This window comes from Pangasianodon hypophthalmus, chromosome 7, assembly GCF_027358585.1.
Source record: "Pangasianodon hypophthalmus isolate fPanHyp1 chromosome 7, fPanHyp1.pri, whole genome shotgun sequence".
NCBI lineage: Eukaryota > Metazoa > Chordata > Actinopteri > Siluriformes > Pangasiidae > Pangasianodon > Pangasianodon hypophthalmus.
The window spans coordinates 21,076,094-21,148,182 of NC_069716.1; the positions used below are offsets into that span (position 1 = coordinate 21,076,094).

The window sequence follows — 72,089 nt, forward strand, 5'->3', positions numbered from 1 at the left end:
AAGATTACAAAGCTCTTTGAGTTCATTAACAGAAGTAAACTGTCCAAATGCCCACAATCTTTAAAAAAAAAACACAAAAACAACAAAAAAAAAAACAGTTCAGAGACTTTGTTCAGAAAACCTTTAATAGTAGAATTAGCTTTAGCATAATGACATATTTCAATAAATATTTAATTATATACAGATACAGCAGAAATGGTACATTCCTTTTTTTCTTCAAATTGCTCACATTTCTGTACAAGCCAAAAATATCTGCCATTATTTATATTCATGCAAAATATTCTGTTTCAGATTTAGAAATAAAAAAGAACACATTTGCTGTTTTTTTTTTTACTGCTTAAAAGGGAATTGCACACTTTAATTATGATAATTAGCAAATGAAGAGGTGCACTTTGTGCCAATACATGATATACGCAAGTAAAACAAGAAATGAAAATATAGATTAAGGCCATACAAGCTTATGCAAAAGAACCCCCAAAACCTTCTCCACGGCTTTGTGTCACAAAAACGGTCATGCCTAAAGTTACTCTCAGTGATCAACCTTCAAGTGTTAGCAATAAAAAGGTATCAATAGAAAATAAGAAATCATAAAACGAATCATATCATGCCTCATAAACTGACCATTTAAAGAACCTATGCAAACTTTTAATTGATATCTGCATGATAGTTTTGCCTCATAAAGGCTCGGTTGCACATAGCAGATGCTTCACTTTACACTGTCCTCATTTCCAAACCACTATTAGTCCTCTGTGAACTTCCAGTCTCTAGTACCATAGCTAGCAGTTAAGGAGAGGATCCGAGTGAGAATGCAGTCTTACACACAAAGGACAAAACAGCAGCGTGAGTACGATAAGTGGCTTGAAGCAGTGTTTATCATCAAGAGCTTTTGGGAAACAGCAACATTTAGCTAAGCATCAGTTTTACAAATGTTGACACGTGTTAAAACATTGTTAGAGATGTTCGATTTCGAATTTGATTTCACAGCTGACAGACATGTATAAAGCCAAAATGTAAATTGTACAATGTACAACTATATGAGTGGAGCATCTCAATGCATGTCAGCATGACAAACAGAAATGATCATGAATCTTAAATTAAATGCTACAAATCAAAAAAAATATCTACCCATCTAATCATAGTGAGAATGAATCGCTAATCAGTTTAATAACTGCATTGCTGCAGTGCTACAAATTCTGTAACTGACTGAATACAATGATGGCTATTAATGATTAAAACTGTCAGAATTCGCACAAGTTGACTCGTGTTCTGAACGGTTAAGGTACATAAGGAGAGAGGTCAGTACTTGTACCTTACTGCAGGACTTTTCATTAAAAAATTGAAATAAATAAAAGTGAGAATTCCTATGAATTTAACATGAGAGAGTGGCTCGGTAGAGGAGCACAAAACAACACGGTTTAGGATTTTTCCCATTTCCCCTGTCATGATTCAGTGCGGCACACAATTTTCATGCCTTGCACAAGCTGAATCATCTGTCCTGGAGCAAGAAAAGTGTTAAACCGAGAAGTTCTGTGATGATTGCAATCCGACACACCATGCCAGTCCCACTCTAATGCAACTCTAATGTGTATTCATTTCTCATTTCAGATGTATGAACTGATATTTGAAGTATACTTACTTATAAATGAATAAAAATGGGTCTTATACAGTAATTACACCTCTTATTAATTCAACCACGTTTCCCATGCAATGCTGCAGAAACATAGATACGATATAATGCAATGTTGCAACGTTGCAATTTTTTAAATCAGATCTAACCAAATTTCCTCAAGGGATAAACAACATACTGACCAATGAGAAAGTTACTATGCATATTATTTCTCATAAACAGATAAACCCTTTACATCAGGTACTCGCTTGCACAGCTGAAAGGCAGTGGCGACGCTTTAAGGAGATTACTCTTTGGCCAAGAAAACAAATCAAGCGGATAAACAGAATGTAGAACGGAGTGAAACACTGCACCAATCTCATGAATGGTAATGAATCATAATTCACACTGCCTCCAGGACCTTGCATGGTGAGAATGTACTTTCATTTCTGTCAAGAAAATAAAACATTAGCAAAGTGGGAAAACGGCAAAAACAAAACAAAAAAAACCAATGTGCATAATGTAAAGAAGGTAGCTGCGTCATGCATAGTGGACTGGGTGCTTCTTTGAGAACAAATGAATGAATGAATGAATGAATGAATGAATGAATGAAAGACAACATACATATACTTTTGGTAATATGACCCTAGGCCACTTGAGGAAATAAATAAATAAATAAATAAATAAATAAATAGAAAATAATTGCATATCTTCTTATTGCATAGAGAAGCCAGATGAAGACATAATCCATGGAAGCATGTTGTAACCAAAACTATTATTTAAATACATTGCAAATTATTTAGTCTGCTGCACAATACATACTTTGATTTAGTGTTAAAAGTCACAGTAATACACATTTGGTTGTTAAATATATAATTAAGTGTATGGTGGCGCTGGCTGCTTATAAAAATAACACTCTCTGCTGGAGCCGATGTCGATGCAGAAAACAACAGGATGCTGGTAAGGGGACGAAAATGATCACTTTTTTTTTTATGATGTCTATGGTGTGAAAATGCAAACTGATGGAGCTGAGAGATAAAACACTTCTCATACGTTTTCCTCTTGTTTCAGTCATGTCATAATACATAGCTTGTAAATATGTCTGTTGTCTGAATAAATAAAGCAATAAAGGTTTATAGCCCAAAGTTTCTCTTTTTTTTCTTGTTGACCACAAAAGCTGAGGAAAATGGTACAGCAACATGCTGTTCACTTGGCACATGAGTAAATGACGTAATTTGGACAAAAAATTCACACTGACCACAGCTGGTATAAACAATATATTTTTGACGGTCACTCGTCAAGCTTCCATCGGTAATGTGACATCATGACAGGACTTCATCTTCATGACATCCTGTTTTTCTGGGCATTGACAAGTGCTTGCAATACATATATTGAAGCAAATCTAGACATAGATATAGATATATTCCAGCGACTCTTGCATTACTTATTTATGGAAGCACCGAATCACATGGCGTTCTTTAAAACCTTTCCGTTTTCCAGTTAACTCTCGTAAAATAATTTGAGTTTTCTTTTAAATACTTGATATATTACAGTGCTGCATGTAATCTCTGCATATTCCCATAATGCAGCATGTCTTCAAGTTGCAAAAAAAGTCTCACAGGGGCAACATCCCCTTGAATTTCAGTTTGCTCAGAGGTTCTCTGATGTATCTGTAAAAGTCTAATATTTATGTTGCCATTTTTATTTTTATTTTAATTTTTTAATAAATATATTGCCACATTCATATATCATGCATTTTACTGCATTGCTATTGCACAGGTCCAGATTATTCAGGAGAACAGGGAGGAAAAGGACAGAAGAAAGAAAATGAATATCGAGAAATACCTCTGCCAGGGACTCGGCACTGAAAGCAAGGGAGTGCTGAGGAGAGGAAGTGGGCACAGGGGAAGGAGGGGGCGGTGGGCAGCGACAGCGGCAGCTTTTTCGGCTTGGATCTCACCCTTTTCTCGGAATATTTACTGCTTGTGAATATCCTCGCTGCGGATGATCTTGTAAATGATCCAGTAGAAAATGTTAAAAATGAGGAAGACGAGTGGGAAGGCGACCCGCGACACTGTGTCAATGCGCTTGGCGCGGCTGATGAAGAGCTTGCGCATCTCCTCCACGCTCTTCTCAGGTGGCATGCTGGAGGCAGGCGCATTGTTGTTGCCCTTGATGGCCATGCCATCTTTGGCCTGCAGACACGCAGGGCCCATGCCGTAGGCAGCAAAGCTGAAGCGCCCTTCACCTGCCTCCTCCTCCTGCAACACATACACCAACATCCGTACACCATCTGTTAGCAGTCCAAATGACAGTTAACTACAGGTTAGCACTCACCTTTAGCTTTGTATTCACTCACTTAGTAATGCATGTTCTACACTGCAAAAATGGCATCTTAGCAAGTGAAAGTATCTTGATTTATCTAATATTTCCAGTTACAGGATTACAAGACATCAAATATGACATCAAAGTGTAGTATACCTACTGTATTTCGAGTCAGTTTTACTACATTTCAAGCTTGTTCCCCTGGCAGATTTTTTTGATCATTTTGAGCATTTAGTTATAGAAAGAAGTAAAATTATCTGCCATTCTTATAGAATAAGAAAATTGAAAGTTAGAAACAGGTTTAATAATCTTGTATTTGGTTTATGGTAATCTTGGAAAAAGAAATGCTAGACCAATTTGACTATATTCATATATTCATATATTATGTACTATTTTCACTTGCTAAGATATAAGTTTTTTGCAGTGCCATCTGGGTCTGTTGTATTTAATACTCAGACCACCCAAATATTTTGATCAAATTGGCCTACATCATGTGACGTTGGATTTTCTGGACCTGGGTCTGAGACAAATTCTATGTTTATGACAGCAGGCTGTCCCAGGCCATTTCTAATGATTTTTACACGAGTTTATCGTAAGATAAATTTCTTTTTCTACATGTAAATATCAAAGATATTTGTCACAATGTTAAATATTTAAAAAAAAAAACTTTAAGTCTTAGGAGATACATATTGCAGGTAGGAATGCAAAAAAGGGATATGACGATATGACAGGGATTAGTCAGGCTAATCATACTAAGTAAACATAAAAGTGACAATTTTTAAACATCATCTTCTTACTCTCAATTCAAAATGACCTTAATTTAAGTAGCGTGTTATAAATATGATGTATTATTCATTATTTAAAATGAATGCTATTGATCCATACAAAGCTTAAACACACTGAAGAGTATCCTGTTATTGATTTGTTTAATCCTATTTGGTTGATCTTATGTCATTCCTGCCACATCGTGAGGCTTTATTCAGACTAGATGTGTTCATGGGAATTCATTATTGACATAACAGGTCTGGGAGAGCGAGATGTGTGATAGAAGGCATTATTTATTTTTTTAGGTGAATTAATGGAACAACCACGGTACTTTTGCTCACGCGTATTCGACACTGAGCAGATGTTTAATATATGCAAACCCAAAGCAAGCTCCAAGATTAATTACATTTCGGTACGCATCGATGTTTCACTACTTGCAAAAGCACAAATTGGTAATGCAAAGCAGGGTACTTATCTTTGTGCAATGCTTGGTGCCCAGATGTAAACATGTAACACTGAGAACAGAGATATGGTACGTTAGTGTCTGCTTCTCCTTAGTGAGCAACCAGCCACTTTTTTTTTTTTTTTCAGGACTCCATTTTTAGCCGCTTCACCCTCTTTTTGTCCTTGCGTTCTTGTTATTCCATTTCTATCGTTTAATGCGTGTAGGGGGAAATGGAAGAGCATTCTCAGATGTAATATTGTGTGTGTGTGTGTGTGTGTGTGTGTGTGTGTGAGAGAATCAAGGCATTTCCTTTGTCCTCCAGTTTGATGCACAGGTTTCTCTGTGATGCCGGGTGCTACGACCTTGCATTGTCCTTGAGTGCCGCACTATTTGTACCCATTACAGATGCTCCACTTTATTCCTGCTGCCATATGATTAATGTGGTGGTGTGGAGACGTGACATGGTGCTGTAAAGAGGAGCAGGGCTGTGGTGCTGCATCACTCCCATGCTTTGTCCTTCGCGGTTCTGCTGGGTTCATTAGCTCCCTCCGTAATTAAAATAGCGCCATTACTAAACACCGGAACATGCCAGGCTTCTTCGCAACCTCGCTGGCTGACAACAGGACGGAAAAAGAACAGGACGGAAAAGCAATATGCATCCTTAAGAGCTCCCTTTAAAATACAATTTCGCCACTGGCCATTAGAATGCAGCTCACTTCTGCATTTCAGAGGCACGAGCATCTGGTGCCATGTACCTCTCGGGTCTTTCAGCCACCATCCATCTTTTTGCCTGGGATTGAGGCGTCTATAGCCTCAGCTGAGCTTGTGTGATTAATATCACATATTAAACATCCGACTATGTGACTGTCAGTCAAAGCTTTTATGGCATATGCGCGTTAATATTTTTTTGCATGCCATGAACCTCCTAGGAAAGCTTGTTTAGTGAGCAATATGAAGACCAGGACTATGCATAATAAATTCCATTTATATCTGCACTCTCAGCCAGTATTCCATTGCAATGTATTAGATTTACATAATGTCCCCAACCTCTGAGATTTCTATCAGTTATTATGAGCGTCTGCATATGATTATACTGCATTTACCAGAAATGAAATGGAATAAAATGGGCATGTATTATGCAAATCTACATAACAATTATGATTCTGTTGTGAATATATACGAGTTATTATTTCTGGTTTGAATTCCATTTGAAGTCAATAACTCAAATTAATTATTTCATTTATGCTGGGAAGAAACAAAACATCCAAACAAACATGCACCTAATGACTTCTTGCACACCAAGAGTTTTTACAGGCAGTCTCACTGCGCGAATCAATCTCACACCATCATGTAATGTGCCACCGCTTATTCATCCCTTCAGCACACACTACACACTTCAGCTAATCCCACTGTACTGATCATTACCACTCTCATTTTACAAGTGGCCACAAGTCACAAACTTCTACACACTACAGCGCACTCCACCTGAGGACAGTGCAACCCAAAACAGTGGCTTAGTGATCTCTCCGTTCTTATTTACATAAATACTTCTCACCCGTGTCTGTGCTCATGGTGGGTAAATAGCCAAGCCTGGGATAGGGGAAGAGAGACTATTCTGATTGAGTGCTCCATCTGAGCAGCAATCAACACTAACAAGTTGACTGATCACCATCAGTACGATACTCCCTAATCCTCACTTAGCAAGGCAAAGGCTGCGCCTTCAGTCGAAAGCCTTTCAGTTTGTTATTAACGCTCTGGATGAGCATAATGTGGAGCAGCTGGGGACAACTGAAAGTCTCGTGTACCCTGTCGTGTCCCTTGTGTGACTACAGAGCTCATCGTTCCGAGAGTCTGAGCCTGATGGTTACACCAGAATGTGTGCTAAAATTATACTTCTGCACGAATCTGTCTGGGGTTATTTTAACTACAAATTGTATTTTTTTTGTGGCCATCACAAAATGTATAGATTTGTGTATTTGTATGCACAGGTTGCAACCTATATTAAATACCACTTTGGAGATACACATTTTGCACTGTGACACAAGGCTCTGCTTATCTAAAAACCTCTTGCTGTTCCCAATAGATAAAACCTCCTTTTCCACCTGGAGATGCTTTTACTCCACTAGTGTCTGTCCAGCAGGGGGAATCCTGTGTCTACTCTGTGAGGCAGCATGAGACAAAAGGGGTTGAGAAAGCTCTCGTAACAGCACTGAGCTGCAGCAGCCAGTCTGAATGATGGCCCCTGCAAGGTGCAATGGAAGCTTGAGCCCAGCTGTGGATCACCTCTGCCAGCGAGCTTCATTAAGAGAGGTGGTGATAGTGTAGCAACCCTGCTGCTACCGCTCAGTCTGCTCAACATTGATCATGTCACTGCGCCCCACCGGACGACTGGGACACTACACCGACAACATACACGGCCATTTTGTGCCTCAGATGCTATAGGTTCTATACTGTGCTATAGCACACAACTGGTTTATTATAGGTGTAGCTCAGCTGTATCACATAGCACATCTTAATTATGCTATATGCATTATTTTTTATATATATAATGCACAAAAGGCCAAAGAGAATGGCCAAAAAAAGATGTGAGCACATTTAATTACAAAATCAGTTTGAAAGCTAGAAATCATATTTCGCACATACAAACTTGATAACACCAACAATAAAAAATATACAAGAAGATTTGCAAATTTACTAACACGTTCTATGGAGGAACATGTAACATCTGGGTTTTTTGTATTATACACAATTTGGGGAGTTTCTGCCTAAAAGAACAGAACGCAGTCTGTTGCGTTGGCGTCTATGGTAGCGTCTATGCAGAGAGATTAATGAATTTAGCGCTAGCAGTATGATTTCCTGCAGCCTCAAAGTCACATTGGGAATGACTGCATGTGCAAATTAATAATTAACATTTTTAAAGCCTGTTTCCACCATTTGAAGACATTACAACCAAAATGGTATTAATTTTTCTCAAAATTATGAGTTATTACTTAATATTACCAAAGTAAACGGTCAATATTAGATATTTATCACACGTTTGCACATGCAGTGCCAGCAGCATTTAAAGGCAGCCTGTGAAAAGGTTTTCTTTACATATACTTTATGAACAGGAGTGGAAAATATTAGAGTGATTGTACTTTGTTTTTTTATTTTTGATATACTTTACCTGAGTATTACTGAAATGAAATACTTGTAGTCTTACTTAATTCCATTTCCAAGAATAAAAACTTACATTTTACTTCTTACATTTTTATTTATACCTTCAACGTATTTGTTACAAATCTCAAAGGTCTCTTCTGCTCTCATCCAGCCCATGACTGAATGTTGCACATCAATCCAGTGGCTCAGTTTAGCATACAATCATTTCAGTTTAGCCTCCAATCAGGTTTGGCAACGTAGAAATAAAACTATCAAAAATCTAATTTGACCATGAACTTCTCGTGCTACACAATGTAGTTAGTGCTCTAGCTATCCGTGTGTGTTTGAAGCCACCGGACTAGCCATCCTGGCACTATCTCAGTAAAATGTTTCAATATGATGAAGTAAGCAATTGCTAATTTGCTAACTGGCTATATTTAACTACGTTAGCCTGTATTCTTTGCTAATGCTAGGTTAGAGTAGCATTGATTCCAGTAGCTAACATAATTGCCTAGGCAGCAAGTCAAATTCTAGCTAATGGTAAATATTACAAACTTACAGAGATTGAATGATGTTTTCAGATCAAATCATATTCCAACTGTACAAGATAACTAATACAAAGTTACTTCTCTCATGACAGTTACAACATTTCCTTTTTACTTTTTAATACCTGAGTGTTATCTTTTTAATACTACATTTAAAAGTAGCCATTTTTTTTTACTTTCACTAAAGTCTAATTTCTCAGTACTTTGTCCACCCCTGCTTATGAACAGTACACACTCATGTGTACGTTATTTTATTTTGCGTTCACATTGTGTTTTGATATATTATCTATCCTTGACGTATAAATACATATACACCTCTTTAAGATCTGATTCAGGGCCTTCATTTGTTTCCTTCCCTACATTTTATGTGACGTTATTTACACAACTATCCTATGTAAATTGCCCGTAACATGCCCATAAAATACGTATGGAATTGATCAGATTACCCAGTAAATCAGTGCCAGAGAAGACACACAGTCTTTTTCTATTTGATATATAATGGGCCTCATCTGCGGAATAGTGTTTTTTCTTTGTAGTCGCGTGTATATGTTGATCACCTGTAAAGTGCAAAGTGCAGCTCATTTGCATGAAGTGACACCCACAAAACTCCATAAAAGTTCAAGTGAATGATCAGGGTATTTCTGCCTTCCAGGCTTGAAACATTATTTTGACTCACTTCTATGCCAATAAAAATATTTTTAATATTTTAATCTGAGGCATTTTTTTATGGCTTACGGCTATGCGCAGGCAGACTGGCCCATCTTCCATTTATATGGTGCAATGTCTTTTGTCATAAATGAATAATTCATTTCATTTGTCTTAATTTAGTTTGTGTTGGCTAGCTTGCTTAATTTTTCATATTCTTTAAATAAAGCCAATAATATAAAATAACTAGGTTTCAGAAAACTTTCTTGATGGTATTCTTAGTCCATATCCTAGTGAACTGGCATGAAGATGGCACGTCTTTGATGGAAACTCCAAAGCACCTCTATAAGTTGCTCTGGATAAGGGCGTCTGCTAAATGCTGTAATAAAATAAGCAATTTAAGCTTGGCAGTATATTCCATATATAAAAGGGCAGTGATCCATGCAAATTATATGATTTGAAGTCGATCCAGTCCATGTTTACATTAGTTAGTCTTATGCATAAATTTACACACACTCAGGAGCACAGGGGGATTTTTATGATTTTTATGAATACTAAATATCTTATGTAACCATTTGTATGAATGGTTTCATAAGATATTTATAAAGATATTTATAGTTATCAATCTTTATTTATTTATAAAGATATTTATAAATCCGTTAGTATAAATGAGGCCCATTATTAGCATGAATATATTTAATATTTTACGGATTTTTAGAATAGTATGCAGGCGTATAAACTGTATAATGACTTCTCTAACTTAACTGAATGTTTTGTCCTTTGCTATAGGCTCAGAGAATATTCTATATCCTCTGCACATGCCTAGACTACTGTAGTTCTTAGTTCTGCTAAAATGCAAACTAATATTCGATCATATTTCTAGCAATATCACTTGCATTCTCATGACCTTGTGCAAACGGTTGCAATCTGGAGTGAAACAGCAGGATGTGCAGCTTGTGCTGTTAGCAGGTGACTGGTGAATAATGCAGGGTGAGATCAACACCAACTGTGTACTTTCTCTGTGTTGGATTTACCTGGAGAGAGCTTGGAGAAGAGTACAAGCTCTCTCTAGGTAAATCCAACACAGATTTACCTGCACCTATCGGGTTATGGATCACAGAAGGATTCGAGATTTTTGTATAGCTCTATTTTTTTTTTTTTAACTCTGGGAATACTTGTAAATCCTCCCATGGCAAAGTGTAGAGCAGTGGGAGCTTACAGAGTGGGAGTTTACAGAGTGGGAGTTTACAGAGTGGGAGTTTACAGAGTGGCTATCTATCAGCTTTCCAACACTTCTCTAATGAGACTCCTTTCAGTTCATAGGATTTAGCAATATACAGTTTAAGGATTTATATTAATAATATTGTAAATTGATATTATAATACTAGTGTTACAATAAGCTACAGGGATTATTATGATTCCATTAGTTAATTATTAAAAGTGTTTCTGCTATATGTGTTAAAATAGAATAGGATTAGGGTGATCTAATGTCCTATATTTCCTGGTATAGTCATACAATACAGTTTTGTTTACAGGGTCCTTTGTTATTCTCAAAAAAGCTTATTTGTCCAATATTTCAGATTTTCATTTCTGGAATGTCACACATCATATACATTGGGTGCACAACAGTTGCAGTATTTGCAAGACTGTTTCTGAATATTTGAGGGCCCTAAGCAAGTTAGTCAGGGGCCCCTCACCTACACTATATGCAAGAATGAAAAGAATTAATACTTCATTATCTTGGATGAGGGAAAAATATTTTAATAAACAATAAAGTAAAAACAACTGAACAAGAACTATGCACACAAGGAATTAAATCTCTAAACAAGTAAATTATGTAAATAAAATAAATAAAAAGTCAATAACCTACTGTTGTCATAACTAGTAGTTACAATCTAGCAACTTAATGTGTTAGACTAATGGTTCTTCCTCTAGATATTAGCTAGCTAGTTAATCACTAACTTTCTCGTTTACATCAACAAAATGGAAGCAAGAAAGGGGACAAACTGATTAAATCAAATTAATTAGGACTAAACCCTTCATAATCACTGTTTTTTTGTGCCATTCTGATCTTACTTACCCAAGTTAGTTACGTAAACTGCAGTTTCTATTCTTTTCACACCACAAGCGAACGCTGCCTGGTACATAAAGCTTTCTGCCAAATGATTACTATTTTAAAATTATGGGGCACCCTGGTGGTCTGGAGGCCCTAAGCGATCGCTTTTACTGCTTATATCAAGAAACGGCCCTGAGTATTTGTGTAATCATTCATTAGATGAATTCTTTGTAATACGGGTATTTGGAGGTAGTTGTCCAGCAGTAATCTAGACCAATTTTATCCCAAAAGGACTGATGTGGCTGCACGTGCTCATCCAACCAAACATGATCCACACCTAATGATTATTTGAAGACCAAGATCAGCTGATGAAACAAAGGGAATCAGGTGTGGCTCCTGCTTTGTTGGAATGAAAACCTGCAGCCACGCCGGCCCTTTCCAGATAATATTGGACACCCCTGTTCCACAATCATTTGTCCTGCCAGGATTGCAAGCAGGTAGGAAGCTACACTCCAAGTAACCAAGCTTCCTAAGTTAGCAGATTTCCTGCAAGGTAGAAAGATATCACTGCCTGATGTCTAAAAAGACACATTCTTATTTATAACAAAAGCACTGTCGAACTCTCAAATATGATTGGCCAGAAGGTGTTGATTAAGTTCATATAACAGCTCTGACAATAGCTCAAGCTACAAGGAAGGATCACTTTAGCTTGGACCTTATGTTTTGGTCAGGGTAAGGTTCAGTAAGACTTCAGACAGAGCTTAAAAACTGTTTTTCCTCAGTTATATTAATATAGGACTACTACTGCTCAGGTAAACATAGTTCATGTGACTACGTTTATATTTACTGACTCCCATATAAAAACTGACTCCCATATACCTTTACCACCCCAGAGTTTATTAAGATTATTTTCCTGTAACAGCACATCTTGAACCTTTTTTTCCTCTAATGGCACAGCAGCTTGCCAATGATTACAAATTTTGATTTATTAATGAACGTCATACGGTTTGTAGTTAAATTTGAGTTAAATTTAATCTTGTGGAACATCCACAAGATAAGTTAGCTCCTGCAAATTATAAAATTGTCATGTTACCAAACAAACAAACAAACAAACAAAAAAACCAGAAAACACAGAAACGTACTGACTGTTACAAAGTGCTGACACCTAACACTCATTAATATTAAATAAATGTCTCCTTACAGAAAACTTCACCATATCAATGATTATATTTTCTTTGTTAAACACTTTTTATCCATTTATTAAATTAGTCTTAGATTAGAGAAAATTAATCAACACCTTCTGACCATCAGAATTTCTCAGATTTTAGAGTTCAGGTATAAATATAGTTATTATATTTATTTGACTATATTCTACTGGTCCCACTATATAACATATACGTTCCTTGTGCTAGGTTTAAACTATTAGCATGTGTTAGGACTAATCTTGATTAAATGTGTGTGAGGGTGTGAAAGTGAACTGTATGCCTGTGGGTTACACATAGGAGTGTTGATGGAGCATTACAAAACCTGTGTAATTCTGTATGTAAGTGGGCAAAGCATATCTAATTGTGTATGGGTGCAAATTAGGCATATACGCATATATGTCTTCCACGAGTGCAGTGTATTAAAAAGAGTGAAACAGACATACAGTGCACTTATGCACACACACACACACACACACACACACTTACATATGTATATGTCAATGGTTAAAATAGTATTTCAACATTAACAAAGCTTAAAAATGGCTAAATACAAATGAAGAGCAGCACAGAGGCAATTGCTTTAATGCTACATGGGAAGCCCAGTCTCCCCTAAAATTTAATTAAAATGTTCAAATGAAATGTTTCTATATTAAATGTATAAATGAGTCTATATTATTCATCACTCTTGGTGAACTTCAATAATTAAGTGAGTCAAATGTTCAAATATCTCACTGCAACTTCTGTGCGCTGTTCGTTCATTTAATGCAAACTATTTTCGGGGGAAAGCGCAGGGTTTTTGCAAAAAAAATAAATAAAATAAAATAAAATCTCAACCTTTATTGGACAGTATGCTTTTCTCTTATCCTGCCTGGATGCACAGCTTCTCCATATGATGACTGGTGAGAGCTCTCAAAGAGGTGGAACCTCGCAACCAACTACCAATCACTGAAACAGCAATGAACATGACTGACATCTCAAACTAAACGTTTCAGCGCCAGTCAGACTCACAGAGTGCTGTAGTGGTCAGTAACCTATTTGTTATTAGGTTAATAGTAACCTAGTAGTTAATAGTAGTTAATAGTTAATAGTAACCTATAGTTAATAGTAACCTCTATTGTTATTTTATCCTTGTAATTGGTAAATATTGTAAATAAACTGTATAAAGTTGCGTTTGATTATCTGACCTTTCCAAAATCAGGCTGACAAAATTAGTAGTGTCTGCATTTTTCAGTGAAATTGAGCTAGTTAATTAGCAGCTTAGCAGGCAGACACTACTAATTTTGTCAACCTGATTTTGGAAAGGTCTTTTGATGCTTTTACTTATGAGGAGAGCCTGAGAATTAAACAGGAGGGCAGACCAACAGATGAAACATATCAAACAGAATGTACACGCATATACGCCGATCAGCCATAACATTAAAACCACCGGCAGTTGAAGTGAATAACATTGATTATCTTGTTATAATGGCAGTTCTCAAAGTTGATGTGTTGGAAGCAGGAAAAATGGGCAAGCGTAAGGATCTGAGGGACTTTGACAAAGGCCAAATTTTGATGGCTAGACGACTGGGTCAGAGCATCTCCAAAACGGCAGGTCTTGTTGGGTGTTCCCGGTATGCAGTGGTTAGTACCTACCAAAAGTGGTCCAAGGAAGGACAACCAGTGAACCAGCGACAGGGCCATGGGTGCCCAAGTCTCACTGATGTGCGTGCGGAGCGAAGCCTAGCCTATCTGGTGTGGCAGGGGATAATGCGCCCTGCCACACTGGAAAATTGTTCAGGAATGGTTTGAGGAATATGACCAACAGTTCAAGGTGTTGACCTGGCCTCCAAATTCCCCAGATCTCAGTTCGATAGAGCATCTGTGGGACGTGCTGGACAAACAAGTCCAATCCATGGAAGCCCCACCTCACAACTTAGGCTACGTTTACACGACAACGATGTAGTCAAAAACGGAAAAGTTTTTCTCTTGCGTTTTCAAAAAGTTTCACGTATACACGACAATGTTTTCAAAATGATTCACGTTTACACATATCCTCGATAACGGCCAAAAACGCTGTATTACGTATGCCAGGCCAGTAGTTGGCGTATGTTTGTTTGCGCTTGCCTTTACAATAGACACATTTGGTGGTACCAGAGGGACCTACACAATATTAGGCAGGTGGTTTTAATGTTATGGCTGATTGGTGTACAGTACACTTGACACCTGTGCTACCTCTATTTAAAAATGTCTACTGGACAAGTATGTAGCTACTTGTGGGTACCTAATTTCTCCATAATGATGAGAATACATGGCAATTTTGATATTGTAGAGACACTTAACTGTTTTAAACAAAACAACTGAAAAAGAAAAAAAGAAGTTAAGATGTGTCCATAGCAACAGCATTATGTAGCTACAGTAACCTACAAGCCAATGGTGTGTGTGTGTGTGTGTGTGTGTGTGTTGGGGTCATTTTGTAATCTCCTTCAGTGCATGTAGGTTTTGTTCACCTTAACATTCTATTTTGTCCAGTGTCTGTGTGTTGCCTGCGTGTGCATGCATGTGTATGCGCGTGTGAGTGTCTCAAAGAGAGAAGTTCACCTTGCTCTACCATTTTTATCAATTTGTGAGCTCTCTGTGTGTGTCAAGTTCACTGTAAGATCCCATCCACTTCAGTGTGTGTGTGGGTGTGTGTGTGTGTGTGTGTGTGTGTGTGTGTGTGTGTACGCGTGTGTGTGCGCGTGTGTGCGCGCGTGTGTTCGGTCACCTTTAGGTGTCGTCTCCTCCTCTGGAAGCGCAGCAGCTCTTTGTGCTGGCGAGCGATGAAGTTGACAGCAGCATATTCCAGCAGAGCCGAGAAGACAAACAGCAGGCACACAGCCATCCAGATGTCAATGGCCTTCACATAGGAGACCTGTAGCAAAGTCATGTAGATGTAGACTATGTTAGCAATGAGACACAGTACAGTCAGCATGTCAGTGTAGAATCATCTTAAGTCATATCTTTAGACACAATTCACAACTGAGGCAATTTCTCTTTTAAAATAGTGCCATATTTCATAAAATATTACAATTTTATTCAACAATTCCTCTAAGGCCGTAGAGCGGGAAGGAGATAAAAGCAGTTTTCTATATTTCCCCCCAAAATGACGTGTCACTGAATAAAACACAGCATGGTTAAATTTTAAGGTATTATTGCTCCTAATTCTTCACAAGTCTGCCTTTTAGAGCATGATTTATCATCAGACAATGACTAAGCCTAGGGACTACTGGGGTCCACAATTAAAATATGCCTTGATTCAAAGATGAAGAAAGTATGAGGTCATTTGTTCTCTTTATTCTTCCCTACTTTCTGTCATTGTCTAAAAATAATAATAGGAAAGCTGAAAAAAAAGACACATCTGCCCTTCAACCTATTTCTTGGCCAGGGTAATTTAGTCTGAAATTCAAACATCTAGATATTTTCCATGTGTTGGGAAAAGTGAACAGGTTAAGGTCACATGGTTAAGCATCGTGATGGTGCAAAACACAAGAGAAGAAAAGAGCCAGAAAGCATCATGTAATGTGTTGCAATTTTTCAAACCTGACTTAATGCAATTCGCAGTTAGCATAATTATAAGGTATTAAAAAACCATTCACATGGACAACAATGACAGATTCTGGAAATAAACAACAAGTTTGGAAAATGGAAAAACCAACTAATGCATCAAACCGGCAGGGATACCTTTCTTAACGTATTTATTTACAGAAATATCATAATGTAACAGTCTTAGCAGGACTGCTTTGTTCTATAATAACCCTCTCCTGTCAAATAAGCTACACTGCATAATAGTGGTGCCAGCTAGGTACACATGGAAAACAGCATACATGGAAAATAATAATGGATTCTGTAAATAAACACAGGTTTGGACAGACAATATAGCCTAAAGTAAGGAAAACATAGAAATATCATAATTTATAAGTTTGGAGGAGACATTTTAATTCTAAATATCCCTCTCAAAAACAAAAAACTCATAATTGGGATGCTAGCTAGGTGTAGGTTTTACACTGTGTTAGTGAAATTTGAAGATTTAAATTTACAACCACAAAGTCACAAATGAGCTCTTACAATTAGGAAAAAGCCTAGTTTTAAGCCTAGTTGGGCCCCAGTATTATTATTATTTTTTAAATAAATATAAAAATACGATTTTCTATGATTTTAATCTCTAAATAAAGTAGTGTTTTAAATCTTGTATCATATTCAAGTGAGTTCATTGCAAAAAAAAAAAAAAAGCATAGGTATATTTATGTTATACATTATATGTATATCAGACTGCCATATCATTAATTATATTATTAATTAAATTAATAATTTAGTCATGATCATATCCCTGAATCAAGAGGGCCAGCATTTCTCGTCATTTCTCCTTCATCTATATGGCATTAAAATATCAGTCTGTATGACTTTAATTATACTAAAATTTAATTATTAATGTGCATCACTGCTTGGGTCAAGATTGTCAAAGAAGACAGAAAGAGAGAGCAGAATCCTGATGAACTGAGAGAGCGTGTGATAGATTTGGCAGGAACCGGGCCGAATGATCGCATTTCTATCCATGACCATCACCAAGGGAACAATTCCATGCACCACTGTGCCGTGTGTTCAGTGTGTGCATGCAGATGTGGCTCTGCTGTCACAATGATTAGCATGACATCAGAATTATATGGGAGAGACACTTTGAAAAGCTCTGTATACTGGTTGAGGAGACCATTTAAATTCACAGTTTAATCTCCAAATCGTGTGAACGAGACAAAGAGTGAGAGAGAAAGAAAGAGAGGGCTAAATTCCTTAAAAATAGACAGTATACAAATGGGCTTTATTGTAGACCGAATCATTGTACAACATAGGCTTCACTACAGCTAAGTCGTACCATACACAGTTTATACTTATTATGTTCAGTAGCTGAAAAAGTCAACGATACATAAATAGTTATGTATGATTTTACATACTGTCAAAGGGAGGCTCACAATTTGATAGATATACTGTTCAGAATCATCAGTTAGTTCATTCTGGTTTTTGTATTCTAACTGTTATTCTGCGTTCATAAAACAAAGAAAATTAAAAGTTCAATCTTCCAGGTCAATTTGTGTCTATTAGTAAATCAATAAAGGGCCAATTAGTAAGTCTTTATCATGAAAAGCGGTAAAGTCTCTAGAATAACTGGCAAACCTTCTTTGTAAGTCGAGTCGCCTTGCCTTACTCCTTTATGCAGTCCAAGTCAATATCTAATCAGTCTAAGCAGTCTTATCAAAAACTCAGCAAGTGGTCTGAACTGCTACTGTTTTAACACTACAGGAAGTGCTCATGAATGCTGTCTTTATTGAACTTTATACATATTCTGTACATGAGATAGATAGAGAGAGAAAGAGAGAGACAGAGACAAGAGAAATGAGAGGTCAGTGCAGAGGAGTTCTAATGGAGTTTGTCTTGACTGACCTTTGGCAGAGAAGCTCTGGAGCCTGAGCTCTGCGTTGTCATGGTGAGCACCGTGGTGATGCCCAGGCCCACACGAGCAGGAGCAGCATCCATGTTGATCCAAAAGGACACCCAGGACAGGATGACAATTAGCAGACTGGGGATGTACATCTGAATCAGGTAGTAGCCCATCTGCCTCTCCAGATGGAACCGGGCCTCGATGCACGTGAACTTCCCTGAAACATGCACCAGACAAATACGGTTATCATTACTGAGACACAATTTCACTCCTACATGGCAGAAAATCTTAATATGTGTGAATGAATTAAGCTTCACTCATATTGAATGTAAACTCGATGCACCGTTTTTGAACATGAATGAAGATTAATCAAATAATATATGATCTAAATCTTATAAGGCAATATAATTCAGCCTAATTCTACCAATTCTACAAATCCGTACCCAATTCTACTTCTTAAAACTTTTATTAATTATATCATTTTTTCTTTCCCTTACACAGAGTGAATAGGGAAAATAGGGAAAATAAATGAAAAATACTAGTTTCTTTATTTCTATTTCTGTTTCACAATTTATCTACAAAAAAGAGAATTCCAAAATGTTAAAAATTGGAGTATATTCTGCATACAGTTGATATGAGAATATTTATATCACATTCACAATCTGTGTGTGCCTAGTGTGTACAGATCCTTGTAACTACTGTGTTTTTGTGGCAAGTTGGATTCATGATGATTAAACTGAATGAGATTTATTAACCTTTTAAGCAGGTAGAAAAAGCTGATTTATTCCTTTATTTTACACAACTGATAGCTACAATGTAGCAGGGTTATGCTCTCCTCACATACCATTTGACTTATTATTCATAAAACATTCCTTGTAGCTAAATCATGAAGTATAAGTACTATAAATGCACCTGTTCCATATGCCTATAGAGTATGTGTATGCAGAGTAGGGGCGATGTGTGTCAAGCAGAAATAGCATACAGAAGTTCTGCTGTGCTTCCACTGTGTTTTTTAAAAAAAGGTGACAGCGAAATATGGGAACACATTGAAGCTGAGACACCACTTAAAACATAATCACCCAAAACATCTTTGCCCGTATACCTTCTCCCAGAAACAACCAGCAGCCTCAACAAGCAGAGAGACGTGTCAAATTACTGTTTCTGAGGAAGTTACAGATGCACCACATACGATACTGGCAGCACGAGATGGAAAATATTAACTGACTCCATAAAATACTTCTTAGCTGAAGGTATGCTACATTTCAGCACAGTGGAAATGCCAGGGTTTAAAGTAATTTGCGAATAATTTGACACACAGTATTCGTTCCCACTGAGAATATGTTTCTCCACCAAGGCAATTCCACGCCTTTATAGTACAGAAATGCTTGGAATGCCTAAGGTTGAGGTAGCACAACTGCCATGTGGAAACATTTTGTGTCTCATTCGTTTTCCAAATTAAAACAAAAATGGCTGTTATTCAGTCTTCATCGTGCCACTTTCATGGCATGTATTAAAACAATAGAGTAGTGGATTGGGTAGGGAAATATATCAAATCCAATCCAATACCAGTTCAGCATTTTAGGCCAATATCGGTCCAGTGTCAATACTCAGTACTCAATACTCAGATTGATACATCCTGATTAATTTAAATTCATTTTGGCACTACATTGTGCCAGCACAATGATGAAAATTATATCTAAAACCTGTCTTAGTCACAGAGACCCAATGAAGACAGGACAGAAGGAAGACAAACTATACAGATGCCAGAGACAAAGTCTGTGCTCAGCAAATCAAACAAGACTGCAGCTAATAAATCAGAATGAAGACATTAATATTAGTAGTTAATGGAGAATCAGGAACCAGCGATACAGCTGGAATGATGAAAATTCAGGGCCAGCTAGGGAGAATGTTTGCCCTTGAAGGGTACATTAACATTGGTGAGATATGAGAAGAGAGGTGAGGGGTGAAGATGGGAGGTGAAGGTGTAGATAGGAGGGAGGCAGCCTCAGGGTATGCACTGGTGTTTCGCCACCAAGCTAAAATGGAGAGGTGAAAAGGGGACACAGAGACAGCATATTGCAGCAATCTGCTCCTCAACCACATACAAGGAGCAAGTCAGCAAAAGACAGAGAGAGAGAGAAACAGAAGGAGAGACATAGAAAGAGAACCAGAGGGAGAGATCTTACTCTGATCAGGCTTACTCTTCACAGACAAGCAGGCAGATGACACTCATTTCTGACTCGTAGTTCTATCTCCCAACCAGAGGTAAACTAGGCCATTTTATTTAGGGAATGAAAAATGTCCCAAATTTGATGTTTCATTGTTAAACTATAGATATTTAAACCTTCTATATACAGTATGTGACAACATAATGTCACAATTGTGGTAACGTACACAAAAACAAAGTGAATATTTTTTATAGACCAGCTATATATATGTGTAACTACCAATTTCACAAGACAGGACACTGATCAAATCACTCCGCTGACCTTCATTTTAGCACAAATTCTACACTCTTAAAGTAGCATTCCTGATGGAGACATACACCCTGTGTCCCTTCTGTTTTGCTCTGTTTTATATTAGATCCCAAGTAGATTGGCCTTCAGCTCTAATTCCCACTTTATCTTGAAGGTAACAAATCCTGACTGGCAAGAATGACCAGACAGATGGTTTTTAACCCAACTGAAAGACCATGAAGGAGAATCATAGCATGGCTGTGACGCTTCTTCTGCTGCCAGAGACTATTATCTGTTTTCAGCACTGCTTGTTAAAAAAAAAAAAAAAAAGGAATCATAATGTCTCTGCATGTGTTTGTGTATAGTATCCCACAATTTTTTTTTTTGTACCCTGAAAAATTAATGTATAAAAAGAATAATACTTGAACCACATCATATTTTGAGATCAGTAGAGGGACCTTGTATAGTTTTATTTTTCAAATACCTCAACACCCTTACAATTATTATTTTATGATAACTCTTGGTCCACTCCTCCATGCATAACATTTTAAGGTCTTTTATATTCCAAGGTAAATCTCAAATCTAGAGATTGAGATGGTCACTGCAAAACACTGTGGGTCTACATATACACATATATGTCTTTGCTGGTTTGGCACTCCAGAAATAGCAAAGGAGCTTCACGTGCACAATATTTTTCAGCCTCAGCAAGTGTGGGGAGGGTGCTAACCTGTGTTGTAGTGTTTGGTGCAGTAGCGTAAATCTTTCTCCTCCTTCAGGATAAACTGGGGTAACGTCAGTCCATCAGCCACCTGCACAGCACCTTTTTCATCCCATTCAAATATCAGATCATTCATAGTGTAGCCAACTGAAAGAGAGAGGGGTAAACAAGTACTGAATTAACTCTTGTGTGAAATAATCTCATAAAGAGATGATAAAGAGACAAGAAATATTGCATAACCTATAATACTTCAATCTGTGGCACCACCTAGTTTTGCTAAGCACCAGACCCCTTGAATCTGCTGCATCCCTAAGGACAATGACTAAAATAAGAGTGAAAGAAGGAGCAGGCAATAACCTGAGCTTGCAGCATCTCTCCACACACTTGACTTTAAGGTGCACGTAAATTACTGTGCTCCTCATTTCTTTCTACGAGCCAGCAAAACATCCATCTCTGAGCCAGTGAATAAATCTTCCCCAACATCGTGATGAGCAGGGCATACTTACAGCTCTCCAGCTGCATTATACAAGTCTGCACGTCCATCGGGAAATTCTTCAGGTCCATGGGACAGGCCAGAACCAGCGTTATCCTGTTAACAATCAGATCAGGCATTGCAAGCAAACATTACATTCTAAATGCAATTTCAGCCATTCTCTCTCTTATCTGCTACTTTTAGAGGCCAGAACTAACAAACAAATGCATTACATATAACCAGTAAAATCCAAAGGACTCTAAAGTGTTCGGCAGTCATTTCTATACATGCAGCTGAAGTTATTTTTCCTGAACCTAATTTACTCTAGAAATTAACTTCAGTGAACTTCACACATTTTCTACTCTCTCAGGGTCTGTGACAGCATCACTACCACAGAATAACAGCTATTTTCCAGCGTGCAATCGAAGTGTGCACCAGCCCTGATGCAATTTAGAGGGTGTTCATAGCCGAAAGCAGTCTGATTTGAAGTGTTCATTTGATGGTGTCAAGTTAAGAGATGATGCAATTCAAGATCCTACACATTACCTTCCTGCCCTCAAAGCATACTTTAACCCCTTAAATTCATAGGGTCCAGGCTTACATTCCACACTCTGAACTACAAACCTTCCATACATGGGACTGCATTAAAGTACATATCTCACAATATACTAGAGTACTTTAAATACAGTACTGTTCATGTACTAGTTCCACACTTACTTCAGACTAAACTGAAAAAATGAAAACCTGTTATTAAACTTATTACAGTTTTGGTTTTGCTCTAAAATATGCTATTAGTACATATTTTAATGGCACTTTTTAATAATAGTATTTGCCATTAATTTGCCATTTGTTCTGATTTTTCTTCACTAGTGAGTTTCATGAGACAAGCTAAGCCACCCTTATTCAGTGATGTATAAAGCAGTATTTGCAATAAATAGGGCTCTCATAAAGCCATCCTTCCCTTTTCTTCAGTCCACATGTACACCATATGGAACGATCCGCTTGGCAGCTTGTGATTACAGTTGGCGCTACAGGTTTCCTGTCCTCAGAAGCTGGGGATAGCCTCTTCTCATCTCATCTCTTCTGCCTCATTGAGTGTATTTTTACATTAGTAGTGCCCTTTTTTCATAGCACGGAACACCATGGCGTCCATTAGCTTTGAGTTGGATTTCCCTCATCAGCCTTGCTAGTTTATTAGCTATCACTCAGCATGCTGTTTGCTACAACTTGCACTTTTGCAACTGTTGCTGGCAAACAGTTTTCCCTTACCTTACCATGTGCTGTTCATTGCTAATTCTGTTAAGTTACCTGGTTATTTGCTAATACACAACTTTAGGGCTTGAGTTGGTTTTCCCTTCAAACAACAGACCCCTTATTCTGTTCATTTTGGGTTGAATTTTTTTTCCACTATACACTGAGTGGTTAGCCTAAAGCACCACACTGCAAGACTCATGCAGCTGCTGTCTGAATCCTTTGTAATTCAATAACAAGCACCAGCTATGTGCTCACTGACCATTTAAAGCATGCAGTGTCTGACTCGGACATCCCCTGCACTGACTGTGCTGCAATGACAATGCCGACTTACAACATCATGGTCGGACAGCAGATTTAAACCCTGATTCAAAATCCAATCTGACTCAAGCCCTGCAGCTCAAACAATTGGCTAGTTTTCCACATTTGGCAGGTGAATTCATGATTTGGTGGGAGACGTGGCTCAGCTGAAATCACTGATTGAGAAAATGAGACCATTCAATTCGGAGGGTCTGGCTTAGTCTCGGCTGCAATCACCGACAAAGCAGTAGCAGCTTGAGTAGGACTGGATGTTACTAGGTAACCCACAGCACCAAATGCGATCTTTTGAACACAGGTTGCAGCAGAATTCTCTATGCCTCAGTGTAAGGACTTTATTGAGAAGTATTAGGACAGACAGCTCATCCATGGCCGACCTTCATGCCACAACTTCTAGCTAATATAATAGATCCTGAGCAGGTCAAGCTGGGCCACAGGTCTGTTGTTGATGCCTGTATTTCATTGCTGGTAGTCTCACCAGATGAAACACTATATCCAGATTCGTGCTAAATACAGACACACCGATAAAGCTCTAGTGTGAGGCATGCACTATTAATACATTAACTTGTTCCTTGTTCAGAAGAAGGTTCATCCAATTCAAGATTTGAGAGGGTTAAACTGGTGCATAGACATAGTCCCATTTTATATGTTAAGGTGGTCATATGTAGTTCATGCCGAGCAACTTTAGGACTGGCTCACATTGGTGGACCTGTGCTATACTTATTTTCATGTCCCTATTGCCCCAGAACACAGTCCACTCTCTGAGGTTTGCCTTATAGTAAGTGAGCGAGTAGGGCCCATCAAGACTAGTGAAGTTGAACGTGGTGAGGGCTTTATAATATATGGAGGGCTATCCTGAAGATTACAAGCTTCAAAGATATTCTCAGAGTCTCAGCTCTAGAGGCACTGATTTCAGCTGAACCATGACTGCTGCCAAATCATCTAGAGAGCAACTCTTCCTGCAGCACTTATCATTTGTAATGGGCCTGGGCATTTACAAACAACAGGCTGTTTAGACTAAGAATCCTGGGCAAGATTCAGCCAGAATTCAAATCTGCCAGCCAAGCATATGTGTATTACCATGCAGCCAGGAGATGGCCGAGTCAGACACAACATCCGTAAGATGGTCAATGCTAAGGCAGTGGGCACATAGCTTATGTGTTTCAAGAGATTCAGACATTGTCTGAATGGTTAGCAGTAGCTGCCTAGCCAGTACTATGGGGCAGTCCAACCCAAACCCAGAAATGCAGACATTTAAAAAAAAAAAAAAAAAAACACCTGACAGAATACCGAATGCTTAAGAGAGAAAACAACCAATGGTCTGGCAAACAATTCACTTAAAAAAAAAAAGCAGAGTGAGAACCAATTCAATGACAATATATACTTCAAAATCTAGTACAGGCAAAGTCTCCATCACTACGGAGAATGTTTTCAATGTTTTCAGTGAACCTCCAAAATATGAACAACAGCAAAGTCTAAATGCAAACTGAGGTTAGCAGACACCACAGAGCTCAGTAGTGTTTTAAATTAATGCTTGTGATATCAGAAAAAAGAACACACTAATGTTGAATGTAAATAACAGAGGGCCTCAAGTAGCTTCAGATAAATGTATCTTTGTAATTGTAAATGTAATTATATTCAAAGTCTCTACTATGAAAACAGAAGTGTAAAAAAACATCAGTACTCTCAAAATGTACTTGAACAATCATTCTCTGTTTTAAAACGACATATTATCTTATAGTCAGAGCCTTGTCGTAACAAATGAAAAATATGACACAAAAAATAAGTAATTCATCAGCCTAAATAGCCAAAATAGACAAGCATAAACTCTCTGAATTCTGAATGGATCCAGCAGTAAGAATTAGTTGTTGATAATATAATTGTCACCTTATGCTATACAACACGTTCCCATTTTTAGAGATCCTCAGCAGCTTGTTGTCAGTGGTAACCTCGTGGAAATTGGCACCCTTTTCATTGGCAAAGAACAAATCTGGCTTCCAAATGGAGTCCAACATGGAGGGGTCGAGGTCGAGGGAGTCATCAGGGTATTCACTGTAAGCCAGTCGGGGGTCATTCCACTGCTGCCTCAGGAAAATGTTCACCCTGTAATCCTGTAAGACAACAGCAGCTATGTCAGCACACCAGAGGTGAGAGAGTACACAGCCATTCCATTCTAGGTACCATCATTAGTGCTTTGAAAGTAACAACACCAAGAAAGAAACAATGTTTTGGTTTTTTAAATGAACGAAATTTACCATACTGTCTGGTTGTTTCAGTGAGTCTTCAGAGTGCAGAATTACACTGTGGTGTTAAAAGGTATTAACATGCATTTCTTGCATGATGTATACATTAATTTTTTACAGTTTGTTAGTTGCTTGTTTAGTGTTTTATTCACTACATTACTTAGACTCAAAGAGATGGTTGGGAACATATAGCGTTTGTAAAACCTATGAGGGAAGAACAAGCGACATCAGCTTTGTTATTGGTGAGACTAGGAGCTCCTAATCTACAAGTAGTCCACAAGTCCACAAAAAGTGTGTCCACAAACCAGCATTAACCTAATTAGAAAGCAATTACAGATAAATAAGTGCTTGTCACAAATTTATTACATTCTTAAAAAGAAAGATACCAGAAAAGGTTCATTAGAGCAATACCACAAAAGAACTTTTCTTGGTTCCTAAAATATTTTTGAAATATTTCCTAAAAACCTAAATTTTCATTCCTTAAGGAACCTTTCAGTTCATGATTTTTGAGCCATTATTTGCTGTTGCCACAATGAATGATATGCTCATTTCCCACTACCAACCTTCTACATTTACAGAAGTAATTATTTCTGTGATTATTAAGTTATTTATCACTTTTAGGCCACATACTTAATTAATTTTATACATCATGTGATGAGGGTCTGAGAGTTTCTACATATTTATGTTTAGCAATTAAATATAGGACATTGGTTCCCAACATCACAAAAAATAACACTAGAACATCTAGAACTTTCCACCTTATGAAAGACTTTGATTTCTCACATTGGCATTGCAGTGGGCATTAGTACAAAACACAAAGAAAATAACACCTTAATTCCCATCTACACACACCACACATCATTTCTAACTAACTAGAGTGACAGCTTTATTTGGGAACAATTTCACTGGGTAGTTTTGATGCCTTCTTTGGTTTTCAAATATTACAATATTTAATGCAAAAGAAAACCGATAATATTGCAAAGTAAGTTTTTCTCAGTACTATTCATCCCTAAACATGACTGTAGGCATGTTACTTACTGGATATTTTGATATTGAAATTTATTTAAAAAATTGGAAGTTATTTGGGCATAATGGCTGGCAAAACTATTAACCATGGATATATAACTCCAATAAAAGCACTGGTAATTTGCCCAGAAAGCTTGTCTTCATTGTCATGCTCTCAAAATAAGCCATGCAGTTGCAACATTTCTGGCAGTAATGTACCTTAGGATGACTTACATGCGTGGGAGAAAATATACCAGGTGACCTTTGCAATAGCAATCAGCCACAACATTTCAGAGCAATTATCCTAATGCAAGCTGAAATTTCAAAATATTTCAGTAGTGTAGGATCATCTGTTTCAGGTTATTAGATTTGTGCCTCCAAAAAACCAATCAGTACAGTGCAGATGGAATAGCAACCCTCATTGATTTTTACCATGTCAATATTTTTTCTTTATAATAAACAACCCATGACAACCGCAAAATAACAATCAACTTCTTGATAATAAACAATCCATGGGCACTGTAAAATAACAGTGCAACCACATCAAGCTAGAAGTGCACATGTTCCTGCAACATTATCACCTCGGGTGATTTATCAGGTTTTCTGATTGCCTACTTCATGGTTTGTACTGTTTTACGAACACACTAGGATATCACGCATTTTGTAGTTAATTGTAAAACGTTCTATCATGTCTACCATGTCTATCTGGCTATCCATTATTACAGCCAAACTCTGGACAGAGAATGAAAGCCTAAAGGGAAGGGTACCCTTTTAAGTCATAGCTTTTTTTCCCCCCCTACAGAATGATCTAGCAAACAAGTATGGAGTGGGCACGCATTCATCAGCATAAACTAAAGGGGGAAAAAGGCCTCATATTTCCCGCTATGATTTCTCCAGGCTAAGGGGACTGATTTATGACAACAGCCGACACATAATGTGATTCAAGCTCAAGGCTAAGATCCCTTTCTGACGGTGACAGATTAGAAAAAGTTTGGCTGTTTTCATGACTCTACTTCAACTACCACCACTAACAAATGGGAGACTTTCTGGATTTATTTTCTCTCTCTCTCTCTCTTTCTCTCTCTCTCTCCCTCCTACTTGAGAAAATGAAGAGCGTGTGAGCTAATTAAATGGCCAGTCAACCCCTCCCTGTGCCCCAGACATCCTAAACAGTGTAAATAATGTGGCTAGCAGCAGTCCAGGGGGAGTTGCTGGTCCCAGTAGTGGTCAGGTAGTGTTTGATCATTACAGCACAAAACATGGTTCTCAGCAGCCCAATCAGATTATTGATGTTATTCTCTTTCGTAGCACCTTGCTCCTCCTGCTCATTTGAACATCAGTGTCCAGTGACTTAGATCAATTTCTCTGGCTGTAGAGGAGAAAAGGAGTGGAAAATACCGCATTTGTTTTGCATGAGCTACTCCTATGGGCTGCAGCAATTTTTGGTCAGTTCAGCAGTGGCTAAGCAGTAAAGCTCGGCTCATTCAATCTTTGGCATCGAAACTACTTGTGTAGCTCCGCTGGAGGCATTTGAGAGTGCTTTAAAGTGCTTGTGAAAGGGTGTGAATTGTTATCTGCAGGCTTGTTTCAGCACCAACCACTGTGTCCTTAAGTCCTTAAGGGATGTCAGATATTTTACTGAATTTTTTTAAATATAAAATTTAATTTATAGGAGTTTTTTCCAGAGTTTTTTTTCTGGCAATTTATTAGCAATATATAATGTTTTCAAGTATCATGATTTCTTTTTTCTTACTACTCTTAAGTATCATAGTGTACAGTATCTGTGTTGACACAAAAAAAAAAAAGATTATGAACATAACACAAATAGGGCTACACTTTTTCAATTTACATTCATAATGTATTTTAAACAATTTGTCATTGTTTCTCAATGCCTTTAATCAACATTATACTTGACATGTAATTATGCCAAATTTCAGTTCTACTGAGAAAACTCTTTGAGATCTGAACACACCACTGTTAGAGAGTAGTTAGCACGTGTAAAATCCTCATTTAACCCTTTTAATCTTCAGTTGGCAGAAACTATTCTCCTATTTTCTCTTTTATAAAAAAAAGTAATATTATAAAGATTTTAAGAGAGTTGCACATGAAAGAATACAATTATATTAATGAGTTTTGTATACACACAAGAATCCTCTTCACTTCCTGTCATGTGATAAAGCCAACTTTCTGCAACTATGTGCTGAAAGCATGAGTCAGTTTCTCCAAGTCAAAGGTAAAATGTATAATGTATATTTACTGTACTTTGTTGTCATGTTGATATAAATTAAAGTATCTATCTTTCTTAAAAAAAAAAAAAAAAACGTTGCTTGTAGGCAAACGTAATTATATACACGCTCTAAAAACGGCACATTTTGGATGTATAGAGAAATGTACTGATTGTGATGTATTTTCTTAAATGTATTTGTTTATTTTAACATATCAAGATTGTTGAAAAAAAAAGTTTAAACGCATTAAATATTTCACTGAATTTTAATTAAGTGAAATTAAGTGTTTTTTCTTTACACATTAACTGACATTTTGCAATCTGTTCTCAGCCATCAAAAACAAAAAATATTGAGAATGCATATCAAGAAAACCTAACTGTAGAATTTGATATTTATTCCGTAAAAATAATCTTTTGGCTCACCATTGTTGTTTCAGCAATGGATCCAAAACTGTTAATAAAAATGTTGCATGTTACATTCACAGGTGGACCTGTAAAAAAATGCAGAAAGAATAGATCAGTCATGTCAGGTGTAATATTAGCCAAATAGGTCATAACAATCAGCAAATAACACAGCTTTATTTAAGGTTTAATATTTAAAAGCTATGATTCTTGTAACTTACCTGGTGCTTAAGACAAACAAAAGTCAAACAGAAGACCATATACATAATGCATTATGATTGTAAAAAACACTATCCTTGCAAACATTACTTTCCAAGGTGACAGTCTTTGGTCAGCTGAGATGGGATACCTTAACACCAGATGAGCTAAAATAAATTCCACTGAGAGGACAGTATCAAGGTTAGAGAAAATAATTCAATGTTGCAGTGACCCTCCTCACTGGACCTGAATACTTGCTCATACAAGCATTAATAAGATTAGACTGTGAGTGGAACAGACTTTCAATGAAACCTGGGCTATGCTGTAAACAAGCAAGCCAATATAGTTTAGATGAGTCGTGACGTCCATGTCTGTTGTATAAATGACTGCCAAGGTGCTCTCTTTTTTGGGGCATTAAAATAATTAAAAATAATCTTTGCCAGACAGACACAAGTCGTTCAATATAACTCATGTTTGCAGCAAAAGAAATGAAAGCAAAGATTGCATCTTCTTTCTGTACATAAAATTCAGAGTGTCACATTTCATAACTGCTGTCCACTTTTTCCAGATTTCTGATATAGTCAAACAGAGTCCTGCAGAACAGTCTGTTAAAAAAATCCAACTTTCTGCCCACTGTCCAAAGCTATAGAGCATCTCAGGGTGCTGAATTAGTAGATTACTGGAAAGTAGCATATATCAGTTTGCGGGCGAGTGCAGTTTTTATCTCATTTAGGCTGTAAATTTCCCTTCAAAAAAAGAAAAATTCATACCCAGAGGAAATTGCTGTCTTAGTAGGTAACTTAATATTTTCTAATATAAAACCAGAAAAAAAAAAGGGCATGGCATTAAAATTAATTGTAGCTCTGTTTTATGGCATAACAAACAAGGATTACTTCGATATAAAACATTTGAGTCAGTATCAGCATATTTTTGGGCCAATTTCATATATGTAAGAGCTATGTGCATTACAGGGCTTCTTATCCTTACACAGTTTGAGCACTCCCTTCACTGGCTAATGCGCCGCTTAGAATAATTTGTCTTTTTGACATTCCTTGCCGTGTGTGACGCAGTGCTTGGGAGCGCTAGCGTCCTTGCCGCCTATGCGGTTTATTCCCCACCTCCTCCAATGAGGAGAGAGAGACTGTGCTCATTAACTGTAAGACCGGGGTGACTCATCGCCCAGAATGATTTGTTTTACTACAGTTTTGCCAAATGATCTGGGCAAACCTGCAAACACACACAGCAGCCATAAAAGGAAGATTTTTATTTTCTCAGCCTCTGTATCCCAGTGAATCGAAGCCTCATTTCGGTGGCATATCTCCACACCCTTTTCGCAGAATGATGGTAGTTAAGAGGCGTTCCACGTTTCACTGCGCTTCCATATATTGCAGGATCATAAACACAACACGCTTGCTCTTAAAAGGCAGTTTTGCCCCTCCTAAAGGAGAACTGATCAGAGAAAGCTTGTTTTGGAAGCATCATTGCTATAGGCTATTCAGTTCCTCAAAAGCACAACGAAGAAATTCAGAAATTCTGATTCATTCCTGAAGTAGATCACTTTTCCAGATTCCTCCTAGTTGAATGTAACCTTCATGGGTTACAGACAAATTACATAATTAAACAAATCTCCTCACAGATGCAAATACAGAGGAGAAAGAAGCATGCCTAGAGACCAATCACTCTTTTATTAACCAACACTACAATCCAGCAGCATGGTGACTTGTTTATAGCTGTCCCTTACAGACCGCACTTCATCAGCCAGCTCATCAATACCAATGTTAGAACATAGTAAAGCTTTAAGAATGATATCCAACACCCAACACCCATCTGTCCCCCTCCCCAGTTATTTGAGGGAATATCATGCCTGGCCTGTTGTGACCACACGACAGCCCTCTAAAAGCAAAGCAAACAAATTTATTACAATAAACTGGCACTCAGGATGCCTCTTGGATAAGTGGATTGCCACTGAAGAAAATGCACCACATAAATAAAGAAATCTTAATGATATTGCTTATGTTAAAAAATCCAGCTGCTCTCAGCAGAATCACAATGCCCATGGCACATTAAATATTCATATCACTGAGGCTGTACCTAGAAGGTGTTGGCAAGGCAAGTTTTTATTGAACTAATAAACAGGATATTGCCCACATGCATAGACAAGTGGAGCGCAACTCATTCTTGAAGAAGAGGAGAAAGCAAAGTGCTCTCCAGTTGCCTCACCTAGAACTCCATGCCGCTGTATGTCAACACTGTTAAATGTCAAAGGTTCTGTTCTTCGTTCATAAGCACCTGAGTTGACTCAGAGCACAGAGTGGTTTTTAATTTCAGACAGCAGCTGTGATGTAGGAAAAAAGTCAAGCAGATGAAAACAAAAGATTCATATTCAAGATGCAAAAGCCCAGTTTTAGACAAAAAAAGAGAACGCAAATCATATAACCACGTTTCCACTGCATCAGAAAGCGAAGGATTTTATGTTAATATGGATGAAAATCCATGCAGGGTATTTTTCAACAGATTCCCAAGTATCATTCATGGTGAATAGTATTATATGTAGGTCCCTAGTGTGAACTTGACAGAATCTTATGCCTTTCTATGAAATACAACTACTGCAGCATATCCTAAAATCCAAAACACTTTCCTCACAAGCTCTGCAAACACAGCAAAGTGTGATTACTGCTGGGAGACACCTATCTTCAACCATCCTGCCTGAAATGCTAAAGTATTCGACTATTTCTGCATTCTGTTTATACCACGACGGCATCCAGATAAGAAGCGAGATTAGGACACAGCCTCACCATCCATCATTGTATATTTCATTCAGCTAGAGGCAACCCCCACCATTAGAAAGATTGTATTAAAATTCATAAAAGCAGGGTTGCTGTGGGCCAGGCTGAGCGAACAGTCTGAGCCTGCAACGTCACACTCCTGAAAGTAATGACAGGTTGCTAAATCACCAGAGTCCCTTTGCTGCCCCTGAGGCTAGCACTGACTGACATGGGGACATGACAGCCTTGTGCATGGAGAGGGACATAAATCAATAGGAGGGCCATGGCATGCAGTCCGGGATAGAGAACAAATTGACTGCAGTGTGATTATACTGGCTTACGAGCCTAGTTTTTTCCCCAGATCAGACGAACGATAGGACAATGTGGTCAACAATGCAGTGGAGGTGTTTACTCCGAGACTGCATTCATGGTTTTAACAGTGGGTAAACGTACTCTGTTGATGTATAGCTGCTGTGTAGTGCAAAAGAACCAGATTAAAAAAAAAAATACAGTTTTATGATGACTTTACAAAAGATCAGCTCTTCTCCATGTGTTGTATTTATAGGAATAAATTTTTCAAGTAAAACAAAATTCTATCATTAATACCTCATTGAGTTAATTAGTAGACATTACACATAGGCCTAAATGTGGCTTAAAAATAAAAGTCACAATTCTATTTTCAAATTCGGGATACATACCAAGGTTACAAATTTGGGAAATCACATGAATAGGAAACAACATTTTAAACTAGCTGTTATCTACCATGCTTTGCACTATGCTGTGTTATAGTGTACCTCATGATCTTAGGGGACTACTGCAGAGGAACTTCCTTTATCACTATAGCAAGATGATTTCAAATGTAAGTACCTTCATAATGCAAAGAAATGGATAAATATATATAAAAAATTCTCTTATATCTGTCATTGCACCTTTGGCAAAGGCATAATCACTCAGTGTGATTCTCGTGGGGCTTAAAGAACACTTAAAAAAAAAAAAAAAAAAACACTGATAGTTCACAGAAAAAAGATGTCTATCTCCTAAAACAGAAAAATGTTCCCTTACAGGACAATCTGATGAATACTCAGAATGATTCAGCCTGAAGCAATCAGTGCAAATCTTGGAGACATATAGCTTCTCTTAATGTTTCACTGTCGTGATACCCTCATGTATAATTTATCTTAATTATCAAGTGATAAATGGTGCATCACAATCAAAATGAAAATGCCATGATGCGTTAAGGCATTTGACTTTGATTTAATGTATGCAGCAATGTGACGTGCACTGCACTGACATTTATTTTAAAATGAGCAAAGTATAAGGCATTGAAAACAAAGAATCACTAAAGGAAACAACAAACATATAAGCAGTACTTGCTCGTTTTATTACAAATATCATACTGCTATAATAACAGAGAATATCAAATTTAGAAACCAAAATTAACTTTATTTTCCAGGCTTTTGGACAGCCCCCTCTAGGGGGAGCCCCGGTTATTCAGGTCCACCATTAGCCGTGGTCTGACGCTTTTGTAATCAACAACAGAGGTAAATTTAACCAGAAGCTAAGCCAGAACATACTAAGGTAAAAATTATTATCCAGAAGCTAAAAGAGAATTTGCTGAGGTAAGATTTTTAGCCAGAAGCTAAAACAGAATGTACTGAGGTAAAACTTTTAGCCAGAAGCTAAAAGAGAATTTACTGAGGTAAAATTATTTGCCAGAAGCTAAAACAGAATGTACTGAGGTAAAATTATTAGCCAGAAGCTAAAACAGAATGTACTGAGGTAAAAGTATTAGCGAGAAGCTAAGAGAGAATTTACTGAGGTAAAATTACTAGCCAGAAGCTAAAACAGAATGTACTGAGGTAAAATTATTAGCCAGAAGCTAAAAGAGATTTTACTGAGGTAAGATTTTTAGCCAGAAGCTAAAACAGAATGTACTGAGGTAAAATTATTAGCCAGAAGCTAAAAGAGAATGTACTGAGGTAAAGGTATTAGCCAGAAGCTAAAAGAGAATTTACTGACATAAAATTATTAGCCAGAAGCTAAAACAGAAGTTACTGAAGTAAAACTCTTCATCCAAAAGTCAGTGTGCAGTGCTTAAGCTAGTCTGCTAAAATCTAACACTAACATATCTTGGAATTCAGTGAATTTTATATTTTATAAATTACATATTGTACATTCTCAGGCAATTCACTAATATTATATATTTTATATATTTTATCTAGAGCCAGCCAATTCAGACCAAACCAGCCGACTGTATACTTTTTCTGCGCAACACAGTGCACAGTCATGACTATGGACATATCTGTTGAGATGCTGATAAAACCAGCAAATATATATATAATATAGTATCTTAATGAAATCTGCTATTCAAATTTTAAACATCCAGATATCTTAATGTCTATAACCACCCAAAAATAGTGCTTTTCAAACCAGTGTAGAAATGTCAAATTAATGATTAAATATATATGCTTTATCCAGGAGCATTTGTGAAAGTTGCTACTATAAGGCCTGGGGTAATCTTTTGGGGGGTAAATGATAATTAAAAAAACTGCATGTGTATGAAGAATAATGCCCACTAAAGCAATTTGTGGATGCTGATGTAATGACCATCCATTTGATAGCACTGGAGCACTGAAACATATCCCCGAGCCTGTGCATTACTCAACACCAAACAGTTGTGTTTGGAAATGAGCCATGTGTACAACATCCTGAATCGTTCTTGATAAAGCTAAATAAAAGGAGTTTAATAGGGATTCGATGCCAGTGCTGAGCCGACAGGGCTAAGACTGCAGTCAGTGCTAAATCTGCTCTTTTATTCTCCATTCTCTCTCCCTCTCTCACACACACACACACACACAGACACATGGTTCAGACACTTACTACAATCCAACTTTATGCCAATAAATTATTTGATATTGAAATTCAATGTAGATATTTCTTAACCAAAATATTGTGATTTTTCACAATTATTTATTTTAAACAAATCACTGGTGCAGCAATAAATCTTAAGACTCGAAGGTAAACAACATTCAACAATGCTAGTTATAAAGCCCAAACTAGCCAACTCTATACAGTGCCAAGAGCTCCAGGGTCTGTCAAAAGCAAACACCAAAATGCTATTATCCACAGAGAGGCAAGACTTAATAGCAAACTGATTTCCCAGCCTAGAGCAAATGTTTTGTGAACACTGAGCCAGCTGAAATGCTGCAATACTAAAAATTACCTACCTTAAAACAAGCCAGTACTAGGCTACACATTTGTAAATGTTATTTTGTATAAGTAACACTGACATTTAAGACAAAAAAATATATATATGATATAGAAATCGTTAGTGCTCCGCTCAGGATACTTTCAGCTCACACACAAGATAAAAAATGAGCACTGACACTGAAGAAAGAGAAACGTCTGGATCAACATAAGTATATGCAGATACTCAGCCATAAAACAAATAAATGTGTGGTCCTGAAACACACAAGCACACATCTTCATCTACTGTTACAGTCCACTGTATGCCAGAAACCTCACACAGTCTAGCTAATGCTTTTTATTATGTTAGAGGGACGTCACTCCAGGTGCATTAACTACTAAGCTTGATTAGTCCTGGATAAAGAAAAAGGAAGTACCTTTCTTGTGAGTACCATCCGATTTGGGGCCTTGTGGGTCTAATGAAAAAAAGATCAGGATTAAACATATAATATTCTAACATCAATAATGTTATGCCGTTATTTTCTCTGCAGAAAAAAAACAACAGAACAGAGAAAAGGAAACATAAGAAGCATGGCCCAATCCTTCAGCTACTTTACTTTACCATACACTTGTGCTTTGAAGTGTATGGCAGGGAAGACTAGGGCCAGCACACTAAAGGCAAGAGCAGGTAGGATGCACTTATCTGTCCAGAAATCAGCGGGCAAGGAGAAGAGGTGATGCAGAGAAATGAAAAGAGGGGTGTGGGGGAGTGCAATGCAGATCTCATTACAGGAGGCAAAGGTGGGTTAGCAAAATGCACTAAGAGATGCAAGTACATTATAGAGAAGGGAAAATGCAAAGAATACATGTCAAACTGGCATCACTGAGCTTTGTGGGTAGGTTTTTTTCATTTTTCTTGGCTGATACATTGCAAAAAGCCAATTTCATTAATTCTTTCCTTAAGGCTTCTTTACTCCCCTTTGAAGGTATATAATCCCATCAGATAGCAGAACTGTGTCAGACAAAGATAAATTACTCTGAAGTACATAAAGCATTTGCAATGAATGCTCTATACATTCTGTAGCCTTCCTTCCCTTCATGTGATCTATCAGATTATGGCATTTTCCCTTACAAATTTCAAGCTGACACCAGTAGAGGTTATAGCTTAACCATTTGTCTTTTAGTTTGAAAAACAAATGTATCCTGAATCCAAAAATCTTTCCAAATTCCCATTAGCACATTTGCCTGTTACAAACTTGCACTAATGATATTTTCGTAATTACCATGACTGCACAGTAGTAACACAAAATGGGTATATTGTACCCTTGGTTGTCACATGGATTAGTAAGTGCAAAACAACTGTGAATTTCCTGTTGAAAGTAAAAGACACTCTAAAGTACTAAAATAATAATATCAGACAAAGGTGTAAAAAAAAAAAAAAAACCATACACTATGAAGAGACTTATATTCCCAGTTGTTGAACAAAAGCAATTATGTTGGATATTATAGGAAAATAGAATATGCAATTTCTGTGTACACACACACACACACACACACATATTCACATGCACGTGTCTATACTCCAGAAAATCCCATACATCTGTCATGAAAGGCAAATTTATCATTATCTGCCTGGTGAGGAATGGAAATCTGCCTGCAGGAAAGATTCTTGTTGACTGCAGTAATCCGTCTGTGTAACTTGCAAGGGAACTCAGTCGTAAAATGAACTGCAATTACTTGGCATAAACATGAACTGCTGCAGACAGCTGACTTAAGCTCTGTAATGGGAGGCATTTTTCCTTCTATCATGCTACCTGACCAGCAATCCCCTGTGCCAACATAATCCTGTAGATTCAAAGAGGCTTATCCTTTGTGAGGAGGATCTGTATCAACTATTTGAGCCTCAATACCCAGCTTTGACTGTGCTTTGTAAAAGCTGCATATTATAGTCTTTGACTAGCTGTGGAAGAGCCCCTTTATGAATGTCAACCAAAAACAGTATAAACAGATGTTTAAAACCCACTAAAAGAGGCAGTGCATAGGAAACATGGTGAAATCATTACTAAAACGGAAAGAACAGTGGTGTTAGCTATGCTGTTAAGGTGTCAGTTTTCCTTTATTGTGTCAGTCACATTTGAACCATTTGATTCAGCCAGAATTTAACCCAACACTTTTTTCACTTTCACATTCTTATTTAGAAAATTTTAGATTTTTTCTCCAGGATTACACTACTTGTACCTGTCAAATAGCATACATCCTTTGCCTATTATCTTGTCAGCGTTATCAGCATTTAAATATTTTTTTTTTTTTACCGTGAACTTAAGGGAGCTTGGAAGATGACAAAAAATATAATAATATTAATTTCAGATATTTGAATTACATACACGTCACATTAAATAAAATTAATTTTTTTTCTGTAATTTTTTCCCTTTCCTTTTCAGATTTTAAACATGCAGAACCCTAAATACAAATTTTAAAAAAGAAAATTTAAAAAATACTGACTTTAAAAATTCAGAACCATAAATACAAATCCCAAAAATTCAAATCTCAAAAACACAGATTTTATGTAAATTAGGTCAGAGGTGAGTCATCCTGGAATCCCAGGGAAAAGTAGACACATTCAGAGTGGTCATAAAACTGTGATTGGTGGTTAGCACGTTTGTCTCGCACCTCCGGGTTGGGGGTTAGAATCTTGCCTCCTCAGAGTTTGCATGTTCTCCCTGTGTTTCAGGGGTTTCCTCAGGGTACTCCGGTTTCCTCCCCTAGTCCAAAGACATGCGTTGTAGGCAGATTAGCTGCTCCAAGTTGTCCATAGTGTGTGAATGTGTGCAATTGTGCCCTGCAGTGGGTTGGCACCCTGTCCAGGGTGTCCCCTGAGTTCCCTGGGATAGGCTCCAGTCTCCCCTGTTTTGGAAAATGGATGGATGGTTCGATGACTCTGAAAGGGTCTATTTTTCCCTGGGAATCCTTTGAGCTAATTTAAATACATTTTTTACTTTTGAGATTTGAATTTTAGGGATTTATATTTAGGGCTCTGAATTTGTAAAATCTGAAATTTTAGGGTTCCGTTTTTTTACAATTTGAAATTTGAACCCCTAACAATTTCAAAACAAAGGGAAAAAAGCATAGATTAAAAAAGTAAATGTATTAAATACACCACAGGAAAAAAAAAGAATTTTCTTTAATGTGACGTGTATAGAATTCAAATGTACGAAATTCATATTCAAAACTTTTCCATCTTTCAAGCTCCATATAAACTGAACTCAAAAATTGATACCAGAGCACCATTCCACCACACACTAGCATAACTACGCCTATGATTACATCTGTAAACTGCAATCATTACTACAGCCATTTATAAACACACTGGCATAGTTCCATACTGGGTCCTAATCATGCACCTTTGAGTCAGCATAGTTGAATTGCAGCAGCCATGCACGCTGACTTCAAATTTGAGCAATATCAGTTACAAAATGAAATTCCCATGGTCGATACTGTCTGCAGTCCTGAGAGAGTGGGAGCTTTTATAACAACTTAAAATGTGTATAAAATGTAAAAATCAAATTTACCCCCACACCCACCCCCCAAATCCCATACTGGATGACTGCTCTATCACACTACATATTTACTGGCTTGCAGTGTCTTTGCAGTTGTGCTCTGGCCTTTTCATGGCCCATGAGAAAACAACAATATTTCTACTCCTACCGTATGACAGCAAGTGCCGCATTGGAGATATGGTTTAAACTACTTTCTACTACTTTGATATGTTGGATAGATTACATCATTTGGCAGGAGGGAATCCACCAGAGAGACAGAGAGAGACTTTAGCAGCATGATCCACTTTCTTTCTGGTTTTAGCTTTCTTACATTTGGAATGACAGATTCGCCCAGTGCACAGTGTCCCACAGCAAATAAGCTCACAGCATTATGTTGTTATATTTTGTAAACAAATCAAAAAACAGAAACAAGTCCTCCATTTCCGGCATTATGTGAAGGATACACTCCCTCTCATTACAGAAGCTCTCATCAATCAATTAAAGTCCAATTACTGAGTGCAGACAGGACCTAAATTAACATCAAGCTCCAGCATATCATAAATCTTTTTTACAGGTTAAGATATAAATGAGGTAGAAATGCATAGAGATAATATACAGCCGTACATAAACAGGAATATCCAGAAAACAACAAAATCAGATACTATATACTGCAAATATACCAATAACAGATGTTATATTTACAAATGTACACCTATGTACCCATTTAAAAGTAAAATATCACAGTTCATATATACACTGGTCAATAATGTAACGCACTGTGGTTATATATACACTGGTCAATAATGTAATGCATTGTGGTTGCATTTTTAAAAATCTGGTTGGTCATGAGAGATGAATGAACAGCAGCAGATTTAAAGCAACTCAAAGTAGTGATATCTTTCTGGGCTTCACTGCACCTCATGGTGCTTGACTCCACTGCTCCTCATATCCACTGACAAGGTGAACAAGGAGACTGCGGTCGCAGCTACACTCCACTCCAGTTGTCAAAGACTGCTGAAGATTACATCAAAGCCTGTTTGTGAAAGAGCCTCACTGCCTCACAACTTTCCTGACTCCATAACCACAGCAGAAGAAAGTGGCTTCTCAAACCAAAAACAAAACTGAAGAATATCCTTGCTTAGGCAAATTGAAAGCTTCAAATAAATTGAAATGTACATAATTGGAATCATCTGATTTGGTCATCCCTACAAGGTTTGTCCTAAATATGGCAAGATGGATATAACTCTCTAAATCTTTTTGATGGATTTTTCTACAGTGGGCCCCAGTCATCACCAGTATATAGTTTCTTCTTATGTTGGCACATTCATAGCTTCAGGCCGTTCTCTAGCATCAAATTAGCAGGAGTGGTAGTAGAGTGCTCCTTCACAATAAGAGCTGGAAATAAATGTCTTCTCAAGATAGACAGTGTGTGTTCAAAAGCAACCTCTGGCTGAGGACACTATCACGAGTTCAGTGTATTAGATCCCTCACTGAATGAATGTCATTACTGCGCTCTACAGCAGAGCAGCCAAAGGCAGGAATGTGAGCGCTTCCGGCTCAATGTGCTCATACACTCCTGACTTGACAGCCATGACATCCCATTGACTTTCATAATGTGTGTTCATGTGACCATGGCTGCCTCCCGGCTCTCAGACAATGAAGTAAATTTCATTGTGTTGTAAGGTCACAATGAAGAGCTTGATTATCATATTTTCTTGTTTTTTAAGATTCTTTCCAATTGCAGTGGTCATAAAAGCACTGCTCAGTTATCACAATTATCAAATTTATCATGAGGTTAAAATGTATTCAAGGTAAGATAACCATTATTCAACTTTGTAGTATGGCGTAGTTTAGGCAAAAGATGTCATGCACCCAGTTTCAAGGGACACAGCACTACCTTCAAATATTGTTGCATTTAACCATTTCATCCTTACCAGTTTAAGGTCAGTTTATTAAAATTAGATGTGATTTGAGATTATTTATTATAATGCTGCTTTGTGTGTTAGCCTGTATATTAGGGAATAATAATAATAATAATAATAATAATAATACCAACAATGTCATTTTACTATGTTTAAGCGCTCAGTATAAATTTAAATTGTAAGCAGGATTCATACATATATAGTTGCTCTCATAGACAACAGTACATAAGCGCTCAAAGTCACACGTATCTCTTGTGAATTGCTCTATGTTTGTAAAGTGTGTGTGTGCACTCAAATTGATCCTGCTTGTTCCCAAAATTTACTCTCAGGTTTATCTCTGCCCAAAGCCATCAACCAATCAGAAGAGTATAAATTGTTCGTATCCACCAATTTTCTCACTGATAAAGGAAAGCACAAGAAGCTAATGATTTTTGTAGATGTGATTTGCATAACTTTTTGTATGTTGGCAGCCAAAATGTTCATTTACAGAGGTATGGAACAGTTTCCCACTTTGTTAGTGTAATGCCCACAAGCAACTTTGAAAGTTCTTTAAATTATTCTGGTTGAATAATGTGATCATTTTACCATGTGTTATATAAACATCTGCCTTCATAGGAAAGAAATCTGATAGAAACTCACATGTTCCACATTAATTCATAGCCATCAGGAACTTTCTATCATAGAGCAACAATGCTACTATTTTATTACCTAAGAAACTAAAACTATGATTAAAAAAGAAAATATTTCAAAAAGAAAGCCCTATTATTCTGATTCTTAGCAAGTAAAGCCCAAGACGGCTTATATAAACAAATTTTGGCAAGACTAAATTAAAAACTCTCACATTCAGGTTTCCTAATTACTGTGGCAGATATTAATTCACACAAACATGACATTAAAGTGGCAGAGTGTAATTACTATTATGATTATCCCATGGATTAAAGATTTCTGTCACCATAATGGATTTCTGTCACAGCGATCTAATGTAAATCATTTTCGAGTTTGGCATACATACAAAAACTTTTTTAGGGTTTTGGACTTATTGCAAAGCAGCTTTCACATAATGTTACATAATTAATAACATCTAATAGCACAGGTAGCATGTGTGCAAGTTTTCTATTACGGGTTTTTTCACCAGTTATATTGTTTAACAGTTGCTTTTCTTTTCTTCTAGTGTGAATAACAGTGTGATGTTTTAATTTATATAAATAACAAACACACACACACACACATATATATATATGTGTGTGTGTGTGTGTGTGTTCATGACCCACCCTCCCTTGGAACTCGATCTGAAGTTAGGCTGCCTATATTCTGTAACGAATTGGGTAAGTTTTGTGCTCCTGAGTTCTGTAAATCAGGGAAAAGCCATAGTTCCTATCAAGCTAATAAAAGCTGATCCATGGAGTTTGCACAAGAAGAGCCTCACACAGAATTACCCAGTATAGACTAGCACAGGGGATGATTTACAGAGCTCACTGGTTTTTGCTGCATCTTAGACAAAATAAATGCATTCTTATACTTTTGCAACTGAATTATTAGATAAAAATTGACTTAAACTAAATTGCAATCAAATTTAAAGATAAAATATTCAGGAGCACAGATTAAAATGTCAAAATGCATTTACCAAACAGCCTTCAGTATAGCAGAACATTTCTGCATACAGCAGAAAAAAAAAAAGAGCAACCTTAGCTATGAGCAAGGTTAAGATGCACACCATCACATAACCAGTAAGACCCTTTTCTATCCAGCAGCTGTAATACTGAAGATAGTATAGACAACAAACATTCTGAAATTCAGCACTTTTACCTACCAGTACCTCAACTGTTACAGGGAAAAGCACAAATACCTAGTTCTATTTTCTATGTCAATTCTAAGTTGTGATTTTCATTTTCATTATTTTTATTTAATTATAAATATTTATATACAATATATACTTTGTGTGTGTATATATATATATATATATATATATATATGTGTGTGTGTGTGTGTGTGTGTGTGTGTGTGTGTGTGTGTGTGTGTGTGTGTGTGTGTGTGTGTGTGTAAATAAATTTACTGCCAAGATTATCTTTTAAATATGCAGCAATAATAAGGAAACCTCTGACATGCATCTTTCAGTGCCTCTTGTTTGGGATTGAGGTCCTTTCTAACACTCTTATCACACATATCACACCAAACACTGAATCAGATGGCAAATACCACCCCACACACTCTTAGGACACTGACGTATAGTTACAGGCCCCTTACAGGAATGTAGCCAGCCTAGGAAAAGCCTTATAAGGAACAGCCTCTTAAAGTCTTAAACAAAGATTATCACAGGGATCATTTCCAAAAACGAATAGAAATGAAAATCCAATTTCACATGCTAATTTTTGTCATGCTTCGCTGCACTGAAATACGGACATAGCTTTGCTGTTCCATTCACATGCAAATAAGATTTTTCAGTAAATCTTGGGGATTGTCAAACTTGACTAGGCACCACACACAAAAAGCTCACAGAATTTGTTAAGCTGTTTTTTCTTTCATTTTTTTTTTTTATTTTTTATTATTTGTTATTTTCTATAGGAAACCCAGTAAAGCTTGAGCATTTCAGCATATGTTGGAGACATTTTGGATCAATAGCACAATTGATCACTTGCTTCCGTAGCTTTTTCTTGACCAGTGATCAATGGTCGAAATGCACTTTACTTCAATATGCAATTTGGAACGAATCCCCAGCTCTAAAAGACACATGCCCAAGCATTTCCATCTATTCAATCCAAGCCATTGCTTGGCTACATTCCTGTGTTTTTCGCCAGTGTCTCTATGCCTGCACCTACCTTTAAAATTAGGTCTGATTCTTGCGTCGTACCCAGACACTTTCCCCATGAGTTTGTCCAAGAATTCTGAAGGGGGCATAGGGGAGGCAGCTTTCCGTGCTGCAGCTTGCTGGGATGCTGCCAAGCTGAAAAATAAGATCGAGAAACATAAGCAGGTGTGTTATAAAATGTGTACACTTGTCCAGCCTTTTTTATGTGTTCAGACAGGAGTACATAGACTAATTAAGATGGTATTTGGATTACATGTTTTTAGAAGTTGCAAAGGAGACTTTGCAAATAAGGCATGCTGTCAACCCTATTTTACTCTACATTTTTCCTTTACCATAAGCGAAAACTGTTCTGTCTACAATGGGGTAAATGTTCCTCAGGTAAACTTTTCCCAATATTTTTAAGCCTGGCACATTCAAACATACATTCTTCACACTACCTTCATAGTAGTTTCACTGTAGTAACTGAGTAAATCATTATACTTATTGTTAATAATAGGCTTTCATATTAATAACTGAATAATATGTTGAAAGGGGTTAACTGACCAAAACACTCATACCATTATTGAGCTGTGTTGTTCTGGTTTGTGGACACCAGAAAATCACACCCACATGTGCTTTTTGAGCATCCTATCCCAGATTTAGCCCCACTAATATATATATAGATACTGTATATGGCCATATTGTGTGTGTGTGTGTATACAATTTGTGCAGTTTTATAAGAAAAATTAGCTGTAAGTTTTACTGAGCATCTTGCAGAAGCAGCCACAGTTCTTCTGGAGACTTTGACTGTCACACTTCTTATTTTTGCAGCAAAAACCCAGCAGCCTTCATTAAGTTTTTGTCTGAAAAGTGGTCTCTTATGTAATATGCTGTTTTCTTTACTGACATACAAACATTTTTCTGTAACATTTAATTTTGTGCTGAAAAACTAATGTTTTTGTACAGACTCGATAATGTAGAAGTCATAAAATTAAAATCTATAACAATGTTTGTACTAAAAATAGGGTGCCTAAGACTTTTTGCACAGTAATGTGTGTGTATATATATATATATATATATATATATATATATATATATATATACACATTTATATATTTATACACATGCACACAAGACATATATATATATATATAAAGTGGACAGCGGATAGGTTTAACAAACCAGACTTCTTGTGAAAACTGATGAATTTACTGGTTGCACATTTGCACTATTTGTCCATACAGTACACAATTATAGAAGGGATTTATTTATAATTGCACTATCCCTTAGCTCCCAGATGAGGACGGGTTCGCTTTGGAATCTGGTTCCTCTCAAGGTTTCTTCCTCATAACGTCTTAGGGAGTTTTTCCTTGCCACCGTCTCCACTGGCTCGCTCATTAGGGATAAATTCACATATTTACAATTTATTTTGGTTTAATTTAATTTGAATCTGTTTATTTCTGTAAAGCTGCTTTGTGACAATGTCCAATGTTAAAAGTGCTATACAAATAAATCTTGAATTGTATTGAATTGAATATATCTCTTCAGATTTCAGAAATTAACTTAAAGCAAGTTCATACGTTATGAATTCTTACATTTTTTTGCAGTTGTGATTGATGTTAATCATTTATTTGTTTTAAATTTGGAATAGAATATTTACTGTTAAATAGTTGCCAAATAATTTTAACAATGCATTAATAGAAGGCATACTATATAAACTATAGAAAATCACTTTTAGCAGTATACACAGTACTATGCACTGCTATAGTCTGCTATCAAAATATACTGTAGCTACACAAGCTGTTTTTTTGCCAACACAAGATTGCAGCTATATAGTCAAGATTTTTATCCCAGCTATAAAAACCAAACGTAAGATTAAGTTCTATAGTACTATTACACGAGCTCATATTTTTGTTAAATTAATGAGTACAAATACAGAATTTATGAATAATAGAGATATTAAACTAACAAGTAGGTAATGCACTCTCACGTTTATTCTATCCCTTTATAAGATACACAGCTGAAATAAAAAGACATAAGATATTGAAATTTGACATAGCATTATGATACCACACAGTGATGAACTGACAATATAGCTGTAACTGGATAAGGAAGCATGAAAAGTGGCAATTGTAAATAATCAGTTTTAAATGTACACAAGCTTAGGAATTAAATCAATCATGTGTCTGCAGATTTTGTCATCTATTCAGGCTAAAGGTCACTATTCCTGTTTAAACACCTGCTGGTTTAGAACAGACTTTCTCCCTAGTCAATGTTCATGTTCACTGCCACTGCATTGATTACACACACACACACACACACACACACACACACACACACACACACACAGCAAGTTGATCATTAAAATTAATTTACCCTAAGGACCAATTTACTGATCACAGAATCAATGTTGGACAAAAAAGGCCTCAATAATCACTACATAGCTCAGAGTATACCGATAGCACCCATGTCCTTGAAACGTCTACTTGCTTCATCCAGATTTTCTTTCATTTCTGTTTAATTTGTGGTTGACACTCCCCCGTTCAAAGTTAACTAACCAGCAGTCAGCCTCATCCTGCTTCACACATCATTAAGCTTTTAGCTCATTAACATTTACCACTGCGGTCTTCTTGAGTGATTGTTCAGGCACATTTCTAGCTTTTACATGGGCTTGTACAGTATTTATCATAGGGAAGAAAAAACCACATCTATTTGACATTTTAGAAAAGGCTATATGAGTGTATTCATATTATGCAATATGCTTCTTATTTTGTATAAATAAGACTGAAATAAACTTAATTTAATTTTACTTTTAACAGCCTGCAAAATATTTAACATGATCACAGCATGATCACATCTGATAATGTGCTAAATAATTTATAGGCCTTAAAATAAAGTATAAGTTATAATAGCTATAAGATACTTTAACAGGGCTGTGATCATTTGCTTATAAAAAGAAATTAGAGTAGCCTACACATAAGATAAAAGCTATACAAAATTAGTCAAAAAGATGGCATAGAAGTGTCTTAGAATTCTGTACAAAGAGGCAAATTATGTTTGTGTAGGTGGTTGTAATCTGATGACTTGCTTATTCAGCTGTGTAAAATTTAAGAATATAAATGCCACATTACAATTCTTCCTGGTATGTAGAAACAATGCATTCTGCATTTGTAATACAGACAAAATCTGTCTCTTTCGTCCTGAAGATTTGGTCTTGTAGTGGGTCCCCAACAAGATTATTCATGGTTTGCCTGATTGTTGTGTTGTGTCCCATTCACAGATTTCTACCTATTATAGTTCCCTTACATGAGCCCATACTGTTGATGAAATCTTTGTGACAGTGTGAAATCTGTGGACCCTCTCTCTTTTCAAGTTATCTGTTCTGATTTTCTGCTAACTGCAAAATTCAAGTTTATGAATGTGTGTACCCTGGTTAGTGTGATTCATTTTCAGCATACTAATAAACCATGTCTAATGATTAAAGATTGTAAAGATCAGAGTGGTGCTGTTCTAATTAATTTGGATCGATACTGGCTGAGGCACTTGTGAGGTCTTTATGCTATTGCTGATGCAGCACCAAAAAAACATGGCTGAGCTTCCTTCCAGAAAAACGATATGCAAACAACTCAGACACTTGCAAGCTCTTATCAGTAGCGATAAATGTTCTTACAGCCTTTAAAGAATGAATTTTGAATTGATTCTATCTGTGCATTTTGTAATACTAGAAAAAAATTAAGCCATGTTCAGTTCCAATACTGCACTTCATTTAGACTTTCCGTACTCAAGCCAATCAGCAAGTCTTGACCAAAAAGACCAGCATGGACTGTAGAGTAAAATAAAGTACCTGCACTTTTCTGCTTTTAGCTGGCTTCTTTTACATTTGCCACTACATTCACACAGCAGTACAATGGCAATTGAATCCTAAATCCTAAAATTAAATTGAGTTATTGCTGATTGGAGTGCACTGCACTGCTGATTCACCTTTTTTTGTGATTGAGAGTGATAGTTTGTTGATAATTCATTTGCAGTGCAATCAGTCTTGGGCAGTGGTAATCAATAAAGTATTGTAATGCATGTGAACTTGCCCAAAACCAATACTAACAGGAATAAGACAGAACTCCCCTGAGCCAAGCCACATATTTTCTTCTGGTCAAAAGATTTCAATTTATAACTAACCATTCTTCATGCAGCAGTAACAAAAATGATTTAAAAAAAAAAAAGAAAAAGAAGAACAAGAAAAAAAAAAAGATTACTGGGCCACCATGACCAGCTGTGCTTGGATAATTACCACACAGGGTCTCATGTGATCAAGCCACACATAATGAATCCCATTCTTATTATTCTTATGTAAACAACGCTGTTTAGACACAACAGTGCAATTTTAAAATTGCTTTCTACTCTCAGAAATGAGATTGCTTTCTATTACTAACCTGCCTCTGCACTGGTATGTTCAAGGCTGGCTCAAGGTCACATTGGGGTTTTCCTACAATCCACATTAAATAAATGCAGTTTGCATATGGCTCAAGATGAAGCTCATCAGATTCATTTTGAAATTCATTTCGCATCTACTTGTTCCAGTCTAGAGGACTCCAACAATCCCTGCACATTCTTACATTCAGTGATAAGGCACATATTATGAAGAAACAAATAACAGGGTGAGAAACGACCAAAGTCTCAAGAGACTTTTTTTTTTTTTTTTTTTAAACATAACCTCATCTCCAACAAGCTCACCAAACTCCACTCATAGCAGGGTTCTTCAGGAGTTTTTTTTTTTTTATATCAACATCCTGTATTTGTATTTTGTTTGCTGAAAACAAGATATGCTTCATAAAGATTAATGTGTACTTATTCATTTATCTTTAGCAGCTGCTTTATCCTGGTCTGGGTCACGTTAGACACACATATTGATACATAATGGCAATTTAGAGTAGCCAGTCCACTTACCAGCATGCCATACTGCCCAGCTAATGTTTATATGGGTACAATGTGGAAAGGTTTGGATATGAATTTGTGAAATAAAAATGACATGCAATAATTTCATGTAGCTTATGGGTCGTTTTCTAGTATTAAACATGCATCAGTCCCTCCACTGGACCCCCACTCCTATTATAACTCAAGCATAGATAATGTGGATAATACATAAACTAAACATGGACCAGAGTTAGCAGATGCAATTCCTAAAAAAAATTGTTGTTAGTGTGCAATTTGTATTCACCAGTGGTACTGGCACTGACATGATAATCAATGTGTGGCAATAAGTCTGCATGTTGAATGAGATCTGTGGTCAGGCTGAGACTGGGAAAGAGATATCAATTAAGAGAATTTGCGAAGTTCAGCAGCAAAAGCTGATGCTGCATTATCACAATTCTAGCTCATAAATTAATGGCCCATGCAGAATACAAAATAATTGCTACAAGCTCCTATGCAACAGTAAACAGAACATTCAAGACATTCATGTGCATTTAGGTGCATTTATGTTTTTATGGCAATGTATAATAATGAATGAGAAACAGAATATAGATATTTCTCTTGTGAGTAAAGATAAATAGCATTTTGCTCATTTACAAAATGGTTTGGATTTACACATCTTTCTCATATTAGCCAATAAAACTGAACAGAATTAAATATCATGGAGCAAATGAAACTTTGACTCAGCAGGCTTCCTATTAGGAAAGACAGACACATATAAGACAAATATAGGTAATGTCTTAAAATTCATATTAGGTTCTGAACACCACATCTCCAGTCCTGCCTCTTTTGATATGGGTGCTGAGCAGCCAGGTTTTAGCCTTATCTGTTCAGTGCAAAGAAAAAAAAAACAATAAAGGTACTGCTATTAATGCAATAGTAAACAAAGCATTTCAAATTGCATATGGATCTTGGACAAAAATATTAGACTGTCATAGTTGCACAAGGGCCTCACTAGAGTGCATTATCCTCCTCCTCAGAAGAAGAAAGCATTGTGGGAAAATGAGTAATAATAATTTCTATATTTATATTACACCTTCAAAACAATAAATGCATAATGGAAATATGTAATGCATATGAATTGTTTTGTTTTCTCTTATGATACTGAATCCTTCACAATGCTTTAGAAGCCAGTGGATAGTGGTCATGGCGCGCTGTGGACGCTAGTAGTCGCTGTTACTCTGTTCGTCCTGCTAAACTGGAACCGCATGCAGCTTTCCTGCCTTCCTCCAGCTGCCTCAACAGGGAGGCATCAGCCTGAGAGCAATTATACTGTCCACACTTTCAAATGCCTTCAAGTTTACACAGAAACAAAGCATGTCAGATACCCTGGGTACTACCATGAGCTACCATGAGACCTTCACCTGCCCTACTAAAGTGTTTTCCTCCTGCTGAGAACGCCCATGTAGGCTGCACATATGCATTAACCGCCATCCGAAATTACTGCCATAAAGTAAATCGTTTCCCACTGCAACAGTTGAAATAGCCCATACTCACCTGAAAAACACTACGGTTTCCCACAAATAAATTCCGAGTGCGCTTAATCTACACATTGTGGCAGCTTTGAGCTCTTCCTTGCACGATTTCTGAATTGCGATGATGATCGATTGCTATTGTGTCTGCTCGCTTTTAGGGTACCAGATCCAAAGGTAAGCCAGGGGATGGTTTTAAGACCATAGAAACGAGGTGATCATGATCCTTACACCGGATGTCGGCTGGCACCCAGCGAGGCTTCAGTTCGCGTGTTCAGAAGCAGCTCTCCGGATCCAGTTCAGTTTCAGTCGTTCACTCCGTGCAATCCATAACGGCGCGCCAAATGCTCTAGCGCCGTCAATTCCTCCGTGCTTCACACGTGCACGCCGACTTGCAACGTCCGGCTTTAAACTCTCGAGGTCCTCAGCACGGTGCGATTCCAGCAGAACTTATATGGAATAAATACACACGCGAGGGTTTTTAATTTCTTCACGCATCCAGTGACACGCGTTCCGGGACACAATGCGTCGCTTCGGAGCCGCGCGCGCTCGCAGGAACCCGGCCGGTGCGGACCGACGCGCTTCTGCAGATTCTCTTATTTCCTGCGTGTTTGTTTCCCAAGGGCGAACCAGTACTGCTGCAGGAAGCCACTTCCATTGTCCGGTCCACTTACGAGACACGACTCGTTTTCGATTTCATATTTAAGCTGTTATTTTATTTTATTTATTTTTTAAGGAATTCCAGTAATCAGTGCAACCCAGAAATGGAGGAGAAATGAAATTGCGACACTCAGAGCGTCTCCCATCACCCGTAAGCCCGTGCAAACGCTGCTGTATTTCTTGCTGCAGTCATTTAGTAAACTCAAAAAGCAGCTCACCTTTGCGCGCACGCCCCCGCGCCGCTCCCATTGGTCCGATGCGTTCCTGCGCGCGCGCGTGTGTGTGTGTGTGTGTGCGCGCGTGTAAACGGGACTGCAGCAGGTTCAAGAACACACTATCAGGTGTAAATACTGTGACTTTTAGCTAAAAAGAAAGGACGTAGTTTGGTCATGTAATTAAGATTCCGCATTTATTCTCCCTAAGTGAACACTGTAACTCAGGTCAGATGACATGTTGATGAAGGCTTAATTAACTGCCATTATACACCTGCTCAAAATCATCCTGTCCAAGCACAGAGGTGATAAGAAGGGACTTTGCATCTATGTCATTTTCAGCTGTGCATTAATGGCGGATAGCACAGATGGTCTTTGGAGCTGATCTTAATCAGCACTAGCTAAAAGCAGAAAGTAAAGGTTTAAGGAAAATCACACCATTTCACCAGCTGTACAGAACACTTAGCAATCATACATACCAGAGATTTAATCATAGGCAGTACAACTGCAGCCTATATATTGACAATTCATAAACTTGTTTGTTTTAATGCAGCCTACATTTTATGGCCAGAATGTCTATTCCCCTAAGCCCCTTGATTTACTTCATCACCCTGTTCACCGTGTTAAACATGTAGCAGACGGACGTCCTTGAGACTGTGATTTCATTAGCTCTAGAAGTTGAAACCAGTTAAATATTCAAATTTGCAGCCCACCTGCTATTCTGGGAAAATATTTATAATACTGACAGATTATAATTTATCAAAGGGCCTTACTTTACCAGTAGTAATAGTTGTAGTACTAGTAGTAGAGCATAGTAGTAGAGAATACTGGCACCAAATTTTGGTAAACCCTAAATTTTACTAGCTAGCATGATTTAAATAGATAATTCATATTGCTTCCTCCCTCTTTTAGCCATTTCTTAGCAACTTGATTGGTCATTTTTAGCAAGTTCTTACTGTGTAATTTGAGATATACAGGTTTGCACTTTATTTAAAAATACAGTACAGTGTGCCATTACTGTAAACAAATAATGTTGTAAGAAAGCTTTAATATTAAATACAAAAACTGTTGCCAGGAATATACTGTAAATGTACTAGGTCATGTTGTGCTGACATATTCATATTTTATACTTATTATATAACATATGTCTATATCATATTGCATTACAAAGCAGGTCGACTAATTTTCTATCATTTCCTACCATTGGTCTTGTCAGATAAGATTAGAGACAAAATGGCAATATCGAGGAGCTGTACTTCATTTATGTAGTGCATTTTGCTTTTTGTGCCATGTAAAATAGTATCGGCAGGAAATATTCAGCAGACTGACACAATGACAGAATTATCCAATTTAAAACAAAAATAAAGCTTTTTTTTTTTTTTTTATTAATAAACCATTGTCATTGATTGCAACAAATGAAGAACACCACAGGGGAGCCAAGCAATTTTGAATGTCAGCCACATAGGCTTTGCCTGCCTGCACTTTATGAGATAGTTTTATGTTTTCTCAGATGGTGTCTGTCTGGCCATGGGGTTTTTTATTAAACCTGAGTTTGCCATTAGCCATATCAAGTAGTTTATAAAAAAAAAAAAAAAGGTGAGTTTGCAGAGCAGAAAGTGGTACTTTGGAAGACCCATATCAGGTAACTGAATGTGTGTCTCTTTGATATAAAGCGTACTGAAAGAGCAAGTGCCAGTGGGCAAAATCACATGTGTAAATCTTACAAAACAAGGCGACAAAAAACAGAGCCTAGCTCAGTGAAATGTACCCTCAAACTACTGTGTTGGCCAATAATAATAATAATAATAATAATAATACATCTAAGAAAGAAAAACATCAGAATAGCTTATTTTCTTGCCCAAGCAAAACAAAAATACTAGTAACTGTATAGGACCATTTAATTGAAAATGCTGAAAAAAATAAAATCTCTGCTCAGTGTAAGGTAGGATTACAGCGAGTGACAATCAAGCAATGATGCATGCTGAATGGGCACACCTGTGACTGGGACTGGGCATCCATGAGAAAGAACACATGGGAGAGCCAACTCCAGCAGGTTACACACTCTGATTCTGAGCAGCAGCTGTCAGAGCTCAGCCAATTTTTCACTGCTTTCTCTAAAGGCTGTCCCTGTGCAGTACTATTGCATGCAATTTAAACTGTAGATTCTTTGATTCATTCATCTTCAGTAGCCGCTTCAGTCTCGCCTGGGTGTGAGCCCATCACAGGAACACTGGGCACAAAATGGGAACATATCCAGAGTGGGACTCCAGTCCATTGCAAGGCATCATGCACTCGTTCATATCTAGAGGCAATTTACTGTCTGTGCAGAGTTCTCTTCAAGTTTGTGTGGGTTTCCTTCTCCAACCAGAAACATGCCAGCAGGACTGGACTGGCTACTCAGGACTATACCTGGAGGCTACACCTGGCACTTAGGTGTAAATGTGTGTTCATGACATCCCATCCAGGTTGTATGAAGATGGTACTGAAGATGAATGAATGAATGAATGAATGAGTATAGTATAGAATACAGTTTTCTCAAATTGGCCTGTCTCAGGTTGAAAAGCTACTTTTCGTCCTGGCTCAGTATGTTTAGAGAGAGGACATGTAGGTCATGCTGAGTAACACATTAGATAGACAGTATGAGATTATAATATCTTTAAGGCCACTATGGAGCCTCTGGTAGGTGGCTTAAGTTACAGCCCAAAATATCATACTTAGTGCTAGGTGGGTGTCTTGTTAAAATGTGGCAGTTTATGTCATGTGTGAATCAGTCTTTTGTTGTTAACTCAATGTTACCTTAATCTACAGCAGTGGACTAAGAGGGACATTTTACTCTGAGAGCCTGAAATGTGACAGGTAATTCTCTTACTAATTAAAATGAAGTCATGCAAAAACCAGGCAGTCATGTTAAAGTAAATATATCTTTTGGAACCCTGCCAGACCCACACACACTGATGACAGTTTTTCTTATCCACTGAGAACTTGGTAAGAGAATTACCATCATTCTGGCATACATTAAATTGAGAGTATTTAGGAATAATCTCTCACACAAGAAAGATAGTGGGTACATGTCTGTCTTGTAACATTTAACAGTTACTTCTCAGACCAATTCACGCTCACAAGGAATCATGTTGCAAATGCTTTGACACAATACAGTGCATGGCTTAGTCAGTGCAGCCAAACTTAACCTTGAGTGACAACATAGCTGACACTGGCAATCACATTAAAAGCGACCTCTCTTCATATTCACACAAGGGAGCCATATTTTGCAATCTCTTTAATTCAGCCACATTGATCAATTGTAGTACTGGTCGGCAAGTTGCCTCAGGTTGTCCTGATTCCAGCATACACTGTCCTTGAGGGGCTTTTTTCTATATCACAATGTCTGTGTTGACATTTGAATAAGGATGAACAGTGGAAAGTGCACAAGATCATGGTTACAGGTTACAGTGTGTCATGTTCTCCACCATGACCATACACTCAGGGAAGGAAGTCAAAGAAATTTTTTTTGAATAAGTGATTAGGCCACTCTCCCTGCTTGTGCTTTGATTGCATTAGAAGAATCAACTGACCATATCAGTCTAGTATAGTCAGGGATCAGTGATTACATATGGAAATTGTAATATGGATAACAATGAATCTGTCTTTTTACAATGAAAGTTTTATTGTTGTCCTGGTCTTTCATAGTTTTAATTCCATGAGCCAGCATGAAACCACCTCTCTAGTAGTCAAAAAAATGACCTTTAATTTGAACTACACCATGGAGAATGATGATGAATAATCCATAAGACTAGTCTGCTTGTGTTATTGATCTGAGAATGAGACAATTACTCCCCCCTCAGGTGTTTTTTTTTTCCACAAAAATGAAGTTTCCTTGTTCAAAGAATGCATATTTCTCCCTTTCATAGTAAAAACAGTGAATTTTAGAGTACACTATTTATAACTGATAGTCTCAATAACATGATATTTAAAAAGTATGCACATAGATTTATTGATCCAAAACATGCACATTTATGTGGTAGTATCTGAAATTTCCATCAAATTACCAGTTTTTAAATGTAAATACACTCCATACACTCATTTCAAGACACACAGAGACTACTAGAAATGTTCAGACATAAATATCACTTCTGTATTGACATCTCAGGTCACTTATTCACAATATACTCATACTGAACATTCTTTCAAAACACTTAGTAGTGTTTGAGTTTATAGACCATAATATGTAGTTGTAGAAGTAGTACAATGATTTATAATCCCACTATTCAGTGTCACCAAGAAGAGAATGGGTTCCCTTTTGAGTCGAGTTTCTCTTAAGGTTTCTTCCTCACATCATCTCAGGGAGATTTTGTTTCTCGTTGCCACTATCACCTCTGGTTTGCTCATTAGGATATAAATCTACACCTGGATTTATGTAAAGCTGCTTTGTGGCAATGTCTGTTGTTAAAAGCACTATACAAATAACACTGAATTGAATTGAATATAAATGATATAAGATTGCATATGAAGTAAAAACCTACCATAAGCACAATCATGAAAATAATAATAATAAAAAAGATTTACTTGGAAGAGAACAACATATGAGCATACTGTAGGGGTGTCAATATTTCTGGAATGCACTGTACTAACCCCTCTAGCCTTTTTTGAATACAACTAAACACACATTTTTTATTGCGTTTGCACTACACGATTCTCATAGATGTGTGTAGCTGTCCCATTCAAGTCACAGAGGTTTATTATATGATGAATTCATCATATGATAAATTTGCTGGCAAAAAGGTAAGTACCAAGACAACATCTGGTTATAGAACTTCTACAAAGAATGTAGAGAAGAATGTCAACTTTCACGTATGTGACCTTGGACTCTTATAGTTATTTTGCAGCCATTGTTAGTAAATCATTCTGCCAGTAGTAAACCTTTACATAATTATAATTACGATCAATACTGTGCCTGCTTCACGGGGGGATTTGATTCCTGGCTAGACTTATTTGATATGACATGAGGAAGATGGATAAAGCTTTCAGGCAAGGATAAAAGGACACTGCCCCACCTTCAGGTTCCTCAGTGGCAGTGAATAGGAATTCTGTCATCAACTCTCTGTCAGGGTGATAATTGGCAAGGTCAGAGGCAGCTGACATTTGCTTCTCCTGCTAAATACTATCAAACAGTCTCAGATAAAAAGATACTCTCTTTTCCACCCTGAAGCAAGGGAATATACACTTTAAAATGTAGGTGCGATCTGCTGTACTGTATGCTTATTACAGCCTAGATTACAAAATACACAATGGATACAAGAATTCCCTAGTACATATGATGTAGGCTTTCTGAAATGGCCCTCAATGAATTGTTAATTAACACGCGCACTCTCTGAAGATATAAATGTTTTAATATTAGAATTTTTGTGTATCAGGTCAAGCAATATCAGTCATATCAGATATCAGGCATAAAAGAACATAACCAACTACACAAACTAAAGAGATTTCCCTATTAAATTGAGTCACTATAAAGTTCTTTATACAACAGTTAGTTCCAGTCCACTAATTTGATTGGTTGTGCGGTGCTCCAAGAGTGCCTATATTTAGTATAACCGCACTGGGACGATTCACTGTGTGTATCACTCCACTTGTCTGTGCTTAAATTCCACTTCCTAGTTCAAAACGGTTACACTTCCTAGTTCAAAATTCCACTTCCTAGTTCAAAACGGTTACTACAGTAGTGTTAGCGACATCATCAGTGGACACGGCAAATGATACTTTTCAGGAATATAACAAATCAGTGTGAACTAGCTAGCCAGCTAGGCGACATGTTATAACATGCTAGTGGAGCAAAAATAAACAGGCCATAGTGTGTCCGAAATGTCACTTAATTGATATTAATTTCTTGCTTATAGAACTGTTGTATAAAAGCAATATTGCACTCGCAATCGTGCGGTTATTCTGATTAGCTACCGCACACACCCTGCGGGCCCATGTCTAAGGCCAAATCACAGCTGTGCTGATATTCAGTTTAACCGCACTCTTGCTTGTGCAGTTATTGCTGAAATGACCGTCTGAGTTTTTAGCATTTAACCAATACAATTAAAGAACATTGCTGAAAGATAAAGTGGTCTAAAATTTTGTCACATCTCAGGGAGCATCCATATCTTGGTCTTGTTTCTTAAAATAGATTTTCATACTGTAGATTTCTTTTAGTGTTAATTCCTTTCTTGTACATTTCCTTATTGGACAGACCAACACAAAATCAAACCTGACCTATTTACATATCATGCATCTGACTAGAGTGATGCCATATATATTATTTTCTGCTCACCCTTCATCTATATTGTTCCATGTAGGCCACGGCCCAGCTGCATCCCCCAAAGGCCATTAAGAGCAGATGTGTAGAAGACAGGAAGTCAGAACAAGAAAAACGCTGTGTTCTGCAAAAAGGAGAGTCCAAAAATCCATACAGAACCTGATGAGTCATCAAGTAAACACACCAAATACAACATCTTAATATGTAAATTTGGTCCTCTGACAAACGGCCTCATTATCATTATTATTAACCTACACAAGAATAACTAAACCGTGAGACGTGTATCTCAGCTGAAGGGTGCAGTGCAAAATTATTGAAAATAGGTCGGATACACCTTCTAACAAATATTGTGTTTATCAAATTCCCTTTGCATATAATACATACTTGAAAATTTCATGTACTTGCTATATGTCATTTGCCCTATCACAGCATTTATACTTACAATTTTATTTATAATTCCCTAATTTCAGCTTTTACTTTTGTTAGAAATGTCAGATGTCTGTCAGTCTACACTGTAAGTCTGAAATGCAGCTGGCCAAAACCGTAATGCATTTTGCATCTTGGCCATCGACGAAAAACTAACTCCCACTGAAATGTCACATTTATGCAGATAAAAATCATAGCATCTATGTATATATCATATATACAGTAGATGTCATGGTGCTAACAGGGAGCAACAAGGGGAAAACAGTAGGAATTATCACTCATAATTATCACAATTATTCATCCATTATTTTAAATGGGAAAAAAAAATTTTAGATTCTGCATTGTATAAGCTTGTATTTAATTCAATCTATACAGTCACGTTTAAAAAGTCTTTTAATTGATTAATACAAACACAATAAGAATCAAATACATTTAAATTAACATGCCACCACAGTATGCAACCAAATAGTGAGGCCGTGATTTAATGAACCACAGTCAAAAAAATATATATCTAATTCATCTTATTCTGCTAGCTTTACTTAAAAGCAGTCACACTGCAGACAATTCAAATTAATAGTTAACCTAGCCATGAATATAGCTAGCTAGCAAGATTTGCCAAAGAAAGGCTCCTGTTGCTGCATCTCAGTACAATAATGGCATGTATGCTTTTGGCTACTGTTGATTTTTGAGGGAAAGAAAAAACACTGAATCATAAGGTATGGGGTTATGGGGTTTTGTTTTGACAGCTCCAGCTTCCTCTGTTTGACACCAGCAGGTAAGCTTTCTTCCTATTAACAGCTCAGCTGTGTCTTGATAACAACACCTAGCTCATGTTTACTGCTGAAAATCTTACTCCACATTTTTCTTGTTCTCTGATTTTTGGCGCCATCCTATTATGAATTAAGATGCAAAAAGAATTTTATTAGGATACCTACTGTGAAATCACTGAAAGGGAGCTTCCTGAAGGGCTGACAGAAAGCAAAACGCATTGCTGTAGGGTGTATCTAAAATTAGTCTTCATATTATTATTACGTCAATGAAAGTTTTGAGTTAAAAATCATTCAGTAAGCCTGAGAATCATATGTAGGTCCCCCTGAATACATGCCATACAATACAAATTATGATAGGTGTGGTCTCCTTTTCCACATTTTTAGTGTTTATGTCTCAGTAAGGCCTTTAATGAGATTGAGCATATTTCATTTTTTTTTTTTTTTTTTTCATATTAATTCTGCAGGCTAGTAAACAGTCTGATTTATAATGTCAATAGTGAATGAGAAAAAGTAGATTTATTTTTGGCTCAGGCTCTTTTCTTCCAACCAAATTAAGAACCAAACACCCACAGACTTAATTTTGTGCTGCATTGCTCTGACATTAAGACAACTGAGACAATTCAGATCAAATTTCCGATCTACCATCCAAACTGCAGCTAGCCAATGAACTCAGGGGTAAACATATCTTACAAGCACCTCTTATATTCCATGTTAATTAGTTTATTTATTTTGTGCTTTATCAGTTCTCAAGACCACTGCACCATGAAAAGATTCACAGCTCTGTCCAGTCCCATAACGGTGATCTCACACAATGCAGGCTGGAGTTTCTCTGCTAATTATAGTGAGTGCTGTGTTGTGCATTCTGCACTGGACTGTGAGACAGTTTCTCGGTGATCTTGACGTTCACATCAATAGCAGTTTGAGAATGATGGATTTTCGGTGCCAGCAACACAGGACGCATCTTGATTACAAATTCGACACATCCTATGATGCAAGAGGTATGGGGCGAAGATCAGACAGAAGCAGGAGAATTAATAAAATTTGATCTCCTGTGTTTTGAGCAATTTTAATAGTTCAGAGCTGGTTGACAGCATCGTTCTTCATGTTCAGAAGAAGACTACTCGGAGGCACAATGACTAATCTCTCATTAGTGTGATGATATTATCATTCATTTCTTTGTTCACCTAGGCAGAAGAAAAAGTTCTGGGTGGCACAATATCTTATTAAAAGCTCTATATATTCAAGAGTGTGACATTTGGGAATACCAGGAATTGTCTAGAAAAACAGAACAGTCAACTTAAGGTTTTCTGGGAAGCCAGTGCCTTTAAGAAGCTAGGGGAAGGGTGGGGGTGAGCAAGGCTCCTGGAACACAGAGGCGTGTATTTTATGGTTTCATTTCTTCAGGGACAGGCTTGTCTTGCTGGCCGTATCCTGTGTCTGATCCTGATGAGCAGTGATATATGGCAAGGCAAGATTAATGCAATTTGCTCAACAGCTTTTTGCTGTAGAGCCTCTTATCAATATCAAGGACCTAGCCTGAATTATTCCTTTATCATCTTGGGCATCTACTATGCCCACATTTGTTTTGCAGCCAAGGCTAGAATACTTAAAAAAAAAAAGTTGTACAAGATGTTGTCAACGTGAAGGATACTAGCACATACAGCTGCTGTAAATAAGAGTTATATAATACTAAAGTCTGAAAAGCAATTCAAAGTAATGGTTCATAGCTATATAGACGTATAATGCAGTACTGCAGCTTGAATTCTATGTATTCAGTGTCACACTCTTGTCTAATTTGAATATTTTGCCACAAAATCCCTGTATCTGGTGCAAAATATGAAAATGGCACAACTAAGGTGTGTAGTATGTAACGTGTAGGCTACATATGCACTGTACATATTCAGTTGATTCACTTATCTTCTTTTTGTTTATTCCTCTATTAATGTCGGTCCAAATTGTTTGTGGTTTCAGTTATTTAAAATAACAACACTAAAAGAGAAGTAAATTACAAATCAAATGCCATTCTTCCCTAAGTTAAGTCAAACACATAACACATGAAATATTCATTATTCTCACAATTAACCCATAATGATCCAGATTACATGATGAGTCAGTAACAGCTAGTCTTAGCACTGTGGTGGTATTTCTATTAAGTTATTTTTGTCTTTATTTACCCACCCAAATGATCTCCATCTCTCCATCTCCAAAAAAAGGAATGAGGTTCTCTTAAAGCCCATGTGTGTGTAGGCTACATATCCGAGTCTATTAAACTGCATTCAGTCAAAAACTGTGTAGGCCTACACTGTATTTCCCCTCGGCTAAAGAATTAATGATAATACATCGGCTGTGTTGAGCTTTTAGGAGCATTTGTGTGCTAATGATACCACAGTGAGCAAAACTGCCATATGCATTTGAATGGCATTACATTAGAGCACTGTTTGGCTCCTGAAAACAAAAAACTAGTTTAGTTTCACAGCATCATACAACAGCACTTTATTATAATGTTATATAACTACAACCTCTGAGTATTGATCATTTAAAGAAAAGCACAATTTGCACCTTTACACTCCTGTCAACTTATATTCATAATTACCTTACTCAGTATTATCTCTATCTTATGTGGTAAATTTACCATACACTACCAAAAATGAACAATGTTGGTCTTTTCAGTTGAGAAATTTCTTTTGAAAATCTACCATTTTCTTCTGCCCAGTTTGAGTGACATTAGGTAATAACGTACAAATCAGAATGAGGAATATACCTATTTTACCCCAGACACAGAAAGTGAAGTGTCTCCTTTCCTGCCCACTCAGAGTGTGAGGCTACATTCAGACATCAGGGCAAATCATTTATTAAAAGTTAGATTTTTAGACTGAGTATTTGTACCGCTAATCATAAGTAATCAAATCTGAAAAAGTTGGGTGATTAAAAGTGAGCACGAACCTTCATTGAAAGATTTTTATGCCTTTAAAAGCCTAGATATTGAACAGAATAAAAAGATAATATTCAAGTACTGAAGTTTTTTTAATAGCCCTATAGCAGATCGTGTTTTACATAATGCCAATGTCCAGCCACAGGCAGTGTAGACACCAACAAAGACTAAAGAGGGTGGCGTGCGCTATTATTGCTGCTACTTCTTTTTGCTTCGTGTGGTTGTCAAGTTTTAAAATCAACTGAACACCACTTTCATACCAACAAGCTGTTTGCATGCCCTGAACTTCAACAAGCATCATTAAAACTACAATCGGTAAATTGTGTTGTGTTAGATGAGACCAAAATAAAACTTTTTTTCTCATGCACATCATTAGAATGTTTGGCTACATAAGGGGACTGTATACAGGGAAAAGCTCCTGATATCCACTGTAAAATATAGTAGTGGATCACTGCTTACTTTGGGGCTGTTTGTGTGAGCCACCAAGTCTGGCAGTAGAGCCCTCACTGTGGCGTAAATGTTTGAAACGACTCAGTTTCAAAACCAAGGCTAATGCTAAGTCTTCCCCACGGAAACAGCACTTCTCTCTGATTTGCATGTCTAACAGGTTTGCCTCGCTCAGAAGCCTGTTCAAAGTGATCTGCTCATAGGAGGCATTTGATATTAGCTGGCTTTTGGGGGCACCAGTGGCTGTAGTTAGCTGTCTACTGGGAGTCAAGGAGTTAGACAATCTTTGGTAATCTTAGAATAGTTAGACATTTATCCATGTTTGTGCTAATGATGTATGGCTTCATCAGACAGAGGTAACTAAGGGCATAGTATGCTCTAGCCCCATCCTAGTGTGGTGTAATGATGTAACTTACAACAGGTTATGGTTGCTGAACTGCTGAATGTGAGCTTCATAGAAAAATTGTAGTTATGGATATATATCTCTTTCTTGTATCTACACTTGGATAAAGCTAATTAGGTGCAATCATTAGTGAATGAACTTTTAACATTTAGTCCATCTTTACAGATGGTTTAATTGTGGTTAGACATTTGTGAAGATAAAAACAAGATATACTAATCCACTGTGGCAATCTACAGTTATGTATAAGTGATTTTCAGATTAAGTAATCCAGTTATTATACATCTTAATGGTCATCTGATTTGTTAGCATTTAATCCATACTGTTAAATGGTACATCTAAAGTGGTCTAGTTACTTGGGTGCTGTCTGAACAAATTATTTAGTCATGTGTCTCCAAGTAAACATAAGTCAAACTTTATGATATATGTTTATTTTGGATCTTCTCCATGATGCAGTCTGGATCTGCTTTGTAATTTTGTCAGTATTACTTCCATGAGAACAGCTTTGCTCTGGCTGTGTGTATGAATCAATAAAGGAAAGAAATATCATTCCACATGATCTGTCAAGCTTACAAATGCTAACCTGCAGCTGGGATATTGAAATGTTCCAAAAAAAGGGACATATTCAGTTTTGCAGAGCTCCACCATTATTCCCATTTACTCTAAGAAAGCTGAATACAAAACTCTGTAGAAGTAAAGGTAAGCTTTTGGTCAAATATAGCACAGGTCTTTGCCAGGTCATACCCTAAGGCAACAATGTGTTTATTTTTGCAGGCTACTGGTTATAGTGGTCAGGGAAGGAATGTATCTCTTGGCTACAGATCAGCCTAAATGTAGCTGTTAACCTGATTAAACAGACACTTGGGGCTAAGTAACACTTTATTTTCTGCACTTAGATGTGCTGTAATCACATTTATCATGTGTTTTTGTTCAAATCTAGAGAAAGCATAATTTCAACTAACAGTTTTAGTGACCTATGGCCAAGGAATAACCTTGTCACCATTTTCCTGACAATCCAGTAATAGTAATTCACAGTCAGTACTGTCTCAGGGGTGTCGGGTCAGAATTGACAGGAAATTTGTATGTATACATCATATGCCTGCACAAATATGTCAAATGTCATCACGCCCTGACTTCATGCATGGAAGAAGCTACTCAGTGTTTGGCAGGAGTTGCAGCCAATCAGGAGAGGGAGTGACAGAGCATAAACAAATCAAAATTGAATGAGTCTGAATGAAAGACTATAAGGGGAAAATTATTTACTCATGGTGGAGTTTCAGTTTTTATTCTTGTTGAACAAGAAAGGCATTTATCTGCTAATTTTCTGGGAAGTGAATAGATTATAGGCATCCTCATTGCAGAATTTATATCATAATTCAGTTAAAAGTTGTGGAGCTTGAAAACTAATGATAGCCTGAGTGAGGGACATGAGTCCTCTGCTCATGTGATCTGTGTCTTTTTATCCTCTGGTGCGGGTTTTAGGTAGTGTGGTAACACTATCCGGTTTGCGCCAGACTGGGGAACAAAATACACATAAAAAGTTATGTTCACTACACCACATTTTAGCTAGTTAGCTAGAGTTAGCAGTCTACATCTATTAGCCCTCAGGGAAAGCCCCTACAGTCAGCTTATAGTCTGGTGCATGCAGCAACACTTTTTTTTTCAACCACAGCTTATATTCTAGCTAGGTAACATTAGTTGAACACAGTTACACGGCGGCAGGTCAGTAATGCACAGGTACCACACCCTGATCAGGCACTCAGTAAGAGCTAACCAACTGATAGTAGATAAAATTTGTTGTTGAGACAATTTGCTCGCTATGTCTGCTATTCAGTTACTGTGAAAGTCACATTCACATTGTGATGCATACAGATAGTTTGCGTGCATTAGATGAAGATAGTTGCGGAAGAATGCAGCACAACCTATGTTTTGAAATTCAATCGAATTTTTCTACTAGAGACACCCATCTTACACCATGTAGTTTTAAAGTTTTTAATTAACATGCAAACGAATCAGCAACAGTGCAAACCAGTGAAATTAAGCATGGATGTGCCATTCTAGTTGGAGTGAGCAAGTGTAAAACATAGCGCCAGTGACGGCCACTAAATACAAATGAAGCTGTCCCAACTGTTTCATTATTATATACTATATATGGCAGTACGGATGCCAAAGCAGCATATGGCTGCTGACTAAGCGTAAGGAGGTGGAGGAGATCTTTGTTTTCTGGAGTGATAAAAAGTGTTGTTCCAAAACTGACCCATGAAAAACTGCATGAAAAACTATACTACATGAAGACGTTTCTTCATGATGAAAATGAAACAATTAAGCCAATTTTCACTCATTGATCAGTGTTCATATTCCTTACTTGTGTTTCTATTTTCGGTATGTGTGATACCTGTTTTTATTCAGAGTTTTTGGTGGGTTTTCACACGTTCCACAGCAAATGTATTCACAATTCCCTGTTCATACAAACTCTTCCCATCTTTCTCTTACTCTATCTCATTATCTTTCTCTCATATAATTTACTGACACACAAACACACAAAGGCATTTTTTGCAAATTTACGGGTGAATTTACTGATTTTGCTAAATGTATCATATTTACTGTTGGTGTGAGTTCTCACATTGCTCCATATTAATCATTCTATCAGTGCACAGACTTTTGTGCTGCACCTGCCTGGGTAATTAATCATCCTGTCAAAGAACCAAGCTTGTGATTCTAGACTGTGTTCTTTCTAAAGGCATATATTTAGTGGGGATTTCTTGCTCGGCTGCTGCAACACTGCTAGAGAGGTTTGTAAATGGGCTCCTAAAGCTATAGGTTGGATGTAATTATTTACATGCTGCCAAGTCCCAAGGGTAGCAGGTCTGGATGGCACATGTTCATGGGGAACTCCATACAGTGACTGCGCAAAAGAAATTACTCAGTTCTGGTAACAGTGGAGGTCATGTCCTTATGCCGCAACTCTGACAATATGCCTGAAGTAAGTTACTAATTCAGTCTCAGTGCTGCCACAACCCTCTGTCTCTGCCTAATATGTCTATCCCCCACCCCCCTTCTCTCTCTCTCTCTCTCGCCTTTAATAGCGCAATGCCTCTGTATAATGTGACCCCACAGCCACTAGGGACCAAGCAAAGGCTTCACACTTTTTAATGCAATTTGCCTGGCTATGAATCTGAGGTTGCAGTGACAGCTTCATCCCAGAGATGTCAGACTGAAGTACAGGATATCTATACCAACATGCAGTGACTTGGTGGGTCATATTTGAATTGGAAAATGTCTTTCATCGTGACAGATTGATTATAGGTGCTTCCTTCTTGTTAATACAGCCTTATGAAGTTGTTGTTTTTTTCATTAATTTTTGGACTCTAATGTGGAATGCTGAAGAGTGTAATGTCCAATGCATTAGCAGTCTTTTTTTTAGAGGGACTAATTTATTAAGTAAATGTAGGATAGAATTATAGCTGCGTGATAATGACTAAAATAATGACCATGATTATTTTGCTTAATATCAAAGTCACTGATTATTATTATAATGATTCTACCAATTTAGAAAGAAAATAGCTTTGCTGCCACTTATTTTTTTCTCGTTTGACATTATATATTTTATAGATATTATATACATGTATATACAAATTATAGACATTAGATTCCTTCATATATGGAAATCTGACCGTCTTTGCGTCTTCCCCAAACTATTGCCATAAAGTTGGAAACACACAATTGTGTAGGATGTCTATGTATCCTGTAGCATTACAATTTCCCTTCTCTGGAACTAACGTGTTCCAGCAATGACAATGACAATGACCCTGTGCACAAAGCAAGTTCCATGAAGACATGGTTTGTCAAGTTTGGAGGGGAAGAAGTGGCCTGCAAAGAGCCTTGACCTCAACCCCACTGAACACCTTTGGGATGAACTGGAATGCTGACTGCGCCCCAGACCTTCTCGCCCAACATGTGCCTGTGACAACTAATGACATGTGAGGTCATTAGTGCCTGACCTCACTAATGATCTTGTGGCTAAATAAACACAATTCTCTAGAGTCATGCTCCAAAATGTAGTGGAAAGCTTTCCCAGAAGAGTGGAGGCTATATGTTTTATATATATATATGCAGTGGAAGTGATGAAAATGTATTATAGCTTTTATGGTGGAGTTTCTGTGAAATACCAGTTAACAAAAATGCAGGAATAAAGCTTTATGCACACATAAATCTAAGATTATACCTTGGATTATTGCCCGCACCAAAGATTTTCATATATCCTACACTTGCCCTCCAGCAATGAGTATAAATCGTCTACAATCAATAACCACCATTTCCAAGTTCACTTACAGACAGAGTGCAGTAAATAAATGCAGGCATGCTATGAGTGGAAAAAGCACAGACAGGGGCAATGTTAAATTGAAGGTTAACCACTAGGTTTCTCTCTCATGAGAACTGAGCCTTACATTGGAATGTGGACAAATGAGTGCTCTACTTTCCACATTATTTTTCTATTAAAAAGAAAATTATGAGAAGAGAATTATATAACACAATCTCTCTAATTTCTTTTCAAATACCTTACTTACAACATTACTCCATTATTTAGAGTTGGAAATAGAGTAACAGAAATAGAATCATGCATTTCATTTGGTTACAGCAAGCAATCATTTTTAATTTGCAAACATTGAAGCATCACTGAGCTCCACTAATAGATGAGCAGTGATTGGGCCAAAGTGTGACCCACATAATAATAGCTATTGTAACATTTAACTGACATTTATGGGGCACATATCTGTCCCTCAGTTTAATTCCACCACAAGACATTTCAAATTGCCTTAACTTGTGATCTCCCAAACAGCTTGAATGAGTCTAGGCAAAACATGGCTTTTAATTATCTGCACAGTATAGAATACATGAAACTTTTCTGAAGGGCTCAAAATGGCACAAGATGTAAGCATTCACCTTGTTGTCAGGAGATCCCAAATCTGAGTCCTGACAATGACACAGCCATCTGGGGACAGGTGTCCAAAATAGCATAATTGGCCCTGCTCTCTAGGTAAGGTGAGATGACATACAGTATGTGTCTATATGATCAAAATGCAAAAAAGGGAGACTCAGCAAGCAGGTGGCAATTGAGAGAGAATAAAAAAAATCTGTAAATGCAAGAACCTTTATGTTACTATTTTATATCACTGGGATGTTGCGTGTCATTTCAATCTACAAACTATAATGTCAATAAGTTTGATGATCCACTGAACTATGTTTTGTGAAAGATACTGATCTTTTTGTAGATTGATGGTCTGATGGTCCATCACTGTCAAATGAGGAAAGTAAAGCTGCAAACTGTGTGTGCGTGTGTGTGTGTGCCATATGTAAAGCCAGGCTCTGTAATACCAGGCTGATCCAGTCACAGATTCTTCTTTACTCCCACATGAGTTAACGAATGAAGAAAATGGAGCGAGGACAAGCATGCCAAAAACGTTCCATTCATGCATTGCTCCAAATCTCCCTGGTATATTGCTTTCAAAGTAGCATAACAACAACCTTTAAAGGCATCACTGGTGTGCAGGCCTCAAATGCAGCCAGACTAGCTTGCTCTCCCTCTCCTCACCGACAAGCCATCTGGCAGCAGCCAAGCATTTTTAATGGCTTCATTATAGGATAGAGATGCTTCGGCTGCACAAGCTGCGATTGAAGGACTGTTCTTTTGGCCGTAAAGCAAACAGGGCAATGCCAGCTATAACTCAAACATGGTGTGGCTCTGCTAATGATAAAGGCCAGGTAAAAGCATGAAAGTCATTTTTCATTAACAAGGTGTATTGTAGTGTATAGAATTACAGGCTAATGTCCCAGTGGGAGTATTGCCACAGAGCTGCACCCCATTGGAAAGAGAGTGGCGCATGCTGTGCTATCACTCATAACTCTATTTAGGCTGGCACTAACCCATTCAAGCTGTACACGCTCAGCTCAAACAAGGCATCAGCATATTCCCCAGGTGTGGATATAGAGCAGTCTTAGTCAAGGGTGTACATATCCTTTGGAGAGCATGTGCAAAGAAGTGTGTGCTCACAGTTAAGTGCATTCTACCAGAGGCACATGTTTACCTGAGTATAAAAGAAAAAAAGCCGGGTGTTTTATAGACTGTAAATGCGAATGTGGATGCATTTGCTGTGTGCCCTCTAGACAAGGACTTTTATCTCATCGATTCAGAGTGGATAGGTGCAAATTTGAATGACACACCCTCGCAGTAGCAGTATGGCACTCAAGTGTCACTAAATCACTAGTATACCTCAGATAAAAGGTAAGCAAGTGACATTACACTTGTAAACACCCTAAGGCTGTTTGCTGTATGATAGTTACTTATGTCCTTCACCTTCTTACACAATAAAAGGGAGAGAATTAGAGTGAGAAACAGAGGGATCATGAAAGTACTAGCAGAGGGAGGGGGAGTAGGAGTGGGGCAATATTGCCTTAAGCAGGGCTGTTTTAATTGGAATGTGCCCTGTGTAGCCCCAAGGCTAGGTGATGAATGCGCGAGGAGGGCCCACACATCTCCCCAACATGGCTGGAGTCAGGAGTGCTGAAGCCTCCTGAAAACACCTAATGGCTCATAAACTTGCAGTCCAGCCATGGCTCCCATATTGGTTTTGCTCTGCAATTCAGTAGGCATATTTCTGTCCCTGCTGGCATTCGCAGGAAACCCCTCTTGTTTTATTTTATTGCTTTCATTTTCCTGTTTTTATATGCTCCTTTTTTGGAGGGTGGTTATTTATCATGGGTCCTGCTGAGAAAAAAACACAACAGAGCACAAAGCACAGGGTTGGGGGGATGATTTATCACTCCTTGCCGCGCTCCACTTCTGCTCTCCTGAGTCAAACGTAGAAAGACAATTCACTCTCGCCAACATTCGCTCCTTCTCACGGGCCACTTCCACGTCTACCTTCCTACAATTTCACCAAAGATAGACAAATGTTCCTGCAGCTGCTCTGTAAGTGCCTGTTAATTACCCTGCTAATAAACTCGCAGAGACAGGCTGATGTGTAAAATGTCATGAGAGCGGCCCAGTGATTTCTGTGCAGGGAACAGCCCTGTCTCAGTGCAGAGATGTCAGTTGACAATGCCCTGCGGAGAGTGAAGGAACACCCATGGATTAGGTGTCAAAGCATTTTGGCATTACATCCATGGGGTAGCAGCAGTTGGGGCAGCAGTGAATTGCCACACTGCTGTGCACCCTTGCTTCCTTGACTGCAGTGATGTAGGAAGCCCCAGGCACTGTCTCTTCACTGAAGATTCAGTGATGGAGCATTGGCATTGTGCATGATTCAGCTTTTTATACAGCAGTGCTGTCAAACATCAACATTTGCCTTTGTGGTCTCTGAATGCATCAATATGCACCACCCCTCAGTTAGATAGGGACCAAAAGGCATTAAAATGGATAAATTAACTGAATGTGCTTTGTAGCAAGCTTGGGTGTTATGCTTTTCTCATTTTATTAAGCAAAAGGAATAATCAGCAATACTATTGCGTATTTCTTCTCACTTGTCACTATAGGGCTGCATGTGAGTTTGATAACTGAAAAATCCATTTGAATGTTTTCTTTTAAATTATATGGCATGCCAAAGCATTCAGCACTCTTTAAATGGCTTTGAATTTTAACTCTACATACTACTACTTACTATTTGACAACCTGACAGCAGGTGCTTACTACAGAGCTGATGCTGTTTGTCTGTAGAGCACTATAGGGGTCAAACCCAGACACCCAGATAAATGAGCCAAAAGAGCAATAGACATGCCAAAGAAACTGTCTAATATGGTATGAACAGCAAGTGAGGAAATAATCAAAGTGAAGATTGCCTCCTGCTATTTCACCCCTTCACATTCAATTCCCCTCCCTTGCTCGTTGCTTCTGTACAACATAATAGTCACAAAACAAATTGAGGCATGATAGGCATGAACACTGAAAATTATGCATCCATCTCCTGCACACATTCTTCTTTTTTGCCAAATTTCTTTGTGTAATAAACCATAGTGTCTGCCTCTGATATTTGTCCCCTACCTTTAATTTGACTGTGAGGAGAGTGAAATTATGCCCTTGAGGCTGAGGGAGGATCATCATCATTAGCTTGAAGCCACATTTGCTCGGTGCATGCTCATTCATTTGGCTCACCAGTGCTAATGGCCCTGCCAATGTCACACTACTCGATCAACAGAGTCACGATCTCTCGGCTTCTCTTTCAGTGCTGGAATACATTTTATATGTGATTGTGGCCAAGCTATAACCTAAACCGATCCCCAAAACATGGCCAGCTAGTCGAAATTTTTATATAGCAGCCTACAGCAGTGTGGATGGCTCCAGTTTGATAATAAGAGAAAGCACATGGCTAGTATACATGAGATAATGCTCAGATGTCTTAATACAAAAAAGAAAAATGTGATGTGAACTCTTAGAGTATAGGAGAATGGTTATTATTTTCTGGTCTCGTGGCAATTTGGTTAAATTAGACCCTAATTGATGGATTGTAGAAGAATTATGCTTCATACACAACTAAATATAAATCTTTCCTGAGCTCATTACCTTGGTGACTCATTGGGCATTCCCAACCATGTCTTTAACCCAAATGTAAGCAGCTAAATTAAGGGAGAATTCTCCATAGCAAGGAACTGCTCAAGGTGTAATATAAGCATATTAAGCTATATATACTGTATTTCTTGCTAAGATGGCAATTTGTGTTACTGGTCCAGAGTTCAGATGCACAGAAACACCTCCCAAATTTTAATTTGCACCATACAAGGGACTGTAAGGACATTTAGACATTTTACTTGCATGTGTCCTCATACTGTAACTTCTCTAGCGTGGGTGAAAGTCACTGAATACAGATGCTCATGTTCACATGCTGTAATTAAATGAGTGTCAGCCGAGTGATCTGAAATCATGGACAAATTCCCCCATGAAAAGAACCTCATTTGCCAGTAGTGTAACTCAATCTTTCAGTACATTGGACAGTGATTAGGGAGCATGTCAAAAGCCACCCCGGTCTATTATAGGCAAAATGCACTACATTTTCACACATTTGATGAATTATAAATTAACATAATCTAATTAGTGTGAGGTTTGTAAGGGAACACTCATTAGTAATAATTAGCTATTTATTTAGGATACTTCCCAGCTTATCAAAGTCAAAAGTTTAAGCAATGTTGTAGCCTCTTAGAAGAGAACTGTATGCATAGAAGTGTCTCTTCCAATGAAGCAAGACGTAGTGGTCCAGAAGTCCTTGTTCTATCTACAGCAGAGAAAAATCACAACAGAATCTCCTTTATATACCCTGCAAAAAAGCAAGCAAGCTCAAATAGAAGCCTTTTCCACCTCTGGATATTTGTGCCTGCATTTCAGAACATACCTTACATTTCTTTGGAATGAATTGAGACATTTTACCATAGGCCTACATCATTGTAAGATTTGTATGTACATACAGATGGGTGACAAATTAAAGGACAATTCGGTGGCTCTGTTACCCCATGGGAGACATTTTACTTGCATGGTTTGGGTCCACATGTCCACTTAGAATGAAGAGTCACTGCAAAACCTTCTTCTGACTGATCACGTTTATCCTATACAGAAACATTCCTATCCTGATGGGAGTGGTCTCTCTCAGGATGACAATTTCCCCTTCCGCAGGACACAAGGGCTCTCTGAAGGATCTGATGAATACAAATATGTTAAAAGATGTAAAATCTCAACGCAACTGAACATCTATGGTAGATTTTGGAGCAATGTGTTAGACAGTGCTCTTCTTCATCATCAAAACAGCAACTGAGGGAATATCTTTTGGAAGAATGGTGTTTATCCCCCCGGTACAGTTCCAGC

General features: G+C 37.5%; 1 protein-coding gene across 2 annotated transcripts; it reads right to left on the reverse strand.

Moving 5' to 3' along the window:
- Positions 1-1,428: 1,428 nt before the first annotated feature.
- glra1 (glycine receptor, alpha 1) lies at positions 1,429-51,046 on the reverse strand. Of its 2 annotated transcripts, XM_026918470.3 has the most exons (10): positions 50,126-51,046; positions 43,692-43,816; positions 35,855-35,893; positions 29,290-29,357; positions 25,282-25,505; positions 21,860-21,942; positions 21,363-21,500; positions 18,182-18,396; positions 15,474-15,620; positions 1,429-3,867 (listed from the first exon to the last, which is right to left on the reverse strand). In XM_026918470.3, the coding sequence occupies exons 1-10, from the start codon at positions 50,179-50,181 to the stop codon at positions 3,583-3,585; spliced, it is 1,380 nt and encodes a 459-aa protein (XP_026774271.1). In that variant the 5' UTR covers positions 50,182-51,046; the 3' UTR covers positions 1,429-3,582. The 2 variants fall into 2 exon arrangements, with proteins under 2 accessions (XP_026774271.1, XP_026774272.1); XM_026918471.3 differs by lacking the exon at positions 35,855-35,893 and having other exon boundaries at positions 50,126-51,028.
- Between the last annotated feature and the right edge of the window lie 21,043 nt (positions 51,047-72,089).

Coding starts and splice junctions, on each gene's coding strand:
- glra1 (XM_026918470.3), bottom strand. CDS start 50,181: ATGTGTAGATTAAGCGCACTCGGAATTTATTTGTGGGAAACCGTAGTG. Junction 21,943..25,281: donor AACGTGTTGTATAGCATAAG/GTGACAATTATA, acceptor GATTGTTAACAG/GATAACGCTGGTTCTGGCCT. Junction 15,621..18,181: donor CCAGAGCTTCTCTGCCAAAG/GTCAGTCAAGAC, acceptor ACTTTGCTACAG/GTCTCCTATGTGAAGGCCAT.